We start from the raw sequence: 72,089 nt of genomic DNA, 5'->3' as shown, positions 1-72,089 counted from the left end.
AGGAGCAAAACGTATACTGGGTCCGAGGCTCTGGTCCTCAATCGGGTTGGTGTTTTCGAGTCTCCGCATTCGGTCATTCGGGGTAAATCACTTAATCTCCCCGGGCCTATATATGTAGGTAAATACGGTGCTACGCGCTCTAATACCTTCGGGTCGAGTTCGCGCTTTATAAATATGCAACAAAAAAAAAAAAAAAAAAAAAAATATATATATATATACCGGAGGTGAGCTGTGGCCCGCGCGTGCGCCAGGGCACCCACATTTCGTAACCGGTGCACATTTAAAGCGCTCTAATACCTTCGCGCTATATAAATCCACATTAAATAGGGTAAGTGGTTACTGAGCTATCCGTGCATAGTGTCACCATGTCACAGGGGCTCGCTGTGCTCCCCGGGTTTAGGCCGGGCGCCAGGCTCGCGATCTGCCCGTTGAATTCAGGAGTAACCCACCTTCATGACCCCCGGTCCGGGGAGGTCGGGTCGCTGATCCGACCATTACCCTGCGACTCTGTCGCCGCCTCGACCGCGGAGCAGCGGGTGTCTTAACGCGGTGAGTCAGGGGAGAGGAAGGGGTTGCAGGCTGGATTGCCGACTATGGGCAGGAAACCAGCCTTTGATCCTCGGGGTCGCGTCTGCTCCGGCGATTCTGGGGAAACGATTTTATCTCCCCGGGCCTGAATGTGCTATGTGTCGCGTCTGCTCCGGTGATTCTGGGCAAATCAAGTATTATCTCTCGGGGCCTGAATGTGCAAGGTGTTGCGTCTGCTCCGGTGATTCTGGCCAAATCGATTATTATCTCCCCGGGCCTGAATGTGCAATGTAAATGCGGTGCCCACATGTAAGCACTGATTATACACGGGGCGAGTTCGCGCTACATAAATATGCAATTTGTATTCCTCTTGCGGCCTGGCACTGCCCTGTTTGGTTTGTTTTGTGGGGTCGGGGGGGGGAACGGCACTCAGCAAGCGTAGCTAAGGCCCGGCCCCACAGTAGGCTAGTTCGGGTGTCCCAGCAGGGAGCGGGTAGCCGCCCTCCCTCTGCTTTGCCCTGCAAGGGTGCGGGTAGTAGCAGGGGGCCGATCCCGGGGGCCAATGCATGGCGACCGAGAGTGGCACTTGAGCAGTAAACATCTGGCGGGGCTTTCAGGCCAGTGCGGGTTCTCTCTGGCCCGCTGGGGTCATTTCTCTCAGGGTGGGTAGCGACGCAACTAGCGTCCAAGGCAAGCGCTCTGAGACATGCGGGCCCAGCTTGCGCGACATAACATGGGCGGATACGGCGGAGAAAGGAATACATATGCGTGCGGCGCCCTGTTCAGGAACGCTTCAGAATTTGTCTATGTTGCTGGGAGGACGGGGTGGGGGCGGGCGAGCAGCCTTTGGTCTCACCCGCTGGGCCGGGAACCAGGGTTCTAGCCTCGTGGTCGACTCTGCAGCGGGCCGCGCTAACCATGGGGGATGGCTTGTTGTTGGCCATATTTGCTTACGCCGATGGGTTGATCGGCGTTGCAGAGGTCTCCGTGTCTGCGCGTGGCATCTGAGCAGCTCTCAGTCTTGCTACCCAGTAAGCCACATTGTTTGAAAATTGTGGCGGCAGAGCTTTTAAGCCTCCAAACGAATTTTGAACTTAATGGTACTTCTGCTCGCTAAGTATTTTCCTGTGTGTTCAACTTCTTGGCGGCTCTCAGAGAAGTGGACAAGCTGCAAAAAATGAAAAACGTTTGCCGCGTGCCTCTAGGTAGCGCTACCCATGTTGACTTGAAGCACACTTCACGCGCACTAGCTGACTTATTAACGAAAATGGAAAGCTAGGTCTTGCTTTACGGGGTGAATCATGTGACGGGGTGAATCGTGTAGTTGGCCTACGGGCTCAGGCGGTCATTATAGAATGGGGGGACCCGGTTGCAAGCCTCGGCAATGGCGCTGTACAACCCAGTGATCCTGGGTAAATCACTTAATCTCCCTGTGCCGGATATAAAAGGAATGGTGTCCGCAACTGTGCTCCGCCTCGCTAATGATACCCGATGTTCCTCCAAGCGCCTGAGCCCACCCCCACTCACTGCCTTATAAGATCTCATGTCAGGAGCCCGAAGAAATGTTTAAGCTTTCCCATCAATCAGAGGAGTTCAGCTTTACCGAAAGTTACGAATCGATAAAAGATATAGTTAATAAATAGTGATTATTTGGCATATATCCTTTGTAAAGACCAAACTAGAACGTCAAAATGCAAACCTGGTAGCTAGAGGGCGTAGTGTTCAAACACTAGTACCATCACACATATAAGGCGCTGAAAGGGCTGTGCAAAGGGGGTGACCAAGGATTGCCTGCATAGAAGGTGACATCGCTGTAATCTTTCTTGTCAACTCGGAACCCAATACACTTTAAATCTGCATCTGCACATGCATAATATTCAACTTTTATGATGTGATGGTTGGACGCTAAGATGTACATTTTTTGGGTCGTGGGTGAAATCAACAGTCTCTACTTTGTGATTTAATGCAGACTGTTGACGAGTCAGCCTGCAAAGGGACTAGTAGAAGTAGTAGTTATAGTTTATTCGCTAATTTTTTGACATAAAAAGCAAATGAATCAGGGTGGTCCGCATGGGGGCCATGCCCATCCTTTTATGCCCATCTGCATTCGTGGTGCGCCCCATCCTCGGTGATTTCGGCCAGTATGACACCCCCTGCTCCGGAATGGGCGGTGCTAGTGCCCGGCGCTTTAGGGTTTTCGCGCACAGTACAGGTTTGAAGGAATTTCGGTATTCCACGCGGCTGGGGCGAGCGGGGGCAAGGGGTAGGCGTTGTAACCTGTGAGTTGGCTGTTGGTTTAGGGTAACCAGTTCCGGCCCGCGGGGTTGCGTCCGCATTCGGCCATTAGTATACCCCCCGCACCTCACTGGATAATCGGGTGCGGTGCTCGTGTTATCTGGTACACTCGATCACGTAATATTGTATTTTGAATTAAGCGCCCAGTGCCTGGATGTGTAACGTAAATAGGGCACTCATGTAAAGCGCTCCAATACTTTCAGGTCGATCTCGCACTATATAAATATGCAACATGTAATTGCGGGCTGCCTATATAGGCAGATCCATGATACCAGTGCATGCATTGCTCGCAAGATTTTGCTCCATATACTCGAGCACATAGGAGACTAGCGTGGGTTCACGGCCCCAAAACACCAGCACTGCACGGCTGGGAGCTGCCTGGGTCCCCGCTGATCGCGGGAGGTGCAACACATGTGGCGCTCCCTGGTTAAGGTTATCGCCCCCCCTCCCGTCGGCTACGCTGCCGTTGAGGGTGGGGGGGCATGCAGTGGGCTGCGTGCGGCAGGCGCAATGGACCTGGCACGGGGATCGTTTAGTATGATACGAATCTTGTAAGCCCCCCGTGCTTGAATGTGTAATGTAAATAGGGTGCTCAGGTAAGGCGCTCCAACACCTTCAGCTTGCGCTATATAATTATGCAACATGTATTGCTGGCTTCCTATAAAGCAGATAAATAATACAAGTGCATGCAATTCTCACATACGCGATTACTGGCATTAATAAACCCCCCGCACCTCAATGGAGAATCTGGTGCGGGACTCGCGCGGTTCGGTCGGGGAGCGGGTAATATGGTATGAATGTCGTAAACACCCCCTGCCTGAAGAGGTAATATAAATACGGTGCTCATGTTAAAGTGCTCCAATGCCTTCCGGTCAAGTTCGCGCGATATAACTATTCATCATGTAATTGCAGGCTTCCTATAAGGCGGACACATGATACCAAGACATGCACTGTCCACATCACGCGATTACGGGTATTACTAATCCCCCCCACTCCTCAAGGGTTAATCGGGTGCGGTGCTCGTGTGGCCGGGTTCGGCGATCGTGTTATATGGTACGAATCCCCTATTCTCCCCGTGCCGGCTTGTGTAAGTACGGGGTCGAGTTCGCGCGACTTATGAGGGCTAATTACAGTAAGGGTCGCGCAGTCCGATCCTGACCACACGTGACCACGTGTCGCTCGTCTCCAACCTTTTGCTGAAAGGGGGCTTGGGTCGCTTGTCATTGTTGTCTCGTTACCCACCCCCATTGCTTACGGCCTCGCCCTCCCAGGTGCATCAGTCCTTGGGCAGGGCGGACCAGTGTGGGGATAGTCCTAACGTAGAACTGTCATTGCCATGTTAGTAACAGTTAAACACGGGTCGCTGCCGACAGTCTAAAAGAGGTATGCTTAAGCCCGCAACTTGGCCCCGCCAACATGCTTATGTGGGCCGCCTTCAACGGTCACTGACATGGGGAACTCACACATATCGAACTGTAACCTAGACACCCGGGTGGGTGCCTAGTCGGGCAGGGCAACGCAACCGAGATAGAATGGTAGTTATTATCTAAGGCTAAAGGAAGGCTGGATTGAGCCACTAGATGGGTTAGATATGGGTGCAGCTCAGCCCCCCAATCGCATTGAATTCGGGGACGCACTGACATAGCGGCAAAAGAATAAGTGGTCACCATATAGCGCATCACTAGGGCCTAAATCACGGCACAAGGTTACCGGCGTGATTGTCCAAGTGGTGGCGGGTGCGCCGCTCGCGAGCGGATTGCAACCCGTGGTTTACCTCTGAGCCGATTGGCCTGCAGAACACTGAGCTGGGCACCATAACCAAGAGTTAGGCCTGCAGGAGGAGTGGTATGGTTGTTATATAGCAAGTGTGCGGTCGTTCAAAGTTTGGTAAAGACCACGTAGAGCCCCAGGGCATCAGGGCATTATTGACCGTGCAGCACTCGCTACGTTCAGAATAGGGCCGGTATTTGCACCAAAGTTTCCGGTTGGTTCCCACAGACTTGTCTGCTCCCAAGGTTAGCCTCTAGGGGTAGAACTTGAGACTAAGGGGGCATTGCCTGCTTCGGCGGCACAAATAAGCGATAGCTACGCCGGGATGGAGTTACCATGCAGGTCCTGCCACCACTGGGTTCCCCCCAGGTGATGGGATCAAGTTAGGTGGGACCGCGAAGTCTACGGTTCTTGGAATCTTCCTGCAGTAGGGCATTTAGCAACAGATAAGGTACCAGCGTGTGAGTATGAGATATCTGCTTTCCAGCAGCACCGTGCCCTGGGAGCACACGCGTTGCCCTAACTCTGTGGCCCTCCCACAAGGGAGCCGGGTAGCAAAACAAGTGAATAGGCTCCTTAGGCGGGCCTCTGGCCTTCAGCTGGGTGTAATCACCATCAATTGGAGAGAGGCCCAGGTAAAAATGGGCTTTCCGTAATGCTTGGAGGACCATTGCGGTTGGTGGCACCCCCCACCGGAATCACTGGTCGCGTACGGCAGCTGCAGGAGACTGGTGCTGCTGTCCCAATAACTGGGGTGTCAGCGGGGCAAACACAAGGGGACATTATGACAGCGCGCAACGCTTAAGCCAAACAGATTCCCGAAGCTGGTATGCCTAAGGGATCATCACTGAGGGATCCGTAGGGGCATAATTCCTATAAGGTATAAGGGATGGTGGGCAGGGGCAAGAGTCGCCCCTTGCCCATGGTCACGCGCTGGCAGTGAGGTGCACTCCCGTGCCCCAGGTTAACTATCTGAGGGGACTGTACAAATGTTAAGTAACCCTTCTCGTCATAATAGTCAAAGCGGGCAGGCCCAGGATTGTGAATAGGTGTAACCTTCCCGCTGGGGGGCGAATAGTTATCGCACATCTTCACAGGCCCCTCTATTTCAACAGACCCTATCCGATTGGGATAGCGTCTAGGGATTGGGGACATAGATGGGGCCATCTACAATCCAGGAGCTATATCTCACTGGTATGTCTTGGGCCTGTGGTTATAAGGGATCTCACAGGGTTTGAGTCCCGCGAGCACTGTCAATCTGTCATGAGGTGGCAGAATGTCAAACCCTTCTGTCTGCAGGGATGGTTCCCTTCCAGCTAGTTGCAGGAAGCCCTAGATAAGAGAGGTGCAGGTAAGACTATAGCGGGTTGGTGGGGGGCCCTGGCTGCGACGGTTAGCCGCCTCCAGGGCTGTGGCGGAGTTACAGGGCGATCTGGAAGCAGGCCGGTACAAAGGGTACCTCTGCGCGGCACCACGTGGTGCCTGAGCCAAAACGAGGAGCCTCCAGAGAGGTCCCGGAAGCCGGTCGGCGCCCCGCTAGGCCTGCGGGCGGTTGTGGGCCTGAACAACCGGGGGCTTGCTATGCGACGCTCCGCCCCGAGAGGGGGGGTGTGAGTAGAATCTCAACGGCACGCGATCGAAAAAAGAATCACTTGGGGGGCAGCACTTGCGGGTCGTTCCCGTGCTGCCCGGCTCATCAGGCGGGGCAGGTGAAGTAGATGGCCGCCTGCCCTTGGATCGCCCGTAAGATAACCCACCTATTACATATCCTGGAATTATGTAATAAAACCTGCAGCATTTGTTACCCACTTACAACTGTTTCTTGTGTCTTCTTGGGTAACCTAATTTGGGGGAGGGGGGAAAGCGGGGTGCCCCTGGGGGTACTATGCCGCTGACCGCGGCCCCCGCAGGGGGCCACTCGGCGGTCGGCGCCTTAGTGGCCCCGGGGCCCCGGTCACCCCTCCCCACTCCCTCCTTCGGGGGGGGCGGGGGCAGGGATCCTGACTGTTGCCCCCCTCCGTGTCAGGGGCCGGAAGTGACGCGAAATGTGCGTCACTTCTGGGCCCAGGTGTGAGGGGGAGGCTATTTAGCCTTCCCCCACCCTCACTGGCGACCTCTTTGTCGCCCACCTCGCCTTTTTACCCTCCCTACCGCTTACCCGGCGTAGGTGTGGTGGGGTGGGGTTTTTTGCTGAACGTTTTAATGTTTTCCTTTTCGTTGCAGGCGGAGTTACAGGGCGATCTGGAAGCAGGCCGGTACAAAGGGTACCTCTGCGCGGCACCACGTGGTGCCTGAGCCAAAACGAGGAGCCTCCAGAGAGGTCCCGGAAGCCGGTCGGCGCCCCGCTAGGCCTGCGGGCGGTTGTGGGCCTGAACAACCGGGGGCTTGCTATGCGACGCTCCGCCCCGAGAGGGGGGGTGTGAGTAGAATCTCAACGGCACGTGATCGAAAAAAGAATCACTTGGGGGGCAGCACTTGCGGGTCGTTCCCGTGCTGCCCGGCTCATCAGGCGGGGCAGGTGAAGTAGATGGCCGCCTGCCCTTGGATCGCCCGTAAGATAACCCACCTATTACATATCCTGGAATTATGTAATAAAACCTGCAGCATTTGTTACCCACTTACAACTGTTTCTTGTGTCTTCTTGGGTAACCTAATTTGGGGGAGGGGGGAAAGCGGGGTGCCCCTGGGGGTACTATGTCTGCACTGCTGTGTGTGAAAGTGCCCACAAAGTGAACCCCAAGACTGAAAAGTGTTTTTGAAAGGGGTTTTGTGTGAAGTGTGAGTGCTGCTGTTCTTGTGCAACCCTTATCACAATCATTGACAAAAAAGATTCCTTTGGGAACAGTAACTTTCGTTCCACATACGTAACTTCTCTTGACCAATCAGGACCGGAATTCCGAGCTGTGTCATTGAAATGAATCCAGTACATCCGAAGGGGAGGATCTGTTCATCTCAGTAGAGATGGAAAGGCTAGGGGGCCTCTAAAGCCTTTTTGCAAATATCTGCCAGCGCAACATACTACATACTTCCTAACATGTGCAACCGCACGTCATGCCCCCAAATTAGGAACACAACTTCCAGTCCAAACATCATGACGTCAATCGTTTCAGCCCAGCTACTTCTTGTGCTTATGCTTACTAAGTGTGAACATTTAGTGACAGCGGCATTTCTATAGCACAAACCTGGCAGAAGGTGGCCGCGCCTTGTACGTGCCCACAGACACAGCCCACCTGCTCTGAGGATGGAGGGGCAGCTGGGTTGTTACTGTGTTGTGATGTCGCGTTCTTTAAAGAAGTGAGTCTTCAACTCTTTCCTCCACTGCAGCAGGTTTTAGTGGTCCCGATGGCTTCTGAATGCCATTCCTGATCTTAGGTGCAAACATGTTTTTTTTCTTCTCGGTGTGTTTTCATCCCCTAGGGCTACTGTATGCGGTGTGCAGTGATGTGTGGAAAGGCTGCAGTGTTCATAGTTGTGCTGCACCACACAATGTGTGTGGCATGGGGGATTCCAAAGCTGGTTCTATCATCTGTAGGTTGCCTTACCTCAGTTCTCTTGCACAGGACTACCTAGCAAACACTAGCCTTTCTAGGCATAACACCCAGCATCATGCAGTACAGCCCAGGTGTATCATATAATGATCACCCACCCACACAACTAGGCAATCACAACACAGTCAACACACACACACGCAGAGGCACACACAAATGCAGACACACACACATACATGAACACACACACGCACACACATTCACATACATGCAAACAGGCACACATACATATGCATACAAGCAGACACACACATGCATGCGCACAGACACAAACACATTGCAGACACATACATACACACACATGTACACACACATGCAAATACATGCATGCACACACATGCAGATATGAACGCACGCAGACACATTCACAACAACACACACATACATACACACACACATATGCATGTACGCATGCATGCACACACATCTTCCCATGCATCTCATCTTCTGTTCGGATCAGGGGAAGATGAGCTGCATATAAAGATGGGCTGTGCCTCCCGTATTATTAAGAATGAATTCCTGCTGAAATAAGTGGAGTAGGCCTGCACTAGACTGATTATCAATAAACCAAACACAGGAAAGCTGTGGCCATACATAGAAAACCTTATAGAAGGGCGGACTAAACATAGATGTGGGATCTAGTGGAGAAGAGTGAATAACCAGCATTTGGAGAGAAGGACGATGCAGAGGGGGAATTATTTGAATAGGAGATTAAAATATTTATATATATATATAAAAAAGATGAAACTCATTCAAGAACATTTAATGTATTTTGTTGATAAACACTCAGCGTTTGTATATATATATATATATATATATATATATATTCAATGAAAAAACCAAAGGTTTCACACATGTTATAGTTAGCTGGACATTTCACTCGTAAAAAACCAATGAAATTCCCCCGTTATAGTTAGTTCAGCTAACTATAACTCGCGCGCCCTCAATGCACTACTGATGACGTCACATATTACATCACTCATGACATGGTCAGTGACATCACTCATGACATCACTGATGACATCTCAAATGACATCACTGATGACATCATCCAGTGAATGTGTGTTTTTCTGAAAATTAAATATGTTTAATATATGTATATCTCAAGGTCGATGGAAGAATAAATGGGTATATAAGTGTCTAAATTGATGATTTGTTTTTGAAAAATTGATTGTATTACTGACTGATTAAGTGTATCTTCATGAATACATGGCTAAGTGAGTAATGTTTAAATGTGTAAATACCTGTATCAGTCTCTCACTTTGTATATAAGTGGCTGCATGGGTTGGTGAGTAGCTACATGAGTGTCTATATAGGTTATTAGTTGGTTTTTTGAGTATCAGTATGAGTGTCTGAGTGTCTTCATGGTTCGGTGGAGGTTATTACGTAGTGCATAGGTGCATGAATGAGTGACTCACTGTTTGTATGTGTTGAAGACAGCATGTGTGCAGGACCGTATGGGTGGATGAGTGTGTGTATGGGTGTGTTAGTGAGTGAATGACTGTCTCTATAGTGTCTTTATGAGTAACTACATATGTTTTAATCTAGTATATGTGAGTATTGGTGTTTATAAGTGAGTATATGTGAGAGTGAGAGATTGGTAGACTTCCTGTATGAATAAGTATGTGTTTCTATAAGTGATTGTTTAAAAGACTATGTATGTGTAAGTTTCTGTAAAAGTAAGTGTGGTGGTGTGTGTATAACTGTATATGCAGGTAAATGGATGTTTGATTCTTTATTAGCATGAGTGACTATGTGTGAGTAACTCTATGAATGAGTGGCATTGTGTTACAGGATGTTTAGGTGTATGAGTACATATGATGTGTGAGTATATGTATGAGTGACTGTATAGGATTGTTGGTGGATGAGTGGATGTGTATGTGGATCTTAGAATTACTGAATAGGTTGTTGTAACTGTTATTGGTATGTCCATTTTTTTGAAAATTTCAGTCTCTATTTTTAAATGTGTGTATCAAAGGTTATATTAGGGTGAGAGGAGGTCTACCACTCTGTCACAAGGATAATGTCATCAGTGATGTCATTTGAGATGTCATCAGTGATGTCATGAGTGATGTCACTGACCATGTCATGAGTGATGTAATATGTGACGTCATCAGTAGTGCATTGCGGGCGCGCGAGTTATAGTTAGCTGAACTAACTATAACGGGGGAATTTCATTGGTTTTTTACGAGTGAAATGTCCAGCTAACTATAACATGTGTGAAACCTTTGGTTTTTTCATTGAATTTCTAAGGTTTTTTAAATGCTAATTCCTAACTATAACGTGTGTGAAACCCATGGTTTTTTCAGTGAATTTCAAAGGTTTTTTAAATGCTAATTCCTAACTATAACGTGTGTGAAACCCATGGTTTTTTCAGTGAATTTGTAAGGTTTTTTAAATGCTAATTTTTTTTTTTTTTCTTTTTTTTTTTACATATTTTTATTTTAATTTTCTATCCTTTTTTAAAGACTATGGTTAAATTTTAAAAATTCTACAATATGTTTTTATTTTACCATTTTTATAAAATAAACAGGTAAGATTTATTAGTATAACTATTTTTTTTTGTTTTTCCATTTTTTTTTATTAAAAAAAAAAAAAAAACGTACGCGTACGGTAAGCGCACGTGTTGCTTTAATTACGTTAGATTTCTACGCTGTTTGCGTTTGTTTACGCAATTTGCGTATACGCACGTCACGCGCGCACAGCGCGTAACGCGTACGCTGCACGCGCACGTTACGCGGAAGTGAAGGGGCGTGCCTGTTGTGCGCATGGGCGCGTGCGTGTGTCTTTTTTACGCGCATGCGTACTTTTTGCCGTAAGCGCACCGTAAGCGTACCGTAAGCGTACGGTAGGTCATGTGATCATGAAACACAACTTTTGATTGGTTGAAACTACTTTCAGTTCTAGAACTCTCCTACACCACACCCATTCCCCTCATTTCTGCTTGTGATCCCTTAGGAGAAGGAGCTGGGTTGTCTTTGTGATACGATGGCAGAACAGCAGAGCTCTTCTGAGAGTGAGGCTAGCAGCACTACCTTGAGGCAGAGAGCGAGGAAACAAAAGACCTCTTATGTATGGGAGTATTTTTCTTTTCCAGAAGGCCAGCAAAAGGTAAATGCACCCTTAGTGACTTGTAAGCTGTGTAAGCGTGTACTTTCAAGAGGGAATCCTGACATGAAGTATTCCTTTGGGAATCACACCATGATGAGACACCTTAAGGATGTACACAGAAGGACACATGCTCGACTTACTGGAGGTAACCCTCCACAGCAGCTCAGCCTGGACCATCATCTGCAGGGCCGAGTCCTTCTTCTGCAGGTCAGGTGAGCCCTTCATCTGTGGGGGGAGCATCTCCTTTTTCTGGTCCTCTGGAAATTAACCCTCGGTTTGCGAGGGTTGAAGTACGGTGCGCCTGTTGTCATGATCTAATTACTTATAGGGAGACCAGTATTTCCCTAGTGAACAATAAAATAGATCAGCACACTTGTCGTACCGTCTAATATTCCCAATCTTTCTTTCCTCTGTCCCTGCATGAACACAACGGCTCTTTTAAGAGCCAACCTTACCTTTCATCTATTTTTTATATATGTTTTAAAAAACTTTTTTTAATTTTTTGTTTACCGTACGCGTACGGTACGCGTAATTTTTTTTTTTTTTTTTAAAAACACTAAAAATCAATTATCACATTACAAGGTCCTTGAGAGACTACAATTAAAAACTGAAAATATGATTGTAGAGAAGTGGAAAAAAGGGACCATGATATTATTGACTTACCATACCCACTCAAAAAAATATTTATTGATTTAAATTTTTTTTAATTGCTTTAAAAATGGTTCTAGTTTTCGAAAATTTTCTATCTGAATCTGAAAAAAAAGAAAAAAGTATTAATATTTAATAAAACATTTTATAATACAGTACACATATTTACATATTTATCAAAAAATATTTTTGCCTTTTTTTTGCTGTTTTCAGAATATATTGCATTTCACTATAAATTGTGAAAGTAATTGCATTCATCATTTAACAGCAGGCAAAAAAAAAATTAACAATCTCAAAGATTGTTTTAAAAAAGCCCACAATCTCTTTTTGCATAAACATAACTTTATAGAAATGCATAATATTTTTAAAAAATATCATCTAATATCAATACTTATTTCTTTAAAATACCGTCTGATATTTTTGTTTCAGAAGTATAATCACAATAATATATCTCAAATAACTCCACAATACATCGGGTTCCATTTCCTTTAGGCCAAATAGTAATTTTAAAATTCTTTTTTGGTTAAATTTCCAATGGTAATCCAATAAAAATGTAAAGTTTAAATTGTACAGATCTCACCGATTCTCTGTAACAATTTGGTTTCCGAAAGATTTATTAATAATTAAATAAGTCCACAATAGAATTGTTTACTTTTCCGCATGGCCAAATAGTAATTTTAAAAATCTTTTTTGAAAAAATTTCCAAAGGCAATCCAATAACATTCCAAAATTTAAATTGTGCAGATGTTACCGATTTTTTCTAAATTTTTGGTTTTCCAAAGTTTCCTTAAAAAATGGAAAAATTCCACATTACAATTGGTTACCTTTCCATTAGGCCAAATGATAATTTGTAAAATCTTTTTATTTGTAAATTCCAAATGGTAATCCAATAAAATGGTAAAATTGTTTTGTCCAGATGTTGCCAAATCTCTTTAAAATTTAGGTTTCAGGAAGATTAGATAGGAATTTGCTAAATCAAAAGGCAAACGTTGCTTAAAAATCAATTGGGAATCATTACACAGTGTCCAGCCTTTTTCACATTTAAGATAAACTGTGTAATGACCAGAAGTTACAGTAGGTCCATCATGGAAAATTATTGCAACTGTTACAAAAGTTTTTCCTGAAATTGATAATTGCTGTCCTGTAAACTTCTTTATTAAAGTATCCAATTTTGAACCATCAGCTCTACATCGTTGCATCATTAAAATTACATACTGTCCGTATTCCTTTAAAATTAACGTTGAAAACATTTCAGATTGACACTCACTGCATTGCATGCTATGATTAGCATCTTTAACTAATTTAGCAAAAGTGACTGTTTTACTCTCTGGCAATGTTAAATAAATAAACCTTTCATTATCAACATTAGAGCCTATGTTCCCATTTATAAGAGAGACCAAATAAATTTTCAATGGGAACCCCTTCTTCTTCCAGTACCTGAAGAAAATAGATCAAGAATTCCTGTGCGTCTTGCTGTACATTTTGAGAAAACTGTGTTCGTCCTGAACATACATCTAAAAGTTTTCTAATTTCAGTACCACTTTCTATTTGAGTTTTATCATTACTCAGCTTTTCAAAAAGGAGACTCAGCTCAGAACAGAATCTTTTTCCCTGATTTACTATTATCTGCTCTTGCACACTATCCAGATAAAATGCAACATTCAGCACTACATTAGCGTAGCAGTTGACACCAGAGCTATTTTCAAAATGACATCCTACAACCTCTTCTTCATTTTCCTTATTCTTTTTGCTTGCAATTACATCACTCCTCTTTTTTTTCCTCCTCTCTACATCTTCATTACAGATATTCTCATTTCTCCTTTTACGAGAAACTACACGTTTCTCCAACACAGGATACTGACCTAAATGAGGAGCATAGCTTCTTCTTAATCTATTATACTCCTTTACACAATTTGTATCAGCACTAACTTTTGAATCATCAAAGTCTATCATGAATAAACCTGATAATGTTTTCACTCGTGACAAAGCAACATATGCCATACCTTCTTTGAACACAGTTGAACCAATGTTCACAAATGCACAATCTACAGTCAATCCTTGAGACTTGTGAATAGTTACAGCATATGCTAGCGAAAACGGAAACTGCTTCCTACGTACATATAAGTCTTTCACAAGCATGAAACGATCTGAACAACGACAAATGTCTTTAACTTCTTCTATCTGATCAAATTTTATTTTTAAACATTCAATTCCATCTTTTTTCTGATAATTAATAAAACCCACAACTCTTCCCATAGCTCCATTAACTAAACCTTTTTCAACATCCAAATTTCTCCTTAAAAATACTCTACAGTTCATGCAAACATATAGATTTTTTTCTAATCCAGCTGTTTTGGAAATGTTCTTCTCTAGTGAATCCAATTTATTTTTCAGTGTGCCTGTTAATGTGACAGAAATTCTTCCATCCTCAATTTTGTCCACTGCTTCCAATTTCCTGATATCTTCCTTTTCCAATTTCAAAAGCTCCTCATTGAATATTGAGCATTCACGTAGAGTTGGCATTAAGCAGATGACACTTTTGTTTTCTGCAATGTTCTTGTATATCTTCTCTGCAACTATTTCTTCCTTTGGAAATAAATTATGTAGCAACCGACTCTGTAATGCTTTTTTGCCAGCTTCAGTGAGTAGTCCAATTCTGATATCTTTCAGAATACTTCCATATTCTTCATCGTTTGCTTGCCTCATATTAGTAGTAAGTTCCTTGTACTCAAAGAAGGACCAAATATTTGTAGTACCGATGCTTCCCAATGACTTCTTCGTGTCTTCATGTGTCACAGTATTAAACACTGGTTGTCCTTTAACTGGAGTAAGTTGCAAAAGATCTCCAAAAACTATGACGTGTTTTCCTCCAAATAACACGTCATAGTCTGTCTTCAGAATTTGCTGCATTCTTAAATGCACAAAGGCAAGTATTAAGTTTGATACCATGCTCACCTCATCAATAATGAGAACTTGCATCTTCTTCAATACTCTTGAAACTTCCAAGCATGCTTCTCCAGTTAGCTTGTTGTATTGTATTTTGTTCTCATGCTCCACTGGTAACATTAGCAAACGATGTAAAGTGATTCCTTTTATGTTATATGTTGCTAACCCAGTTGGAGCAGTAACCACACAAGACAAAGTAGAATCCGTTTTTTGCTGCAGGTAGCTTCTGATGACTTTTATTAGGAAACTTTTTCCAGTTCCAGCTTGTCCGCTTACATACATCCTGATTGGATGAAATGATGTGCATGAGCACTCTTTTTTTACATGTAGAAATCCGTGATCAATTTTGTTTCTGATCTGTTCATAAATTTGTTGCTGCTCTTCGTTCAGTTGTCTTTCCAAATTTTGTAAGTCTATAAATTCTTCTTGAGCTTGATTCATAGCCGTTTCCACTTCATTCATGGCTATTGATGCTTCATTTTCAACGATTGGTTGTCCTAGGGGATCTTGACTGAGTGTTCCTGAACTTTGGCTGTCCTGAGAACTGTCTCTAGCTATTTCTGCTGCAATTGTAGTTTCCTGTTCAATTTCTTCATTTAACATTTGCAGATAAGTTGTGAATGTACTGCATTGTATGCTGTCTTTGCAAGCATTAAATGAATCTTCATAGCTTTGAAATTCTCCCAGTAGTTCATCCTCTGTACGCCAGGGTTTAAATAGCTGTAAAAGAGCCAAGTAGTAAAATTCCTTTTTGTCAGTAGTGTCGCAACTCAGCTTCCGGTGATTTATCAAACTTCCTTTTGTTTGCTTCACCAAACATCCTTCCTCACCAATGACTTTATATTTTCCATTGTTGATGTCTTCTGTGGCTTTCCGTGAATAAATGTAGTTCTGCAGCACTTCATAGAGACACGTGTTCTCCAGATGATGACTTCTCTTGGGATAATATGTGTCCAACATGTTTGATTTCAAAATATCTGTACTTTCTGGGTCATTCTCGGCCAAATATTCAATTTCTCCAACAGATTTCAGTACCCGATTTCTCATTGCTGCAAGGCCTAAACTTGCCCAAATTATTCTTCTTGATTTCGAGTAGAGACTTGCAGAAGATAACCTATCTGAACATTCGTAGGATCCAATTTCTCGATGCGATAACATCTTCAAACTGAAACTGTACAGCTTCTTACTGACAGTTTTCTCGTGAGAAATCTCTTCCCACATTTCCTTCAATTCTGTTTTTTCTGATTTCGTAATGTAAGACGTTACATATCGAGCAACAGCAATGGAATTGTCAGCTACATACTGTATATCCATGTTAGCGTTCCACATGGATAAAATCACTGGGTTGTAGTCATTTATATTTTTTGATTCTTCTTTTCTTTTAAGGTTGTAGGTATTCTTAGGTGATTTTCTTGTGATAGTATGTCTCACAGATGACATAAAACTGTTAACTCTTCCATTTGAAAGAACAGGTCTAGGAAATCCAAATCGACATTTAGTGTAGTATTTATCTTTGCTCTTGTATTTCCGTCGACAGTATTTTCCACACCGATGACTTTGGAAACGTAAAACTTGCTCCTTTAACTTTTTCTCTTCTGTGCTTTTTGGTATAGCACATGTTGCATATTCTTCAATGTAAGATAACACTGCTTCATCAGTATCTGTTCCAAACTTTGGGGCATCCTTGATCCACAACAGCATATGAATATGAGGAGCACCTCTTGCCTGGTACTCTTTTCTCCAACAGAAATCCACTACTTCTCCTAGAGGTGGATTTTTTTTTATTGCAGATGAAGGACATCATAGCCTCAAATCTATGATTGAAATATCTGCAAACATTAACCGGATCCAATGAGCACAGTTCTCCTGCTGTCTTGTATTCGATGTTTTTAATGTTTGAATTTGCCTCTCGTAGAAAATCCAGTAAATCATCCCAAGCGTACTCGGCACAGCTTAGGGTAACGAACCATGTTGGTGTTCCTAAATTCCGTAACATGCATTTTAAATTCACCATGGCGTCGGTACCAATATTCATTTGTCCCACGCTGACAAGCCATCAGATTGATCAGTTGTGTTTCCAAATGATCATCTCGGTGCTGCACTTTCTCCATAAAATCCTTAGCAGACACATTTTGCAAATGTACTCCACTTTTTAAAATGTGATTTACTGCATAAGACAATGCAGACAAGTCGCTTTCAAATAAAAGATGGAACAAATAAGGAATACTTTGTCGAAATCTGGGATCTTCAGCATATAGTCTTGTAGTCCGATACTCAGAAGCTGGAATCTGTTCCGGACGTTCATCGTATCGTCCTCCTTTTCCTTTAGGAAACAGCTGGGGAAAACATCGAGCTTCCAAGCTCTCCTCCCATACACTCACGGGAGTTCCTTTTGCTTTCTTCATCTGAAATAGATCAATATTGTCTCCCATAACTTCTTTTGAATGAAGAGGATGTATGCTAAAATGTTCATAAATTTCTTCTTCCTTTGACTTGTCCACTTTTTCAATTTGTCCAGTTGGTGTTTCTGTGTCTTCTTGTAAATCTTCTTCTTCTTCTTCTATATTAATTGTTTCATACCATTTGTTATTCCTTTTCAAATACAAATTTGCTCTTTGTACTTTCCGTACATCTACCAGCTCCTGCCAAATCTTCTTATTCTTTGTAGGTACACCATTAACCAGAATAATTAATGGTTCAGTTTCCAAAGTATCCGCATCAATAGTTTCCATATTTTTTTTCAAATCCAAGGGCAAATACACCACTCTACCTTTTAAACCTCTCAGTAAATCTGAAGGAGGTAATTTACCAGTTTTGGGCTCCATACGTACTATGGTCTGGAACGGATGAACACATTGAATGAGTATAGACTCATATGTATTTAATTCAGAAAGTTCAGCAGGAATAGCATCCAATTCTAAATTATTATGTACAGCTCTGGTCGGCATTCTATTTTCCTCTAACTTATTGTAACAGTATTTACAAATACGCTGATCTTCACCCAATTCAAAACAATTTTCAAGAAATATATATGTGGCAAAATCCTTCCACTTATAATTATCTTCATTTTCACTCTTTCTGTAGAGATCAACATTCCTAGTTTGTTTTCTATAATGAGTTCTGCGGCAACAAATACAAGTAATATTTGGTCTTTCATTAGAGATTATTGCAAATTTTGTTATGTGATCATTAAATGTCTTACTTACAGAGGGTTCTACATTCTCTTCCACTTCTTCCTCATTTACTGTGTCCTTCTCTGCACTGTTTTGTTCAGGACCAAAGTAACAAAACTGAATTTCATCAACAACCTTCTCTACATCTGATACCGTTCCACGGAACAGAGCCCTATTCAATTCATCTAACTTTATTGCTGGACTTTTAGCAAAATACAACCGTCTCACAAACTTTCTCATTTCAGTATGATGAACAGCCAGCATTCTAAAATGATGGAAAACACTATTACACACTTTTCTAGATAGACAAGCCAGAGAATGACCCTGCAAACCAGTATTCTCTCTCACTCTGCATGGATCCAGACTTTGAAGCACCTTAATCTTCTGTTTTACACTTTTTTTACTATATTCTCTTAGAAACTCACGAAATTTATCAATAGATTCCTGACGCACAGTGCAAATACTACTACAATTCCAAGTGTACACTGGGGCTTTAGGACGTCTACCCATAGCCTCATCCGCCATCACTTGTACCTCATCTCTTGGAACCATTATCTCCTTCTACATTATGCAACCATTTTTCACTTCATAAGCACGACCTCTGGTGTCAACTGCATGCAGCAAACTATTACTTTGAAAATAACTCTCTTCATTAAAAAAAGGTTCATTACTTGAACTATGCATCCATTTTCCTAAAAACACTTTAGAAAAGTTTGTTCTGTTCACTTCTCTTTTCCTTTTGCTATGTGATTTCAATACATTAACCATTTTGTCTAATGTACGCATCCTATTCAAAATTAAAATGAATAGTTTCCTTTTTAATTCTAATGCCTTTGCTGCAATGGCTTCAATTTCTTTTTTTCTCTTATAAAACTTAGCCTTTTGCTTATATTTCTTCACATCCTTTATCAAATTGGACATAACTCTTCTCTGAAACATTTTTCCACGTATCTCTTTAAACGCTGTTTTTCTGTTTAAGTTAATCTTTTTAGTTGCAGAAGGTATATTTGCATTAATTAAATTCTCAATTTTTTCCTGTCCTTTTCTATTGAAAACATTCTTTCCAGTACAGACATTTTGTACATTTTTCCTTTTTTTGAATATGTTCTTTAGAAAATTTTTTGTCTGCTTACCAGAAGATTTTTTCTTTTTCCCACCATGAGCATCTTTAACTAACTTAGGTCCTCCAGTTGTCTTCAAATATAGGTTTTTTTTGTGGTCTTTTTTTACTCTGGATTTTGTAGGCATCTCAAATTTTGTTCACTGCTCTTCAGCAATACCTGAAAAAAACTAAAAAATAATTCCTTTATTTTATTTAAATATATTACTACATTTGTTTTCACATTAGTCACAAAACGAAATTTCTTTGCCAATTTGAAAGCACACTTACTACTCTTTTTTTTGGCAAGTGATAATCACTTTTACAGACTGACACATTATGAATCCACTTTTCAGATTTTTTAAAAAGCACATGTCCAAACTGCTTTTTCAGACCAGTACCATTTGTAACCTGGGTGACTGCCTACACTCCAGCAAGGGCAACCAGCCTTAGTGATGCTGAATGTATTTGCATTACTGACTGAAACCTCAAACCCCACTCGCTTGTGAATACTGTGCATGATTCCACATTGTAAGCAGCTGTGTGTGCTATGAGTCTGCTTCTGCACCAAAAAATGGCTCCCCCTTTCCTTCTAATGCAACTGTGAAATCACCAGAGCAATACGCAATAAATCTCTGCCTATAATTCCTCTTTGCACACAGAGTCATGTTTTCACATTAGTCACAAAACGAAACTTCTTTTCCAATTTGAAAGCACACTTACTACTCTTTTTTTTGGCAAGTGATCAACACTTTTACAGACTGACACATTATGAATCCACTTTTCAGATTTTTTAAAAAGCACATGTCCAAACTGCTTTTTCAGACCAGCACCATTTGTAACCTGGGTGACTGCCTACACTCCAGCAAGGGCAACCAGCCTTAGTGATGCTGAATGTATTTGCATTACTGACTGAAACCTCAAACCCCACTCGCTTGTGAATACTGTGCATGATTCCACATTATAAGCAGCTGGGTGTGTGCTAAGAGTCTGCTTCTGCACCAAAAAATGGCTCCCCCTTTCCATCTAATGCAACTGTGAAATCACCAGAGCAATACGCAATAAATCTCTGCCTGTAATTTCTATTTGCACACAGAGTCATGTTTTCACATTAGGCCCTTTAACAAAATTTCTTTGCCAATTTGAAAGCAATCAATCAATCAATCAATCAATCAGTGACACTTATAAAGCGCGCTACGTACCCGTAGGGTCTCAAGGCGCTGGGGAGGGGGGGTGCCGCTACTGCTCGAACAGCCAGGTCTTCAGCTTCTTCCTGAAGGAGAGGTGGTCACACTTACTACTCTTTTTTTTGGCAAGTGATCAACACTTTTACGGACTGACACATTATGAATCCACTTTTCAGATTTTTTAAAAAGCACATGTCCAAACTGCTTTTTCAGACCAGCACCATTTGTAACCTGGGTGACTGCCTACACTCCAGCAAGGGCAACCAGCCTTAGTGATGCTGAATGTATTTGCATTACTGACTGAAACCTCAAACCCCACTCGCTTGTGAATACTGTGCATGATTCCACATTGTAAGCAGCTGTGTGTGTGCTAAGAGTCTGCTTCTGCACCAAAAAATGGCTCCCCCTTTCCATCTAATGCAACTGTGAAATCACCAGAGCAATACGCAATAAATCTCTGTCTATAATTCCTCTTTGCACACAGAGTCATGTTTTCACATTAGTCACAAAACGAAATTTCTTTGCCACTTTGAAAGCACACTTACTGCTCTTTTTTTTGGCAAGTGATAATCACTTTTACAGACTGACACATTATGAATCCACTTTTCAGATTTTTTAAAAAGCACATGTCCAAACTGCTTTTTCAAACCAGCACCATTTGTAACCTGGGTGACTGCCTACACTCCAGCAAGGGCAACCAGCCTTAGTGATGCTGAATGTATTTGCATTACTGACTGAAACCTCAAACCCCACTCGCTTGTGAATACTGTGCATGATTCCACATTGTAAGCAGCTGTGTGTGTGCTATGAGTCTGCTTCTGCACCAAAAAATGGCTCCCCCTTTCCTTCTAATGCAACTGTGAAATCACCAGAGCAATACGCAATAAATCTCTGCCTGTAATTTCTCTTTGCACACAGAGTCATGTTTTCACATTAGTCACAAAACGAAATTTCTTTGCCAATTTGAAAGCACACTTACTACTCTTTTTTTTGGCAAGTGATAATCACTTTTACAGACTGACACATTATGAATCCACTTTTCAGATTTTTTAAAAAGCACATGTCCAAACTGCTTTTTCACACCAGCACCATTTGTAACCTGGGTGACTGCCTACACTCCAGCAAGGGCAACCAGCCTTAGTGATGCTGAATGTATTTGCATTACTGACTGAAACCTCAAACCCCACTCGCTTGTGAATACTGTGCATGATTCCACATTGTAAGCAGCTGTGTGTGTGCTAAGAGTCTGCTTCTGCACCAAAAAATGGCTCCCCCTTTCCATCTAATGCAACTGTGAAATCACCAGAGCAATACGCAATAAATCTCTGTCTATAATTCCTCTTTGCACACAGAGTCATGTTTTCACATTAGTCACAAAACGAAATTTCTTTGCCAATTTGAAAGCACACTTACTGCTCTTTTTTTTGGCAAGTGATAATCACTTTTACAGACTGACACATTATGAATCCACTTTTCAGATTTTTTAAAAAGCACATGTCCAAACTGCTTTTTCAGACCAGCACCATTTGTAACCTGGGTGACTGCCTACACTCCAGCAAGGGCAACCAGCCTTAGTGATGCTGAATGTATTTGCATTACTGACTGAAACCTCAAACCCCACTCGCTTGTGAATACTGTGCATGATTCCACATTGTAAGCAGCTGTGTGTGTGCTATGAGTCTGCTTCTGCACCAAAAAATGGCTCCCCCTTTCCTTCTAATGCAACTGTGAAATCACCAGAGCAATACGCAATAAATCTCTGCCTATAATTCCTCTTTGCACACAGAGTCATGTTTTCACATTAGTCACAAAACGAAATTTCTTTGCCAATTTGAAAGCACACTTACTACTCTTTTTTTTGGCAAGTGATAATCACTTTTACAGACTGACACATTATGAATCCACTTTTCAGATTTTTTAAAAAGCACATGTCCAAACTGCTTTTTCAGACCAGCACCATTTGTAACCTGGGTGACTGCCTACACTCCAGCAAGGGCAACCAGCCTTAGTGATGCTGAATGTATTTGCATTACTGAGTCCAACCTCAAACCCTTAAACTATTCTTTTTTTATACCAGTACACCTTAATTTATCGTGAAAACATAGTCCATATTATTTTACATGTTCCTCACATTTAAATTTCTCCCAAAACAGAAAATAATAAACACAACTTCAACAAAAAGAATTGCATTTCTATTATTCATTTCTTAATTTACCATATACATCCCCTCTCAAACTCTAAACTCACCTTTAAAATTAGTTAGCTGTGAAAGAAATGTGGCACTCAAACAGCAGATTATCAGAGCCAGGATCTCTGTTCTTTACACCTCTCTCCTCTCAGCAGAACCAGATAATGGCAAACGTTCCCTCTCTTTTTCCACACATATACATGTAAGTTTCAAATCTCAGTGCTTCCCCCTTTTTTTCAAATGTAATCACACATTTCTATTGGTTGAAAACCAACCCTTTTCCAAAAGTACCCTTCCCCCAACTTGACTTCTGCCTAGTACCCTTCCCCCAACTTGACTTCTGCCTGCTACCATAGCAACAGCTCATGGAACACTGCTGTGTGGAGTTAGGTCAGAAGTTCGCCAAACAATGTTTCAATTCCACAGAGCAAGAGTGCTTGACTTTTCAAACCTTACAGCAAATCCATAGTACTGTTCTTTGGTAACACATTTTTCTGTACCAATACAAAACATGCTTCTATAAATTTACACATACAGCCTAGTTTTTAGTGTAGAATGGTATGAAACAGCCAATCAGTTCTTTTTTTAAAAAAAAAATATGTATGCCTCCATTTCCAAACTGTCTTTCATTTCTTTTTACCATTCTACTGAAATACACCTCCTGAGTGCATCCAGATCTCCTTTGAAGATGTTCACAGTGTGGATTGTAGGACACAGCTATGTCTTCTGGAGTGAAAAGTTTGCAGAGAAAACAGGTATGGTGAGAGACCTTGCTTTGCCAAATGTAGACATTAAATGGATTGGTCAGAGAGGGTTAAAGTGGCACCAATTGATGCCATTGGTGAAATCCTTCATGCAAAACCAACACCCTGACCTCATAATAGTGCACTGCGGTGGCAATGACCTAGGCACTTTGACTGGGGTAGGTCTGGAAATGCTTATGAAGGACACCTTTGCACAACTGTTTTCACTTTTCCCTAAAACTGCCTTTGTGTTTTCTAACATATGCCAAAGGCAAAAATGGAACTGGTCCAATCTTTTCTGTCCACAGATTGACAAAGCAAGAAAGCACGTCAACAAATCTGTTTCTGCTTTCCTCCGTGACTATGGTATGGGTTCCATTTACCACAACAACTTGCGTTACGACATGCAAGACATTTATAGAGGAGATGGTGTGCACTTCAATGATGAAGGGAACAGAGTCTTCCTCTTGAACCTTAGACTCTGCATCGGTACTTACTTGTAGGTACCACTAAAAAATCACTTCATAAACACAACGGCTCTTTTTAGAGCCCCCTAATATCTAAACACTTAAATCTGCATTTCATTTCTTTTTTTTTTTTTTTTTACCGTACGCTTACAGTACGCGTACCCCGCGATTTTTTTTAAAATCAATAAATGTTTTCTTTGTACTTTTCTGTCCTTCTTTGACCCCCTTACAAATGTTAGGGGGTCTGTAACTCTCCTCCTTGCCCCCTTTTCTTGTTATCACTCTTTTTTTTCTGAGTGAAACACACGAAATGGCGGCCGCCGCTTCCTAGTTTCGACCGATTCGAATGTTTACTAAGATCTAAGAGCCAATCAGAATCGCGCTCGCGCACGCCACCGTACGCGTACGGTAAGCGTACCGTAAGCGCACCGTAAGCTGGCTCAGATATATATATTGATTTAAAGGCTATTTTCTCAGAATCTACTGAACAGATTTACACCAAACCTACAAAAGGCACTTCCTTGACCTGAGGACTACCTCTCTGCCAAATTTCTAGTAATTCTGTTCAGCCGTTCGGGCTGTAGCCCTGTCTAAAGGTCCTATGGAAAAATGCATGGGAAAAACGAGTTTTGGGACCCCCCTTTTATCTCAGCCCCCGCTTGACGAATCCCCCCGAGACTTTCAGGGAAGGAGCGGAGCGTAGCGCCCCACCTATTTTGAAAAATTCGCGAGGATTCGTCGACCGGCGCCAAAGTTATTCAAAATAGAATGTTGCAGATTTCCTATGGAAACGTGGTCCTAACTATAACTACCTACTGGCGACCGCCAGTAGGTAATATATATATATATATATATATCTATTTGCAGCAAACGGAATTCCACTTGTGCGCTCAGATCTCATAAAGAACTCCACCAAAAACCAAGGGTCCTTCAAAAGGGGTTTATTACCATCATAAACCCAACGTCGTTGGTGGAGTTCTTTATGAGATCTGAGCGCACGAGTGGAATTCCGTTTGCTGCAAATATTGAATACCCGTATATTCCACCGGCATCGTGCCACCCCTCTACGGGCTACGATCTCCGTCAGGAGTACTTTTCGTCTGGATATATATATATATATATTCACTGAAAAAAACATAGGTTTCACACATGTTATAGTTAGCGGAAATTTTACTGATAAAAAACCAATGAAATTGCCCCGTTATAGTTAGTGTTGGCAACTATAACTCACGCGACCGCAATCCTCTGCTGATGCTAATACTGTATTTAGACACTTATTTGCCCATGTCTTCTTCCATAAATTTTTAGCTATACATATATTACAAATATTTTTTTTTCATAAAGACACATATGTCATCAGCAGAAGATTGCGGTCGCGTGAGTTATAGTTGCCAGCACTAACTATAACGGGGCAATTTCATTGGTTTTTTATCAGTAAAATTTCCGCTAACTATAACATGTGTGAAACCTATGGTTTTTTCAGTGAATTTGCAAGGTTTTTTAAATGCTAATTCCTAACTATAACGTGTGTGAAACCTATGGTTTTTTCAGTGAATTTGTACGGTTTTTTAAATGCTAAGTTACTTTACGCCATTCGTGGCGTGCGCGCCCACTTATCGCAGTTCGTTCCGTGCGCGCACGGTGCGCTTCGCGCACCCACTTTACGCAGTTAGTGCCGTGCCCACGTTACGCTAGATGGGCCATGTACGCACGATGCGCTTCGCGCACCGTGTGCACATAGAGGACATATTATGCGCTTATTTGTGATCGGTAATCTGTTGAATTTTTTTGGGGAATTTCTGTGCTCTAATAAGCCATGCACAAATGGTGGCCTTCGGCCACCATTAGCACACGGGGTGGAGAAAGTGTGGATTTTTTTTTTTTAAATTTTTGACCGTACGCGTACGGTAAGCGTACGGTAAGCGTAATCGGCGAAATTGCCGAAAAAAAAATAATACCGTTTTTGCTCGTGGGGGATGTTTGGGGACTCCCTCAACATGACTATGTGGGAGGGAGTTGTCAAAACAGCCCCGTAACATGTTTTTGGGCATCATGTTTGATAAATAACACTCAGTGCGAGAGACAAAATGGCGGACGCCGCTTCCTGGTTTCGGCCGATTCGAATGTTTACTAAGATCTAAGAGCCAATCAGAATCGCGCTCGCGCACGCTACCGTACGCTTACGGTAAGCGTACGGTAAGCGTACCGTAAGCGGGCTCAGATATATATATTGATTTAAAGGCTATTTTCTCAGAATCTACTGAACAGATTTACACCAAACCTACAAAAGGCACTTCCTTGACCTAGGGACTACCTCTCTGCCAAATTTCTAGTAATTCTGTTCAGCCGTTCGGGCTGTAGCTCGTTCTAAAGGTCCTATGGAAAAATGCATGGGAAAAACGCGTTTTGGGACCCCCCTTTTATCTCAGCCCCCGCTTGACGAATCCCCCCGAGACTTTCAGGGTAGGAGCGGAGCGTAGCGCCCCACCTATTTCGAGAAATTCGCGAGGATTCGTCAACCGGCGCCAAAGTTATTCAAAATAGAATGTTGCGGATTTCCTATGGAAAAGGGGTCCTAACTATAACTACCTACTGGCGACTGCCAGTAGGTAATATATATATATATATATATATATATATATATATATATATATATATATATATTCTGCTCCAAGGTTGTCCACCTGTAAGTAGCACTCGACCAGCAGCTTGATTTATGTGTAGGTAGGGACGGGGATCCGCTTGTAGGAGCCGCTCCGTAATGGATTTGCCTGACGCGTTTCGAAGCTCCATATGCTTCTCTTCAGAGGCTTTAACGGAAACGGTGTGCACAACCCCTAACCCACTTCGCCATTTAACATATGACACACCCACCAATGGGAGGCTCAAATGAGACTGTGCATTATGGGAAGTGTGGTGCGGAAAGCACATAATCAAGTCCTGTATGGACCCTGCAAGTGGGCCCGTCCTCGATCCTATATACGGCTGCTGTTCCACTTTCGTGGCCCCCAAGGTTTCCGTGGTGGTGCATACTCCGCGGCTGGACGGCCGCGTGTTATATTCTGCTCCAAGGTTGTCCACCTGTAAGTAGCACTCGGCAAATCCACTACCTACACATAAATCAAGCTGCTGGTCGAGTGCTACTTACAGGTGGACAACCTTGGAGCAGAATATACATATATATATATATATATATATATATATATATATATATATATATATATATATATATATATTCACTGAAAAAACCATAGGTTTCACACATGTTATAGTTAGCTGGACATTTTACTGATAAAAAACCAATGAAATTCCCCCGTTATAGTTACTGTAGGCAACTATAACTCACGCGACCGCAATCCTCTGCTGATGCTAATACTGTATTTAGACACTTATTTGCCCATGTCTTCTTCCATTAAATTTTAGCTATACATATATTACAAATATTTTTTTTTCATAAAGACACATATGTCATCAGCAGAGGATTACCGTCGCGTGAGTTATAGTTGCCTACAGTAACTATAACGGGGGAATTTCATTGGTTTTTTATCAGTAAAATGTCCAGCTAACTATAACATGTGTGAAACCTATGGTTTTTTCAGTGAATTTGCAAGGTTTTTTAAATGCTAATTCCTAACTATAACGTGTGTGAAACCTATGGTTTTTTGCAGTGAATTTGTACGGTTTTTTAAATGCTAAGTTACTTTACGCCATTTGTGGCGTGCGCGCCCACTTAACGCAGTTCGTTCCGTGCGCGCACGGTGCGCTTCGCGCACCGCGTGCCCACGTTACGCTACATGGGCCATGAATGCACGATGCGCTTCGCGCACCGTGCGCACATGGTGGAAATATGATGAGCATCGCTATGATATTTAAAATATGTGTTAGTTTTAGCACTATTAAGCCATGCACAAAAGGAGCCCTGCAGGCACCTTTTGCACACGGGGTGGGGAGAGTGTGGATATTTTTTTTAATTTTTTTTTTATTTTTTACCGTACGCGTACGGTAAGCGTAATCGGCGAAATTTTCAAAAAAATTAAAATTGCCTTTTTTCCCTTGGGGGGTCGTTGGGGACTCCATGGACATGGCTAGGTGCTTGGGACCTGTCTAAACAGCCCCTTTACATGTTTTGGGGCTTTGTTTTTCCACCCCCTGTCAGAGTGCGAGAGAGAAAATGGCGGCCGCCGCTTCCTGGTTTCGACCGATTCGAATGTTTACTAAGATCTAAGGGCCAATCAGAATCTCGCTCGCGCACGTCACCGTACGCGTACGGTAAGCGCACCGTAAGCGCACCGTAAGCTGGCTCAGATATATATATTGATTTAAAGGCTATTTTCTCAGAATCTACTGAACAGATTTACACCAAACCTACAAAAGGCACTTCCTTGACTTGAGGACTACCTCTCTGCCAAATTTCAAGTAATTCTGTTCAGCCGTTCGGGCTGCAGCTGTGTCTAAAGGTCCTATGGAAAAATGCATGGGAAAAACGCGTTTTGGGACCCCCCTTTTATCTCAGCCCCCGCTTGACGAATCCCCCCGAGACTTTCAGGGTAGGAGCGGAGCGTAGCGCCCCACCTATTTTGAAAAATTCGCGAGGATTCGTCAACCGGCGCCAAAGTTATTCAAAATAGAATGTTGCGGATTTCCTATGGAAACGTGGTCCTAACTATAACTACCTACTGGCGACCGCCAGTAGGTAATATATATATATATATTCACTGAAAAAACCATAGGTTTCAGGCACGCTATAGTTAGAAATGAGCATTTAGAAGGAAGATGGCGTCAGCGTGAGCGGTCGCAGCAGCAGTGCTCTGTGACACTGGGCTAGCCTTTTTGTTTGCGGAGAAATGCTTCCAAACAACTTAACCAAAACGATTTTTACATGATTCTACATGATTCCTACATCCCCTGTATCCATTCCATGCTCATTACGCCCTGGTTGCTAAACATCAAGAAATATCAAGGAACATCAAGAAAAAGCATGAAGAGCTGCAGAGCGGGGAAATTGGAGCGCCGGAAAAAGCTATGCTGAAAATAAGCAGCGTTTTATTTGAACATCGCATTGTGGGTGATACAAAATCCTGGCCTATTCTGATCTGATCTCAACCTCGGCCTCGGCCTCTAAATCTCTGCTGTAAGCTCCAAATAGTAAATTACAAGCCACAAGCCACAAGACGCAAGTAACTTTACCTTACGTACTTTCTCTTTTCTCTTTTGTTTTTTTACCCAGTAACTGGCATTAGGTACTTGAGTTTCTGATATTCAGATGGTTTTTACAGCGAGTCACGCAGTTATGCAGTCATCCGTGATATCTGATAATACGACCACCTCGCTGCTGCTGTCAACTACAGAGCTATAGTGCTACAGTGCTACAGTGTCTGCTTGTGTCTGCTTGTCCTCTGTGGCTTCGACCCCTGTTAAAATGCCCTGTAAAAAGCATTTACCTGACTTGCTTGCCTGATATCGTTTTTCTCGTGCCTAATCCTCTGGCCGGTGCCGGCGCCCTTTTGTGCCCCCACGCCTGGGGGGGAAAATTCAAGCATCCTCTTACTCACGTTCATGCTCATGTTCAAGTTCACGCACAATCTGCTACTTGTAACACTCGTAATACTTTCTACACTTGTCAGGGTCAAGATGACGTATCCTGAAGTGCTTGCACAGGAACAGAGATGCTGGTTCCCAGCACCCACTACGCGGCAGCCAGAGTTCCAGTAATATTCACCTGGACTCTGTAACTACCCCGCAGGGGGAAGGGGGAAGTGGATACAATAATAAACAAAGAAGAGACTGGTCCTGAAACTCCGGTTCTTCACTATTCTCCTCAGCTTCTTCTTATTGCTGTTGCCAGCTCTTGTAAATGAGAACCTTGAAACAAAACACAACACAATAACTTTCTATTCCCTTCGACTTCTAACACTCTCTCTATGTGTTAACACCTACCCTGGGTTTCAAGCACTGTGCCCCTCTTCTGTATGTCAGTCTTGTTGTGTGGTGTTTCTTTTTCAATTCTTTTCTGTGGGTCTGGACTCTCCCTTCCGACTCTCCTTCTTCTAGAGTGGAATCATTCTTGCTTGTCCTCTTCTTCTGTGTATTCGTCTAGCAGAGTTATACTCTCACGCTATACTGTTTTAGTCCTAAACTTGTCTTTCCCTTACTTTTCCTTATTTCTAGTTATCTTGTACTAGAGAACGGTGGTGAGTATATTTATTGTATTGTCTTTTCTTCAACTCTAAATAACTGCACATTAATCTTTCTTCTCAGGGTAAATTTCTGATTACTGAGTTATCAGGTACGTTTTCTGTGCAATCTTTTCTGTCATATACTTTTCCCATTCATCTCTCATGCCTATCAAATGTACTTAGCTTCGGTCTTCTTTTTTCTGTCACAGGATGGCGCCAAAAGACCTCCGACTATCTGCTCGGGAAACACGGGGATGTATTGGAAGTCTTCTCGAAGGTAGGAGAGAATTTCGTCGTCTTTTCTGTCTCTGTAAATCTTTCTGAAAATCTCTTCAGTTATTTTCTCGAAATGTGAAGGGTTTCTGACTTGGAAAACTATTCTATAGCCCTGGCGCTAACTAACTAACTCTAATTCTATTCTCTCAACTCTTTCCTCAGGAACTCTAATGTCAAGCTGCTACTCTCTGAATCTCCTCAGTGAAGTGCGTCGTCCTCTAGGAGCGCGCGCCTCTACTAACCTCGGAACACCTGTGGGGAGAAAGACTAGACTGCCGCTATGCTTCCAGTGCGGCCGCCATCTTGGAATTCCTCTTTCTTTGTAGTTCAGTCCATGAATTGTTCTTTGCCCTTCTGTTCAGTCCTGGGCAGCAGAAAGACCCCAACGTTGCCCCCATTACCGCCTCTTCGTTCTCTGGAGGCCTGACAACACTGTTTACCTTTTCTTCCATGCTGGCGCTCCCTCACATTCGTCTGTTCTCCTCTGCTTCCGGATGTCATCTGCAGACAGGAGAGCGTTGATTTTTCAGCTTCTCACGTCCCACGCATCTCACGTGATCTGTTGCCTGGAGACACTCGGAGCTGGGTGATAAATAAAGAAAAAAAAAGGGAGCTAGGAAGTAAATGCAGATGAAGCTAGACGTAACAGCAGCAGTTGCAGTTGCAGTAGCTGCATCAGACACAATCCAAAAAACGAGGGAGAGGCAGTGCTTTTTTCGGCTGCTCTGCGCAGTTGTAACTAGGGCTGGAGCTGGAGCTGGAACTCGGGGGTCCCCCTTAGCTTCGTCCGTCCCATATGCTTCAGCGTCAGTATTGGGGATTGGAACAGCAATCAATACTGCTTCGCTATTAGTGTGGGTGTCTACATCTTTACCTGGCATATTAAAACAGGGAAAGCTTCAGAGAGGAGATCAGTGGGGTGTACTGATGCCTGCAATATATCAGGTAATATATCAGGCACGGGCAGTTACGCCTCTTAAGCTCTCTAAAGCCTATAAAGTCTATAAAGCTCATAAAGCCTCAGAAATGGGGGAAAAAAATACTGGAGAGAACCTGAAGGACAAAGATTTTAGAAGAGACGGAGTGGAAGGACACACCCTGGCAAAAGAGCAAGTAGCAAATAAAGACACCCTTAACAATGAAAAGGGGACGAAACAGGTGAAGCAGGTGAACCCTTACAGGGAGAGACATCGTGCTCATCAAACCCACAAGATTTTGAGGACACAGTAATTGAGCTGACATCAGCTCAATATACAACTAACAGACACAAAGGTCCTGAAACCAGAGGAATTAAAGCAAAGGAGAAAGAACTGGCAAAGGACCCAGTTAACGACCCGTCAAGAAAGGAAGCTCTGGAAAAAAGTAAAATTAAAGATAAAAATATGGAAAGATAACTGGAAAAAGAAAGAGAAAGAGAAAAGATCAAACAAAAGGAGAGAGAAAAGGAGAAAGAGAAAGAGAAAGAAAAGGAGAAAGAGGCTGCCAACACGAAGGTGAAAGGGATTGAAACAGTGGAAGATGCTAAACTGGAACTAATGGCTAAAAAAGCGCAGAGATTGCAAACGATAAAAAATCTTAAAGCAATAGCAAAAAATACTGGCTTAAGTGAACCTTCACAACCAAGAATCTCTAACATATTTAGCCCCTTGCATAAGGATTGCCAGCGCAATATAACTATGAATGACCAGGAAACAAAGAAATTGATCCCCTTTTCCAACTTCTCTAATATACAAAATCCTTCAGCGGGGGAAGAAGTACACTCTCCCCTGGATGAAGACTCTGACTCAGAACTATACGAAACAGGGATGTCTATCTCTAGCGGCTCCAGTCAACTAAGCAATTCAAGAGAATCAAGCCCAAGTGCACGAAGGGGAGCCGTATCTCTGGAGATCACCGGTCCCAATGATTCAAGAGTAACTAGTGAAATCAACATCAGGAAAAAAAAAGTGGGGAAGGGAAAAAAAGGTCAAAACACAAAAGAGAACGAAACATGCTAAACGAGGAAACTACAGACCCTGGTAATAACACGGATTACGTCAGCAGTAGACCTAATCCCCCTCGGAGAAGCCCAAAGATTAAATTACCAGAAGAAATACCATGTCAAAACCCGGGTGCACAGGGAAATCAAGAAAAAAACACCGAACCCTCATTGTCCCAAGTGCTCTCCCCTATAAAAGACTTCCATGAGGATGTAAAAAAAAAGAGCCAAAAGAACCGCATGGCTATTGAAAAATTACAAGGCACTGTGAAGAAAGTGGGCAGTATCTGCTCCGAGATTTCAGAAAGAATGGCCAGCGTAGAAACTCGTACTGAGAACCTTGAAACCGATGTTGCGACGCTTCAAAAAAAAGAAACAGAACAAGATGGAATAATAAGGGATCTCATGGCCAAAGTGGAGGATCATGAAAACAGATCCAGAAGGAATAATTTAAGGTTTCTTGGTATCCCGGAGAATTTTGAGGGAAGCGATGCCCGGGGTGCAATGATCAACATACTCAAAACATCATTTCCGGAACTGGATGCCTGGGACATGGAAAGGGAAGTCAAGCGGGCTCATCGTTTTCCCCTAATGCCATCAAAAAACTTTAACAAGAAAAATCAATATCCAAGGCTATGCTGGTCTGCTTTGGGAACTTTCTCCTTCGGGAAAAAATCTATGATATGGCTAGACCTACCACACAGAGAGAGCACAAGGGGTTTAAATTTTTCGCCAGGCCAGATTTTGCTCATACCACTGTGGAGCGAAGATGGAAAATGCGTCAGCTAATTGAACCACTTGAAAAAATCGGAGCAAAAGTATTCCTCCAAAATCCGGCACGCTTAAAAATTATTTTTAAAGGATGTAACAAGAAACTTTAACAGTGAAATACAGGCGGAGGACTATCTTCGAGAAATTTCAGAGACAGCCTCTCAAAAATCAGGGAAATAATCTAAATCAGATATAATTTACAGTAAAGAAAAGAATACATAAGAGTAATTAACTATCACAATGTGTATTTTGTAGAAGGTATATTGTGGGGAATTTGTGGAATTATAGTCTGAAAGACTATAGGAATTTAAAAGTCTTAGGTAAAATAACCTTTGTGACAACTATAAAAGATAAGCATATTATATATTTATATCAAATTAGCCTAGTTCACAGGACCTGCTTGCGCAGATGTCACACCCCTGGACCAAACTGGCCCAGGTAACCTTCAAAAGTGGGGGTGGGGGGAGGGGGGAGGGGAAGGGGGAAGGCCGGACAGGTCAGACATAAAGGATGGCAAATCGATGTCAAAATGTATAGGGATACGACAGCAGGGACTATAGGAAACCAGATCGTCTGGGTTACAAAACATGGCACTTTTATTATAGCAGCATGGCTGGGATAAAAGTATTATCTCTGAATATTGGCAGTCTGAATGATCTTAAGAAAAGGCAAATGGTTGCGATTGGGTTACAAAACTGGGGAGCTAATGTCGTATGTATGCAGGAGACGCATATTGAAGGGTCCCAGAGCCTGCTGTTAAATACACTAGGGTATAAATTGGTGTGTGCTACCTCACAAGGTGCTAAAAATCGGGGGGTTGCTATCCTGACTAAAGGGAGGGGATTGATGTTCAAGAATTCCAAAAGTGATAAACATGGCCGGTGGGCTATCACCGATTGTTGCTATGAAACTGGACAAAATATAACAATTTGTGCTATTTATGGGAGCAATAAAGTTGACCCTGGGGGTCTTCAATGAGGTCTCTAACGAATTATCACACTGGCCTCTTCCGGCTTTGATCTGTGGGGACTTCAATATAAACCTTCCGATCAACTGGTCCTTAAAAGATGACTGGGTCTATAAAGGACGTAAGCCTAAAGTATATCGCTCTCTTAAAGATATGTGTCTGGTACATGGACTTGTGGATAGCTGGCAGACTTCTAATATTAACACTGGCGACCTTGGCTATACCTTTTATTGAAACCCACATCGCACGCATACCAGAATCGACTATATCTTACTTTCTAATTCATTATTCAAGAACTCCCAAACTGTTAAATTGCCCCGGGTATTATCTGATCACAACCCTCTTTTCTGCACATTGACTATTAGCTTAGCTAAATCAGAGCCTACTTTGTGGTCATTCGAAAAAGCATTACTGAATGACCTTCAGTATCGTATTCATATGAAAGATTGGATACCCAAGTTCTTAGCAGAAAACATCAATAGCACATCAATAGAGGTTGTTTGGGATACATTGAAAGCAGGGGTCCGGGGTGAAACTATCTCTTATTCATTCAGAGTAAACAGACGAGAGAAAGAGGAGCTACGGAGGTTACAGGATGAACTTAAGGTAGCAGAAGTAGGACTGATTAGTGCTACTAGCAACATAGACATATCTGGGGATATTTCTAGTACCTTAGCTCAAGTAGCAGTCACCAAGGCAGCAATTACTAATATATTTTCAGATAAGGCAATTCGGAAAGCCACGGCTCGAAAAGAATTAATTTATGAAGTTAATGAGCAAGTGGGACATCAATTGGCAATGCGATTACGACAACAGGCCAATGGTAATCTAATAAGGGAGATTGTAGATCCAGTAGAAGGCCAGTTAAAAGACTCAGAACAGATTAAACAAGCATTTTGGCGGTTCTATAAAGAACTATATACGGATAATGGTAATGGAGATATCATAGAAATAGAAAGATACCTAGAGAATTGTGAAACCGTAAAGCTCGAGGTAAATACACAGCTGGCTCTAGAGGAAACTCCAAACATGGAAGAGATTTTGATTGCAGTCAAGAGTCTCCCTAAAGGAAAGGCAACAGGATTGGACTGTATTCCATCAGAATTCTATAGTATTTTTATAGAAGAAATTAAATAAATACTCAGGGACTTAATTATACATATCTTCTCTGGGGGAGAACCTCCAGGCTCTTGGTCTAAAGCCAAAATTGTCATTTTTTCCAAAAAGGGGAAACCACCAGAACAGCTAGGATCATACCGTCCAATAACCCTTATAAATGCTGATTCAAAAATATATTCCAAAATCTTGGCAAATCGAATAGCACCTATAATACATAAAGTCATCGCTAAAAGTCAGCATGGTTTTGTTCCTGGAAGATCAACGATAAATAATATTCAGAGGGTCATTACACTTTTTGACGGAACAGAAACTACCGGAGACCCTATGGCCCTGATACTTCTGGATGCAGAGAAGGCCTTTGATAGGGTATCCTGGCAGTTTCTCTGGAAAGCTATGGCGACGGTGGAATTTCAAACTAAAATCATACAGGCGTTACAAAAAATGTATAATAATCCTAGGGCTGTTGTATCTGTTAATGGAAGTTTAACCAAGGAAATTGCAGTTTCCAGGGGAACTCGGCAGGGATGTCCTTGTTCGCCATTGCTTTTTGCAATATATATTGATTCCTTCATTCGTTATTTGGAGAAAAATAATCGTATAACCCCTATTATATCACAGGGATATGCAACAAAAACATTAGCATATGCTGACGATATTGCTATAGTTACTGCCGACCCTGGAGTAGCAATGCTGACCATAGAGGCTGAAGCCAAGAAATTCGGGTTGGTCTCTGGCTATGCATTAAATCAAGGAAAGACACAAATTGTGCTGAATCAAAAAATCTCTTTAGATGATCCTAGGGTGGTGAAGGGAGTGACATATCTGGGTGTTACAATTTCCTCCAATTTAGAGGAAGTTGTGGACTTAAATTTTAAGCCATTACTAAATACAATACAAAAAGATCTACGACGGTTAGACAATCTCCACCTGTCTATTATTGGAAGAGCTAATGCAATTAAAATGGTGTACTTTCCAAAGATATTGTATTTATTTAGGGCACTTTGCCTAGAAATCTCTAATCAGTGGTTTACAGTAATGGAACGTACCTTTTCTAGATTTGTATGATCTTATGCTCAACCCCGACGGGCATATAAATATCTTACTCTTTCTAAAGATAGAGGAGGGCTCGCACTCCCCAACTTAAGGAGATACTATTGGTCATGTGTATTATTATACAGCAAGGAATTATTACAAAGTCCAAATAACACAGAGGAACATACCGTTTCAATTTTTCAGCTATTGGTGGGGAATTCCTGCTATGGCTATTTTTTGAAATACATACATGACAGCGACCATAAAGAAGTCAAATTTAAGACTCTCTACAGTTGTTTTAAGGTATGGAAGGCTGTCAAAAAAGTATTAGGAATCGGATGATTTTCATACTACACCCCAGTATTAAACAACCCAATACTTCCAGCAACTATCTTTAAAGATAACTGCGTTAATAAATGGTCTTATTTGGGAATAATACAACTAGGTGATTTTTATACTAACCAGGGTATTAAATCTTTCGAAGTTTTGAAGGGAGAATATGGCTTAGATTGGCGGGACTTTTTTAAATATCTTCAGATTAGGGCCTTCCTAACTCATAAATCTGGACTAAAAACATTATGGGAAGAATCTACTGTAGTAAAGACAGTTATACATTCCAGGAAACACTTGATTGGTGGAGTTTACGAGTTATTGTTGGACAAGCTCCCTGACGATCTAGACAAAATGGCAATAAGGTGGCAAAGTAAACTTGATATATCTAAAGAAGGATTTCTTGGCTCTTACCAATTAGCACAAACGCTTCTTATTTCTACCAAACTTCTGGCACAATTTTATAAAACCTGTTTTTTTCTCTACTATACACCTAACAAGATTGCAAAAAGGGGGAACTGGTATTGGGACTTGCTGTCCGAGATGCAATCTATTTAAAGCAAATTCTATCCATATCTTCGCCTCTTGCCCAGTGCTAATGCCTCTGGTACAAGATATAGAGAGGTTTTTAACCGCTGTTCTACATAGAAAAGTTGTCTTGTCACCAGAGGTAATGGTACTTGGGGTGGAAGACTTAGATAAACCTGAAAATGGTTATGATTTTATTTTTGTTGCCATGGCCGTCTGGCATTTATGTCTAGCCTCGGCTTGGCTAGACCCATTACCACCCACTTTTCAACAGTGGCTAGCTAGACTTTTAGCGGTGCATAACATCGAGATAGCTATATACAAGCGGAAAGGGAAAAGGCGACGTGAAAGGGGCATGAACATCTGGTCTCCTCTCACATCCTGGCGAGAGCAACAAATCTGATTTATTATCAATGTTACAATGTATTTATGTTATTGGTTGGATTGGGGTTTTTTTCTTTCCCTGTGAAGCATTGAATATGTCTCGCAAAAATTCCATTAATGCTTATTTAAGTTTGACATACATAAAGTATATGATATTAATGTACAGAATGCTTACCTGTCCGGGGGGGGGGAACAAATATGTTAAAACCAATAAAAAATATTTAAAAAAAAAAAAAAAGAAATTAGCATTTAAAAAAACATTGAAATTCACTGAAAAAAACATATATGACGTGCCTGAAACCTATGGTTTTTTCAGTGAATATATATATATATACATATATATATATATATATATATATTTGTATTTTTTTTGGCAGGGTACAAACCTATGCTTATCTTCAGTATATTGTGGTAGTTAATATTTTTGCTACGCTATTTCATATTAGTATGGCAACAATATTCCAGTAGATTACCTTGTTGAAAGGAAAATTTCCAAATCACAACGGGGTGTTGGCTAATGTGTTACACATGAGACGTTAATATGTTAATGGAAACTCGTTTCTTAATATTTATTAGCAATCATTGCAAAACTCCATTCATAATTAAAACTAATTTTGATAAGTATGCATCGTTGTGTGCTGGCACCTGCAGATTCTCATAATGATTATAATGATTCAGGATGTTTTCATGAAGTACCATGTATTAATTTTGATTTTATCCACTCAGCAAATTGCATCTTTTGAAAGTATGAATGCAAGAAATGGGACCTCAGTGACAGAGTTTCTCCTCTTCGGCCTTACTGAAGACCCCAAGCTTCAGATCCCTCTCTTTGTGATCTTCCTTATGGTATATGCTCTCACCCTGATTGGGAATCTTGGAATCATTATCCTTGTCTGGGTGGATCCTCATCTTCACACTCCAATGTACTATTTTCTCAGTAATCTGTCCTTCTCAGACCTTTGTTACTCATCAGTTATCACACCAAAGATGTTGGCCAACTTTCTTACTGAGAGAAAGTCCATCTCTTTTTATGAGTGTGCTATTCAGCTATACTTCTTTGGTCTGTTTGTGGGTACAGAATGTTTCCTTGTAACAGTGATGGCATATGATCGCTATGTGGCAATATGCAAACCTTTGCTGTACTCTGTTATAGTCAACAAGGAGGTCCGAGTGCTATTGGTGGCTGCAGCATACTCAGGGGGTGTCCTGACATCAGCGATACATACAAGCTTCACTTTTCGTCTACCATTTTGCGATTCCAATGAGATTCTTCACTTCTTCTGTGATATACCTCCGCTTCTAAAACTCTCTTGTGCTGATACATATATAAGCGAAGTTGTCATGTTCCTTCTTTCAAGTTCCCTTGGTTCAGTATCTGTAGTAGTGATTATAATTTCTTACACATATATTCTGTCAGCAATTCTAAAGATCCAGTCCGGAACAGGCAGAAGCAAAGCATTCTCCACTTGTGCTTCACACCTTGCTGTGGTCTTTCTCTTCTTTGGCACAGCCATCTTCATGTATGTACGACCCATCTCTAGTTATTCGGTGGACCAGGACAAGGTGGTGTCAGTGTTCTATACAGTGATTATCCCCATGCTAAATCCTCTTATCTACAGTCTAAGGAACAAGGAAGTCAAGGATGCTTTAGCAAGATCACTTATACAAAAGAACACTCATTATTGATGCTTGTTTACGAGACCCTGAATTTCATGACTGCAGGATTGAATGTCTGGATGATATGAAGGAGCCGGTCATATCCACCATATAGAAATAGTCTTACCACAGTATTGTCCTTATTCAATTTTTATCATATGTCAATGACACTAAGGGATGAAATACAAGTACGGTGGCCGAAACGACTGCCGTACTCACGGTGGTGGTCCTACCACTGCCATACTGCGGGCCCACCCGCAATATTGTGAGTGTGGCAGTTAGAACACCACAAGACCTTTGCATCTGACGGGGATCCAGGATCCTGTGGTGGTGGCCCCCTGGTCAGGAGCACTAATATGCTGGTGGTGCTGCTGTGGCACCGCTGAGCATATTAGGAGTTGCCTGTCCAACTTCCTTTTCATGGTGGTGAGTCTGCCATGAAAAGAGTGGCAGAGAGGCAACGAAGATGGCCCTAATAGGACCCATGGTGCTCCTGGGACTGGGGGTCCATCTCCCCCAGAATTGCACCCAGTTCATTCACGGTGTGGCATGAATGTGCTGCAGGCGCTGTCATGGCAGCAGTCTGAAAGTTAGACTCTCCTATGAGCCTAATAAACCACCTCCATGAAACAGCAGCAGTGCCATCTGCCCGCCTGCTCTGGATTATACTCCTATTCCGGCAGGCAAGTGCACTACTGGCTTGGTGGTCCTTCTGTCAGCACAGCAGTGGCTGCCCGACATGAGGAACCCCAAACTTGTAATCAGGCCCTAATTTTATGTAAACTAATGCTCTCTTTCTAAATATACAATTTGGTGTCTGGGAATTACAAATCTATTAGGAACATCAAAATAGAGGAAATCAGATGGCAAAACATTGTAAGAAATAAAAGGTGAGTGTAGGTAGTAACATTTATGCAGAAAACAATTATACTCAATTGGGCTGTTAGAGCATAAGAAAATGACCCAAAGGAACAAAGAGTAGAAAGGAGGCATAAGGCATTGTAAATGGTCCAGCATTGTCCTTCTTTTATGTGCCAATCATCTGCTGAATGCCAATTAAGACTACAACGAAATCCAGGAGAAACAAGGTGTTCTGTCAGTAATACATTCTAACTGGATTCACATATTTATATAGCACTCATTTACATAAAGAAGTATAAAAGAAGGAAAGTGGTCTTCTATCATTTTGTTTACAAAGGTAAGAATGACCCAATTTTTTAACCCCTCATCCACACTTATGTATTGGCAGTGCAAGACTATCTGTATTTCAACATAGTATGTAAGTAAGAGGAGTGGGAAAAAAAAGTCATTTGGAATTTGCTATTAAAATGTTATCCTGAGAACCACACTATTTACTAAATAAATAATTAATTTTCCTTCGTTGTCGTCTGTCCAAATTCCCCCCCTCTCGGCCCCACCACCACACCGCTCTTACCTGCATGGGCCTCTGCTGTGAAGGTCAACTTAGTAGCATTTTGCCTAATTATTTTATTTGCCTGAATTGTTTTATGTGTGTGTTTAAATAGACTTAGAGAACACTGGGGTACTGTGGCAGCTGTAGAAATATTTTAAAAAGATAGAACATTATTCAAGCATGTGAACAATTAAAATAGACATGGATGGAATTTATGTTTTACAAAATGTATAGTGCTGCAACTGCTGTTCTTCGAGCTTCCTTTGTCTCTTGTTGGTAGCTTGACCTTATCAGTGCTGGGATACTACAGTCGAAGTAGTCATACACTTCGACTGTAGTATCTACAACTACTACAACAACTCCACTCTGCGCCACTCTGCTCTATGTCACTCCCTACACGACACTACACTCTATGAAAAACCACATTACCACACTTCTCTCTACGTCACTACACACTACTACTCTTGATCTTATTCCATTGTATGCAACTCCACTCTACAGCACTTTGCTCTACGCCACTCCACAGTACGCTGTTACATTGTACACCGCACTACTACACTCTAACCAGTCCACTCTATAGCACTCAACTTTACACCACTCCACTGTATGCCACTCCACTCTAAATCATTCCAGTCTATGCTATTCCACTGTACTCCACTACACTGCACCACACTCCACTCTACGCCACCCCACTCTATGCTTCTCTAGTGTATGCAACTGTGCTCTTCTGTATGCCACTCTACGCCACTCCACTCTACCCCACTGCAGTATATGCTATTCCACTGCATGTCATTCAACTGTATGCTATTCAGATCAACGCCACTGAACCATACACGTTTTGAGTGAATTCCACAGCACTGTACCTCACCCCACTCTATGACAATTCTTTGGCAACTGTTCTAAACGCTGTACATTTACACTACGCTCCACTCTATATTACACAATGTGCCACTCCATTCTTTGCCACTCAACTATACGCCATTCTACATTTTATAAAAAAGTAAAATAGTTAAAGCTAAGTTATATGCAGGAAAACGTTATTTTTTATATACAAACCCTACTTAAACTATACAAACTGGAGAAATATAAAGCTATAGTACTTAAATTTCCAATGAATGCACCACTATTTAGAACTTACATTTATAATTCATGCACATACCTAAAATTTCTTTTCAACGCACACCTCTGTACACATTCTTCTCGCAACAACTGTCACACTACATGTGTAAATTTTGTAAAGTATTTTGGTACTCCCTAGTCAGTACTGGGTATTGTGCACATTTTTTAAAACAAATATATAGAAACTTATAAATATGTTTCCCTACCTATTACCACCTTCGTGGTAAAACATCAAACCTAACACTTACCTATATCTCAAGGCATAATGCAGAACACAACCAAAGTGTACCTCAAAAGAACAAGTCTGTCTCTAACTTTTGTAAAGGGATATATTAGCCAATCACAGAATATCTTGTCGTCACTATGTACCATGGTACTTCCGTAAAATACCACACCATTTCTCCAAAGTACAGCAACTACAACTATTACCAAGTAAATTTCTTATAACTTAAAATGTACTTACCCTACATACCTGTGTACCATATTTTGTAATCCTGCCAAATTTCATTCACATCCATCCAAAAGTTTTCACGTTAAACATGAGTACAAAGTCTATGGGAAATTAATTGGTGCCCAAAACTATTTTGGGACCTCCCTTTTCTCTTTGCTCCCCCTTGAAGAATCTGTGAATGCTCTGCAGTTGAAATTGCCCTTTTGCAGGTTCACATCCAAATGTTTTACCTTTTCTTTCTACTTTGTTGCAGAACTAATTTTGGTTAGCCCTCCATAAGAGGCCACTAGAGTCTTTAAATAAGGATTGAGGGCAGGATATAAAATACGTGATAACCAATTTGTGGAATACTGTTTTTAATGTTGCATTAGGCTACTAGGAGCGGATAAGCTGGGTGTTATTTAGATATTTAGAAATGACAAGAAATTTATTGTTCAATATCCTTTAAACTCTTTCGCTGCTAGGCTTTCCCCCCCCCCCCCCCCACCCCCTGTTGCCGATATCACTAACCTTAAGTCCAGCGAGGCTCAATCCACGGGAGCGACGATAAATTCCCCACTCTCCCCAAATCAAAGCACGTATGTGGACAACAAAACAGCATCAACACACATACACTGACTCCGGGAGATGTGGGGATTTAGAACTCTTGAGGTATCACTTCTAAATCCCCCAGCCGGTTTATGAGGAGGGCCCGTGGAACTGGAAAGGTGACAACCTATAGAGAGAAGAACATATCATTTAGCAAAAGGCGTTCTCTTCTCTGGTGTGGACTAACAATACCAATAGCTACAACAGTATAACGTGTTTGCTCTGTAGAAACAAAACAATGCTCACCGGCTGGACATCTCGTTAGGCCAAAATGAAGAATCCAAGCGAGGTTGGGAGAATCCCCAATGAATGTAGTCTCGAATAGCAGCAGGAACAGAAAGCGTGAAATTATAAAGAAAGGAAGGGCAGCTAAGACAGGAATACCAAGCCGTAGCAACACTTGTTCAACTAAAAGCTGCTTTTGAGGTCTCCGAAGTGCACACTACACTGGACTATGTTAAATTTGTTTTACGAGCGAACTAGCTCGTTACAGTTTCAAATAAAAAATAATCAATGAAGCGCTCAGGACGCTTTCATCAATAGATGATACAAAGTTTCTAAATGGAGGCTCGTAAACCAAAGTTTCTGGATGGAGACTCAAACCAAAAACAACCGCGTCTTAAATAGTCAGAGCGCGGTTCACTACCAAAAAAAGAACTCGAGTTCAAAAAGGCTTTTCGTAATAAAGCACCGCATCTAGGAAAGCGGTCACAGTTGCGAAAAGCAGTCCGTCAGGACATCAAGGCTCAGAGACCCTTACCTCTGGGAACGCTGCGTGTGTATTTTCAGACGCGACCCAGGCCGGGTTCTTCTGAATACAAAAGCGAAGGGAAAAAAGGAATGCACGGGTCTCGGGAAGCCTAAAGTGCCCGGGAGCTATGCAAATGAGGGCGTAACCGAAGAGAATCTAAACACCAGGAAAAGCTAATGCTCAGTGTTCTTGTAGCAACGAGTGGCTGAGCAAGCAAGCACAGAGCCAAAAGGATTTGGGAATCAGGTAGCCTAGAAAGGGAGTCGTAAGGAAACAGGACTGGAAGCACAAGGAATCAGGGAGGCAGGAGAGCAAGGAAACTCGACTGGAAGCATAAGCCAAGCAACGGCTTCTCCAGCTGGTGTGGTTTTTGAAGGTGGGGAGTGTCAACAAACTCCTCCTCCTGAGAATAGACCAGGGACCGTCTCAAAAGTATGCTGTATTTCTAAAGAGCAAACACCTACACTGTCCTCACGCTACAGTGTAGTATACAGGAGGCTTGATGTATAACACCCCCCCACCCCCCGTGCTAAGCTTTTTTTGGGCTATTTAGGGTAGTTTGCGCTTAGGCACCTGTAACTTTTTTGACCACAAAAGGTATCCATGCCAAATTTGCATCCTTTTCTTCCAACGTTTGTCAGAAAACCAAAATGTATTACACAGTTTTGGCATTTTACTGGGACATAGCCTATTTTTGCTATTTTTTGTGCTTTCAACCTCTTTCCGGTTAGTGATAGAAATGGGTATGAAGACAATAATGGATCCTGTAAAGCTATACATTTCAGAAAAGTAGACACAATTCAGAATTCAGCAAGGGGTTATTTGTGTAGATCCTTCACGTTTTCTTTATAGAAACTAACAGTTGAGAACGATTTGAAAAAAAGCCATTTGTGTGAACTTTTTCACCTGTGACTTCTTCTAAGTATGACAAACTTTTGATAGCAATATACCGTTACATCCGCTGGACCTCTCTGGTTGTGGGAATATAGGACTTGTAGGTTCACCTGGAAACCGAGGAACCCAGAGCCAATAACTGCGCAGTGTCTTGCAGTGGATTTTATTGTGTACCGGGAATATATTAATTCATTTGGGAAGATATAAACAGTGAAAATTGGTATGAGACATCTATGTATTTCTGAAATAGAAGCAAAGAATAGAGTTTAGTAACAGTAGCTATTAGCAAATCTCCGACTTTGTGGGCATACATACTAGGATGTGAATTATAGGACATTTTTCAAGGTGACTTCCTTTTTACACATTTTTTTACATTTGGAAGGCAGAAATGCATCAAAAGTCAATACGTAACAACAGTTGCTCCACAGTTCTGTATTCCCCTACATCTGCCAATAAAAATGGTACCTCACTTGTGTGGGTAGACCTATTGCCCACGACAGGAAACGTCCTAAAACGCAAAGTGGACACACCACATTTTTACAGTAAAAACGGATCCCTTTTTTGCAAAGTGCCTAGCTGTAGATTTTGAACCCAAGCTCTGCCGGCACCTTGGTAAACCTAGCAAATCTATACCATTTTGAGAACTAGACACCCAGGGGAAGGGGTGACTTGTTTGGCTCTCAACAGGGTCTGTTATCCAGAATCCCTTGCAAACCTCAAACATTGTACAGAAAAAACACATTTTCCTCACATTTCTGTGATGAAAAGTTCTGGAATCTGCATGGATCCACAAAATTCCATCCACCCCGCATTACACAACATCTTCCCATTAAAATGGTACCTCACTAGTGTGGGTAGACCTAGTGCTCGCGAAATGAAATGGCCCAAAATGCAACGTGGACACACCACAATTTTACAGTGAAAAGTGCCTAGCTGTGGATTTTGAACCCTAGCTCTGCCGGCACATGACTTGTCTGACCCCAATCAGGTTCTGTTACCCAGAATTCCTTGCAAACCTCAAACTTTGTAAAAAAAACACATTTTCCCCACATTTCTGTGATGGAAAGTTCAAAGTCTCTCGATAGATATGGTACTTCACTTGTGTGGTTCAAGAAAAGCTTTATTCGGCTGTTTTTCAATACAGTCATAAAAGCAGATAATATTTACAATTTTATACATATGAAAAAAGGGACACATATGCTCAGTTAAAAACATAGTACAATATTTACAAGCTCATAATAATAGATTTCCTAATTTGTAGCACCTTTTTAAAGAACTTTGTTATTCTCCATGCTACGTGCTCATTTTCCAGGAGCTGGAGTAAGAGCATGGCCTGGTGGCACTGCCTAAGCCATAGGCCGTTTAAAAATGGTATGATCCAAACTTTTCTTGGATCCGCATAAAATTTACAAAATAAAACTATATGCATGGTCGACTGATCCGAGATCTTATCGCAAGGACATGGTATTAGTTTGAGCGACCAGTCGTTCATTTTCGGCAAATATGTTAATCTATGGAATCTATGGATATTTCCAAGTCTAAACCTAATTAAAAGGAATCTATCACATGTACCAGGTACGAATGATAGGTAAGGCTCCATCCCCAGGGTTGTACGTGTCAGCTGATGTTGTCTCACAGTGATTTTGTTAGAAATTTCCCCTACCATTCTGTTTGTATCCATTAGCTGGAGACAATCTTTTTTTAAAGTCTTTATGGGAATTTCCAGCATGGATATTGGGTTTAAAAAGTACTCTGGATGCCCCAAGTCATTCATAAAATCACTGATGTATTTAATCCAGGGTATCTGCAGAGCCCACTCTAACCTCAGTGTATCTTTCAAGATCTCCCTATTTAGTTTTGTTCCGTCTTTACACCAAACTCTGTGCCCAAAGAGTATTGGATCTACTTTTACTAAGTCAGATATATAGTGTAGACCCAACTCTTCATGACAAATAAATGAAGAGGTCTTGGGGGGGTACGGATAAAATGTACCTTATGAAGGCATTTTCAATTATTTGTATCGGGGTGGCATCTGCAAAACCCCACACTCCAGCACCATACATTGCCATAGTGATCCATTTAGCCTTATATATTTGTATGAGTTCTGAGGGTGGTTTCCTACGTAGTTTTCAGTAGCAAATGTTACTAAAGCTGCGGTGGATCTAGAAAGTGCCAGGTTTTTAGCAGTTAGGTTGGCAACCCAAGAATCATGTTGATTAAAAAGTATACTGAGGGGCAGATTTACAAGCCCCTTGCGCCTGTTTTACACCGCTGTTGCGTCACTTATGTGACGCAGGGGCGCCGCAAAACCAGCGCCATGCTGCGGGGTATTTGCAACGTGACGTATCTGGGAGATGCGTCACGTTGTAAAGCCCTGCGCCAGAAGCAGGCGTTCTGGCGCAGGGGGGGGGGGGGGCGTTCCGGCGCAGGGACGCCTCCTTAAAGTGACTGAGTGAAATCTACAAGATTTCACTCAGTCACTTTTAAGGCCATGCTGTGTCAAAACCCTGCGCCTGCTTGAAGCAGGCGTAAGGATTGACGTCGCGCTTGTGACGCAACTCCAGCAATGCGCCGCCTCTCCGACAGGGGATGCGTCATGCATCTGCCCATCCGAGTTCCACGGTGTGCCGCATTATAAATGCAGCGCATCAGTGGTGGCGCACGGGTGGGCAGATGCGTCGCAACTCTTCTGGCGCATCTCTGCTGATTAGCAGAGATGCGCCAGAAGTCATAAATCTGCCCCCTACATGGGAAAAGTTTTTTGCTGTTGGTAACTTCTTCCCATCTAAAAACATTTCTCAGGTCTTCTTGGTGCCTTGCCTACTTCTCATGACATATGTTTTGGCAATGTTAGTTTTAAGACCTAAATCATTCATAAATACACTGAAGCTATCCAGAACTCTCCAGAGGCCATTCTGCGTACGCGCCAATAACACGGCATCGTCCGCATAAAAGAGTGCGGGGATGGGACGACCATTTACTTGCGGAAAATCATTGCCCTGCAGGAGTAATGCCTCTTCTAATCTGTTAAAATACAGATTAAAAAGGAAAGGGGCCAGAACACAACCTTGTATGATCCCTCTCCTGACTGGGAAAGCCAGCGTACATTCTCCCTTCAGCCCATACTGGACACTTGCCGTGGCTCCACAGTATAATCGTCTTAAAAACATAATAATTTGTAGATCAACCCCGACCGCCTCAAGAACCTCCCACAACCTGTGATGTCTAACTGAGTTAAAGGCGGCAGTAAGATCTAAAACCCTGCACCCACGTTGACTTAATGCTGGCGTTAATAACCTGAGTTAAAATGGGCCCCCAGAGAGGACAATTAAATTTAAATATATCGACAGGGACCCCATCGGGTCCTGGGGCTTTACCACCCAGACTACTGGCCAGGGCCCTGCTCACCTCTTCCAAGGTGACTTCCAAATCAATCCCGATACCACTACTTAGAGCACCATCCTCAAGTTGCCGCTCAGTATTACCCTGCTCATTATACACCATTGCAAAGTGGCTGATCCACTTTTCTTCTGCTATCGCTATTTCAACAGAAGGACCACTACTAGAAGATAACAAGGGGATCCTCAAGACCTTCCAAAATGCAGCGGAGTCTTTCTGCTGGGCTGTGTTGTGTAGGGAATCCCAGGCTTCGTTTCTCAGAGTTTGCTTTCTTTCTTTTATTGTCCCTCTATAATCTGACCTTGCTTGACTAATTTTAGACGGTGATCTCTGTTGTTTATGCAATTCCTTCTTTAATCTTGCATAGGCCCTGGTGCATTTTCCATTAAACCACCCAGGGGATGTTAATCTGTTCCTTTGTTGCACTGTCAAAAGGTTTTTTACCTCCCTCGTGATATCATTAAAGGAATGAACGATTGCAACACCTAGGCAAATATCCAGAGTGGACCGACAATTCACTATCACATTTTTGGTCAGCAGATCCGCATCCACCTTATCCCATTTTAATGTATAACCATTCGTTTTTCCCAATACTACATTCCCCAGCAATGAGATAGATTTTGTGGACTTGTTGGATCTACGAATAGGCAACTTAAGGTTTATGGAGAGGGGAAAGTGATCGCTTATAGCAATATCACCCACTTCAAAGGCAACGACCATGTGCACATGAGGAACTGAGGTCAATATGAAATCAATTGTTGTTGCAAACCCTCTCCCATTGAAAGTTGGGGGCATACAGTGAGGTATAGCCAGCAATTCATTGGCATTGGCAAGATCCATAGCCAAGATAAGATCATTGATTAAATACCCTGCTTTGGAGTTTGTAAAATGGGTACTATAATCCTGACCAATGGATATATTACACATTCTGAGATCTGCATAGTTACATTGGGTACAATTAAAATCTCTCATCAATAGGAACATAGTATATTTACCTTCCACAGAGCATAAACGTTTAGAAACCTCGATAATATTCTTTACCCCTGCTCCTAAGGCATCTTGGGGAGCATTATTATATAAATTAATCAATATGAGGCGATTAGTTGCATTTAATACTAATTCTATAAGATGATAATAACAATCCCCCTCATGAAAGTAGATATTGCTTAGGGGTGTTTTGTTACAGAAATAAGTACAAATGCCACTTTTTGGCCTTCCTCCCAAAGCCTTTACTGCCTGGGTGTGATATGTCCTGAAACCATTTATATGGATGGGTTCTATTGTCCAAGTCTCCTGCAGACAGAGGATATCTATGTTCTCTATGAAACCAACCCAAATGGGATTCTGTACCTTTGAGCGTAACCCTGATATATTCCATGTGACAACAGTAGTAGTAGCAATCTGATTGAACAACAAATTAATGGAAGTCGATCCTACTTCAGTAATAACATCTGAGCTAGATGGCACTAGCAGACCGTTATTATCCTCATTCTGTTCTAGTACACGGGCTATGTTCGATATTTCAAAGCTATGTGTTCCTCTGGTATAACACCCGCTAAATCCGCTCGCGTGTGCAGCTCAACCTGTGAGGATGAATCCAGATGGCTAGATTTACTTTGTTCACCCCAATCTCCAGCAATATCAGCAGGTGGCACCAGTCAATCTACCCCTTCCAAACAATAGAGGAGCTCAAAGAATTTAGATGTTCGGATACCAAATCTCTGTTGACGGGCACCTCTAATATTCTCTATCATTGGTACAAACTGGGGATTCATTGAAGGGTGATAGAACAAGCCTAGGGGAACCACGCTTATCCCGCCCTTCCTGGCCGGATAGTAACCGGTCCTGTCTAATATGCTCCTAACTAAGTCTAGGGACCTAAAGGAAATCACAACACAAGCCCCCGGCAATGATTTAGGAGAACCTCCCACCCATGGAATACGGCGTATCATCTAGAATTCCGAGAACAATATATCTTCATACCCCGTCTCCATTGTCAAAAAGTGTAATGCCCTGTTCTTCAGAGTGGACCAGTGCTCAAGTTCTCCACTTGGAAGTCTAGGTACGTTAGTAAGAACAATGATATAAGGGGTGGCTTGTGGGGGAGATGCAACTGCCTTGGCTCAGATATATAGCTTCCCTCCATGTTTTGTTTCGCCGGATTATCACCCTACTGTCTCACAGAATTTGACTTGTTAGAATTTTCTCCCCGATTTGTCTGCTTAACCTGTGCATGCACATCTACAGTACCCTCCTCCCTTCTGCTCTCAAGCTGACCAGGAGCTAGAGAGACCTGACGTCTCTGTTGGGGAGATGGATTATTATCAGTCTGTACCCCACCTCCCATCTCCAAGTTGGTTGTATGTAGAGTGCGCGGTGCATGCGAGTTCCGTGGCACTCTCGGTGCTGGGATTCTTTGGGAGTAAATTTCTGTGGGCCCACCTCTGCTACCTCCACTTCCTACCTCCTCAAGCTCACCCCTTTTTTGCACTATAGACTGCGAGGTTGTTAACGAGCGTTTGACTGCCCCTTCCAGACTAAGCAACCTTTCCTCTATAGATAGTTATCATGGGTATAATTATGGCTGTTATTGTGCCCTCCAGTTTTGCCCAAAATTCCAGTTGACTCATGCTTTGAACCCCCCAGCTGCTAAATTTTCAGGCGGGGGCAGGGGGCACTCCTGTGGTTGAGGAACCACTCCCTTCTTCTGCCCCAACCTTTGGTCTTTATGACTGGGGGGGCAGCTTGTGGGTAGTTAATGTTCTCTGTCCCCTTCTTTTTTTCGATGGGGGGGGCTGACCCTTTCCCTTAGCTGATCTTTACTTTTTGGACCCTTGTCAGGACATTTAGCTTTGTAGGTAGATTTAATATTTCCTGTGAGTCTTTTGCCGGCACGTGGTCCACTAAAACTGGTGAGCCTTCCTCTACTGAGGTCAGCAGGTCAGTTTCAGCAGCTTCTCCAGTTACTGAAATTGGTTGCTCTGACGTATTATTATGGTGCTCTGGTAATCCTGCAATAGGCTCTAGAGATAGCCTATGCTCAGTTAGAGCGATTTCATGTATCAGAACTGTTTCTGCCCTAGAAAGAAATGCATCTAATGTCCCAGCAACCCCCTGCCATGTTTGAGATTTGCGCTTATTCATACTAAACCCCCTTAATACACACACATATAGGTAATAGCTTAGCTTTATGAGTCTCACCCAGTCCGTTTGAGGAATAGTTCTTGTGGATTAGTCAGCTGCCAGGGTAGACCGATCGCTAATCCAAAATGTTAATGCAATGGCCCTGCCTGGCCTCCTCCGGGCTCTGATGGGGTCAGACGGGCCCGCCATTGGCCCAGGCTTCGCTCGGCGCGCTACTGTAAAGCGAGTGCCGCAAGGTCTTTTATATGCCCCCTGGGTGCGAGCAACAGCGTCGGCGCATCCTGGCGTGATATGCACAGCCTTCTCCGGGTTGGAGTCCCATCTGTCAGTGGCAGCAGTTGGGTTTAGTTTCACAGCGAAGTGTGGGTGGGCCAAGTGCCCACAGCAGGGAAGGGCACAAAACGTATTGTGGAGACATCACAATTACCTATCACAAAATTACCTGGTTTTGCAAAGGGGGTCCCCTGATTTTTTGGCCCCGGGCTCGGCGGCCTTCTAGGGAAACCTACCTAACCCACACATTTCTGAAAACTAGACACTCGAGGGAGTCCAGGGAGGTGTGTTTTGCGTGGACCCCCTAACGTTTTCCTACCCAGAATCCCCAGAAAACCTTAAATTTAGCTGAAAAAATCACAATTCTCAAATTTAATTGTGGGAAAGTTGTGGGATCACCAGGCTGACTCAAATTTCCTATCACCCAGCATTCCAGAAGGTCTCCCGATAAAAATGACACCTTACTCGTGTCGGTGGCCCAAGTACCTGTGACAGGCAAGGGCCCAAAACGTAGTAAGGAGACTTCAAAATTACCTATTCAAAACCACCCCCAAAATCCCTGGCATCTAGTGGGCTTTCTGCCCCCCAGGGGGGGCATATCGGGGTCTACTGTCCCCATCTTGAGAAGCCCCCAATGCTAATTGCATTTTTTTTTAAATCCCTGATGTCTAGTGGGCTTTCTGCCCACCTGGGTGTGGAGAAGATTGGGGCTACTGCCACCAACTGACTGAATTGACCCCATTTAATTGGGGGGAGCAAAGGCCCTTGCCCAAGGTGCTGCTCCTCCCTACCTGGTGACTAGTGATTGAATCCCTGCTTGGGATGCACTAGGGAGGGGTACCATTAGAAAGGGGAGATTCTCCCCTTTCCAATAATGTATGTACACTGTGTGAGAATCCAAGACATGTGGCTTCTAGATGCTTGTTTTCTGCCTCCGATTTTGGCTGGGCTCTGCTGTTCAGACCCACGGCCTGTACTCCAGTTAAACGAACATGGCATTTAGGTTTCATTTCAATTGTTGCTGACAGACTAGCTGTAAGTCCCTAGTATATAATAGGGCATGTAGGTTTAGAGACACAGTAGAATTAATGCACTAAAGTGTGCACTACTCTCCTGCATGCAGTAATTTTAAAGTCAGCCCTTCTTTTCAGGCTGCCTTTACATTGAATGTTATATTCAAATTCGACTTTTGAATTAAAGATACTTCCAAAGTATTAAATAACCTTATTTCTACATTTAAGTCAACCCTAAGGTCTCCCTAGGTGCCCCAGGGGTAGGGTGCCTTGTAACTATAAGAAGTGACATTGTAAAATATGTTTTATATGACTTGGTGAGGGAAAGACTCCCAATTTCATTTGTCCCCATTGTAGCACAAGGGTTCTATAGGCTATCATAGGAATACTTTATCAAACTGTAACTATTTAAAGAAAGGAGCTAAAAATATAGTTCTAAGTATCAAAATGATATGTAGAATGAATCCAACAACTTACCACGGTTAGACTTTTCTTTCTGTAAGAAAAAATCCAGCCTTCCAGCAGCCCTGCTCTAATTGGTCAGCCTATTCTAGTATGAGCCAAGCGGTCTTAATGAGGTGTGAAGTGGACTGACAAGAGACAAAAGATTTCCTGTGAGACTATAACTGCTTATTGCTCACCCCCTCATCCTACACCCCCAGCCAGACAGGTGAATCAGTGGGGAAAGGAGTTGGCTTAATGGCGAGGGCAGTCAACCTCAAGTCTGGGGAACCGAGTAACGGGCAACATCCTATGATTCTGGGAAAATCACTTAATCTCCCATGCGTAAAAAAATATGAATGTGTCCTCATGTAACACAACTGGTGCTCATGTAAAGCGCTCTAATACCGGATTCCTTCGAGTCAAGGTTGCGTTATATAAAACTCAGTTAATTAGATTAGCAGAGAGACTGGAAGGGGAGTTTTAGGGAAACTTAGCCACTCCAGTGGAATTCCATAGCCAGATCTTAACCTCCAGGAAAGAGTTTGGATGTTGGAAGAATAGTGCTATCTGTGTCAAGAATATGCCACACTTTAAAGTAAGTGTTAATGCCTGAGCGTGGCACCCTGCACCCCATTGGTCAGGGGTAACCTCTCCGCTTGTAACCCTGGAACTGTGAATAAGTATGGGAACATTGCCCAGAAATAGATCCCTGCCTACAAACTACAAGAAGAAGAAGGACTGCCCTGCTGGACCCTTGGAATGCACAAGAGACTCATAAGGACTGCACCTCCTGCACACTTTGGTCTTCAGCCCAAAAAGTATTTTACCTTGCTCTGAAAGTTAAAGGAGTGGACTCCATATAAGCAACAGGTTAAAAGAGCACCACCTGAATCATCTCCACCAAGAAGAACCCAGATGGACAGCGTTCAGTGAACTTTTAAGGATTTGGCCAGGTGCATTATGGGTCTTGTAGTCCCAACTTCCCAAGGAGCAACTCAGAAATTCTGGAACCTTGGATTGGTATTGTGAACCCTAAAAGACCCTAAAGAAATGTCTGGAGAAGTAGGGCTGCCCTGTTGGACACTGGGACTGCACAAGAGAGTACTGCACTCATAGTGACTGCACCCGTTACACTCACAAGCCTTCCAGACAAAAGGCCTTTGCGTGTCTTAAGGATACGGAGTGTACTCACTGATCAGCAACTGATAGACAAGTGCTGGAAGGGCTACTCAAGCTGACAAGCTTCACCTGGATTTTACTTGGATTGACCAGGTGCATTGTGGGAGTTGTAATCCCACACCCTAAGAGGCAAACCAGATCTTCTGATCCCTTAGGTGGTTCTGTGGACCACTTTCCTGCATAAAAAATTCTTCTAGAAGTAAGTGTAAAAGTTTTATATTGTGGGTGGTCTGAACACGGTCCAGTGCGATCTTTTTTTACCCTTTGAGTGCTATTTGATTCTAAGCACTAGTTTTACTTTCAGTCTTTACAAATTCATATCTCTGTTTCCCGACATTGTATTTTTGTTGTATTGGTGTCATTTTAATCATAAAATATAACCTACTTTTATAAATTGGTGTTGTATTTTTATTGTGTGTTATGTCTTACCTATTTAATGTATTGGTGTTTGTAAATCCTTTACACACCTATTATCTAAGGTAATCCTGCCTGCGCGTTGCCAGCCACCAACGGTTGAGCAAGGAAATAATTTATTGAGACCTTGAGTGGACCTTATATTGTGATTTTGGCCTCATCACTAGTTGTAGGTACCTACCTACACCTACTAAGAAACCACATACCAACACAATGCAACAATGAAATGAACTGTAGTTATACGGGGGATTGAATACGATGCAAAAATGAAATTATCTGTAGCAGTATAGCTGAATGAACATGAGAGCTTTGTTTAACAGAATACTGTCCATTGCTCTTACATATTTATGTTAGGGCACCTAGGAGCATGCCCTTAAATGCTAATGTAAGAGCACTGTGGGCACTAGAGAGCCAGTACACAAGATGGTCACTATGACATGAGGCTCTTGTGGTCTGGAAAAAACATCCTACACAATCCTGCACTAAATGACCTCATCCTACCTCAAAATTGTGCCACCCATTCTCTAGAATGTGGCAGGTGTCACCTAGTGACGATCCTGGGCAAAACAATGCTGTTATGCGTCAGCGGTGCATCCGCTTCCTCCGGCCGAGGGGGAGGAATGGGGGCTGCCTGAGTGCCATGAGTGCGCACTGCGACAAACAGCTGCAGTGAGTGATGGGGTGGGGTGCTTCTTAAGATAGATACTCTGAAGGCAACTGATCACGCCTCAACTGTGAGCTTGCACAGGGTGATGGCTGCACTGAGGGATCAACAAGACGCGCCACCCACTACTCAAGATGTCTGCTGCTGATGGGCCTGTGACACCCGTTTACTGGGCCAAACAAGAACAGCTCCGTGTTTCTACAGGCTGCCAGAGCAGGCACCTCCTCCATATGATATAAATCTCTCAACACGACTAAGCAAATGCAGATACCTGTACTTGGGGATTCGGAGCTGCCCACTGTCAGTCAGGAGGTCTGGTTGCATCTGGAGTCCTGCAGGTAGGTGAGGAAGGCTTTGTGCTCCGGTGAGTGACTGTGGCGTGCAGAGACTTTGAATCCATCCTGAGGTGCACTGGACATGATTAAGTCCTGGTTGCCCCTGCAGCCTTGGAGGGAAGCTTCATCCTGCACCGCTCCTGATCTTCGGGAGGCTGACATGTTTCCCAGCTCCCAGGGTTGCCTGAACTGCAGTGAGGGGGCACAGGATCCCACTATATTCCATATCCAGCAGTGCATACGCCTTGTATTGGGGTTCAGCTGCGAAAATGTATACTGAGCCACAGGTGTCTCCGGCCAACTCCATAGACACTGACTTACTACTTTTGAGAGTTGAGATTTCACTAATGCTGCCTGCATTGTTCAATGCTCCCAGGTGATTGCAGCTGTGCTGTTTGGAAGTGGGTCCACCATGTGTAGCATGCCATCGATCCCGGTCGGTGGCCTGTGGACCTTGTGACTGAACCACCCTGATCAACGCATTGCTAATTGGGGTATACCAACACACATTTAAAATCAGACCACTGCCACTCGGGCCTGAGCTTGCTCGTGCGCCCTCATCACTCTGTGGGGCAGAGTTAGGACTAGGTGGCTGCGATGAACTGTACTTTGAATTGCGAGCTGTCAGGGTCCAGATAAAAAGTTGTGACCCCATGCAAGTAATTGCCTCATATACCAGGGGCCGGCTTCATCAAAGTCAACTCCACATGCATACGGTGCCACTGGGGTGGATAGCAATCAATCCTCTCACTGCATATATACTTGCCTATGTAAACTGTGGTCCACCTAGGAAGTGCCTGGAATCTTTTCTCAACATTAGGTAACATCCTGGTGTAAAAATGTGCAAAACAGATGGGTGACAAACCAAACTGCAATTTGATTCCCACTGATCCACTTGCATCATGAGTGGTGGCGCATACCTCTACCACAATAGACTCCATCACACATAAACTGGAAAACAGGATGGCTGCAAAACTGAAGCAGAACAAAGATTCTCCACAGTTGAAGGCACTATCTCACGTCGTTGCGAGCTGATGCTTAATATGGAGGTCTTCTAGGAATAACTAGCGGATAATGGTGATCCCTGAATCCACCAACACTGGGAAAATGGAGGAATTCATTGAGCAGCTTTTCAACACACTCTTTGGTGGAGACTTCTTCTCCACAATGGGCCATGAATGTACAGTGGACATGCTCAACTATAAATTATAGTTGAGCATGTCCACTGTACATTCATGACCCGTCCACTGCCTGGTGCCCCTTCAAGGCTGATCATTGCCAGATTCCTTAAATACTGTGATTGGGACACAGCCCTCTGGCAGAAGAAAAATGCAATTTGCAGTTCAACGCTAAAGTAGAGGCCATATATGCAGACTTTACAGTAGCAGTTCAGGAGGCAAAGAGGAAATTTACACCCATCAAGCAGAAATTGAAACTCGCAAATATCCCCTATACAATGCTCTACCCAGCTCATCTTTGCATTCCATTTCAGGGTAAAGGCCATATTTTTCTACCCCACATCAGTCTGGTGACTACATGCGTCAATATTCTACACGTACATCCCCAACGATACGTGCGTCTTCGCCATCCAGATTACCATCGCCACTGTCAGAGACAAGCTGAATCTGCTATACTGGAGGTTCCTGCACCCTAATGCTGAACTCTCTTTTTGGCGGTTGATGCCTCTCTGCCACATGGAATATCATTCAGTGCTGTTACCGTTCTGCAGCTGGATGAAGTCATTGGCTCTACCAACATTCTCTGGGGGGGCGACTTCAATATCACACTGAAAATGTTTTTGGATAGATCACATGCCCCGGCAGCATATCACAGTTGGAACAAAAATTATGCAACTGGCATGGGTGGGCAAACAACCCTGACTCCAGTGGGACACTCTCACACAGCCTTTCTCCAAAGGGGACTTTGAGGCACCGGATATGGAGCTTTACAATTGTAATCCATTGATAGGCCTGTCCCTGCTTCTACCACACTTGGCAATAGAGCAGGGATATATGGCTCTCCAACCCCTCTTTTTACCTGGGTTCACTGATGGCACTGGCCTCAAAGGACTGAATCGGCCCATGCACATTCAGGGCATGTTGCAAACTAGCCAGTACACTTGACAAGTCCCCTGCTGTAGTCTCTGCTAATTCTGTTTAACTATCACACCTTGCCTTCTGGCAATTGTTTCATAAAGTTGGGGCAAAAGCCTGGGGAGGTCTCTACTGTTAATGCTCTTTTGCTACACAGGAAACATTGTTCAAAGAAGGTGGGCCAACCTTATTGGATGGCTTCTTCTACATATGTTTAAGGTACAATGTCAAAGCTGCCACCCCGACTTTCCCCGGGAAACCCCCCACTACAGATACTCTGTACACACTGCTTAAAGAGCATCCATCTGAGACACCTGGTTTCCCTGTTGTACCATACAGCTCAAATAGAAGCACCATGTATGGTAGGCCATGCCTGTGCCGAATGAGAGTTTGTCTACAGACAGAGCGCAATGCCTTAAGAAGTAGGCTATGTATAATCCATTATAAATTCCTACATAGAATCTACTATACCCCTGTCAGGCTACACCAGTACCCCCTTCACCCAAATTATAACTGGGTCCGTGCAGAGTGGCGGGGCAGGCTTTCTCCACCTTGCTTGGTCGTGTGGGCTGATACAAGCGCTCAAAAGGGAGGTCTATACAGCACTTTCCCTCATGATTGTACAAGATGTTACTCTCACTCCACTCTTGGCCCTACTGGGACGGGAAACAACCTTTACAACGCAACTTTTACAACGCAATGCTATTACAACGCATTTTTTACAACGCAAAAGCTTTTACAACGCATGCATTTACAACGCATGCTTTTATATGGTAAGTACTTTTACAACGCATATACCATTACAACGCATTTTTTTAATTTTTTTATTTTTTAGAAAAATGATTAGAAAAATAATTAATTAATATTTTATTATTTATATTAAATACTATATTTTAAAATATGAAAGAGTAATTATTGAGTATAAATTATTTAATAAATAAGATAAATTAAAATATATGAGTAGTATTATAAAAGATTAATGCTTGAGTATTTTTAAAATATGAAAGAGTATTTTTTAAGTATAAATAAATAAATAAATAAAGTATAATAAATGAGTAGTATTATGAGAGATTAATACTTGAGTATTTTTAAATATCTTATTTAAAATGTAATTAATAATAAAAATTATTTTAAAAAAGAAAGAGTACTTTTGGAGTATTTAAAAAATAATTAATTAATATATTATTATTTATATTAAATACTATATTTTAAAAATATGAAAGAGTAATTATTGAGTATAAATTATTTAATAAATAAGATAAATTAAAATATATGAGTAGTATTATAAAAGATTAATACTTGAGTATTTTTAAAATATGAAAGAGTATTTTTTAAGTATAAATAAATAAACAAATAAAGTATAATAAATGAGTAGTATTATGAGAGATTAATACTTGAGTATTTTTAAAATAGGAAAGAGTATTTTTTAAGTATAAATAAATAAATAAATAAAGTATAATAAATGAGTAGTATTATGAGAGATTAATACTTGAGTATTTTTAACTTTCTTATTTAAAATGTAATTAATAATATAAATTATTTAAAAAAAGAAAGAGTACTTTTGGAGTATTTAATTTTTAAATAAGATAATGTCAACAAAAAAAATTAAAAAATTAATATAATATTTAAAATATTAATAGAATTATTTAAAAATTAATTAACATGAAATTAAACCAAAAGAAAATAGAACTAAGAAAATAGAACTTACTTTAAAAAAATTCCCACGCTTTTGTATTGAAGTCTATGTGATAAATTGTCCTTCATTTATTTTGGCAGCTTAAGAAGATACAACCCGCGGTACAAGAAAGGAATGAGCGAAAAGAGAAGAAAAAGCAAGTTTGAAAGGAAAAAGAAAATAGAGTCGAGGTAAGGAACACATTTAGTAAATGTACATATTATAATATAAATTTAACATGTTTAAATAACAAATTAATAATAAATAACAGTAAACAAATAAGGTTTATTAAATATTTCTTTATTTGAAAAAACATAGAAAAAACATTTTTGATTTATTGTTTTTTGTAACATAATGTACATATTTTAGAAAAAATAAACATTATTTATAACTATTTTTAAACATATATTTATTTAAATAGTAAATAAAATAGTCCTTTTTTAACATTGATGTACGCGATGACGTCATGACGTGAACGTAAACGTAAGGCGCCATTTTGGAGAGCATCGGAGGAGGAAGCAGCAGGAAGCTGATCTGCGTCCAGGTAGGAAACTTTTTCACATTTATTTATAGATATTAAGTTAAAAAAAGATACATATATAATAAAAAACGAATAAGGAGAGGTTGCGGAATAACTAATTGATGTTTAAAATGTAAAAAAGTATGTCCACGTTCATGTCATTAGTGTATGCCTATGTCGGGTCGCGAAAATTTATTTGTTAAAAAAAAAATGTAAGTAACTGTAACAGTAATTAAAGTTACAATTAAAAATGTTAATTTCAAAACTTCGGAAAGATTACAAATGATTTATATCTTCATTTAAAAAAAAAAAAAGTTTGCGTATTCTTAATTTGTGAAAAAAAAGATTGTTATTAATTTGGTGTTTATGCAGCAATGTGCATTTCGGAAAATGGATTGACTTTTGAAAAGTTGAATAGGTAGAGATTTTTTGGATTTTATGGGTGGTAGTTAGTTAGGAAGTTTTCAAAAAAAAAATTTCTTGCTATTGATCTTTGGAAAGTTGGACAAATATTATGGTAAAGTTGTTTTGGATACATTGGTTGTTTGGAAAAAATTGAAGATTGTGAAAAAAAAGACAAAAATTAGGAGACCCGACTCGTAATTTTGAAAAAATGTTTGGAAAAGAATTGTATGCCAATTGTAATTAAAGGTTATTTAAATTTGGAGCAAAGCAGGAAAGTAAGTACATAACTATTTTTAAAAAGAAAGAATGTTAGCAAGATTTTCCAGGTAGTCTAGAGCCACACACAACGTAAATTGTTGTAATATAGCCAATAGTCTCTCAGACATTTCCTTTGTTTTGACAGTTACTCGTGGGTTTAGACTACCTGCAAGTGTTTGGGCAAGTCTCATTTCTTGAAAACTTTGCTCCTTCTTCAAAGTTTCCAAGAAAGAGTAGAAATTAGGATGAGGTTTGCCAATTGTATGGTTGAAGGAGTTATGCCATCCCTCAATGGCATTATTTGTTTTTGCTTCTCCCTCTAAACAGCTCGTGTAACAGTTCCACCACTCCACATGGAATCGTGGCTTCCTCCTGCGACCCGATCTGCTTAGGTGCCCAATCCATGTGTCCTCGAAATAATTTAGGATGGGTGCCAATTTCTCTTCATTACTTGTATAAAAAACAGATTCTATAATAGCAGTGTAGTACTCGTCCACACTATCGGGAGGAACAAAACAAAGTGCTGTTAATTTTTTTAATTCAAACTGTAGTTTGCTATCTCAACAGTATTCTGCTACTAGGGATGCTTTTTGTAATTTACGCCAAAATGCCTGGGAAAAATGGAAAAAACATCCCTGAATTTGGGTATCCGTGTACGTTTTAGTGATCACATTGATCATGCTCAATTCAAAATCTATTATTATTTTCCTAGGACTTTGAGAAGTTTTACTTTTAATAACTGATAAAAGTTCAGAGTATGTTGCAGAAGTCTTATCAGGTAGCAAACTATATACTAAGGGGATTACATTATTGTTGATTTTTGCATGTATAGTGTCAATTTGAGTGAAAGGATGGGGTGTACTTTTAAACGTCCCATCCATCATCCAAATTTCACTATTTTCTAACTTTGCTAGGTTACGTGGGGTACTAAAAATAAGAATTCGTTTCTGAGGGTTTTGGTTATCATGCAGAAGGAAAGGTTCATCAGAAAAAGAAATAGAAAGATCATGTGGAATTCTAATATCAGAAAAAGTATGTGGTGTAGATAATTGGATGTTACTTGCCTGCTTTTGTCTTTGAATAATTCTTCTCAAATTAGGAATTATAGGCATGTTACTTGCAACATGACTGGGGACATGCTGTGCAACCTCTCTTAAAATGGATCCTGTAGAATCATTGGAGGTGCTTGCAATAGCTTTCATTTCATTAACAGTTTCTCTTATTTCTACCTCCATTGCAGAGGCAGAGTGGTTATGTGCTGTTGTTTTTACAACTAAATTATCAAGTGTAACCGCTCTGCCACTGCAATGGGTAGTGTAGAATTGCACACACCTCCAATGATTTCTAGGAAAACTTATTCTTTCCTTACTATAAATGTATCCTGCATGGTTTAATACATTTTTCCCTTTCCTCGATTTTAAATATTTAGCTGCTTCAAGAGTAGACATTATCTGTGAAAAGAAGAGAAGAAAAAAAAATTAGGATGTAAAAGTAAATACACTAGCTCTAATGTTACCCCTACACCATCCAACATTTTCCCTACTGCTACACCTTCCTGGAGTTAGAATAGTAAATTTAACCCCTAGACCATCCAACACTTTCCCTACTGCTGCACCTTCCTGGAGTTAGAATAGTAAATTATACCCCTACACCATCCAACACTTTCCCTACTGCTGCATCTTCCTGGAGTTAGAATAGTAAATTTTACACCTACACCATCCAACACTTTCCCTACTGCTGCACCTTCCAGGAGTTAGAATAGTAAATTTTACACCTACACCATCCAACACTTTCCCTACTGCTGCACCTTCCTGGAGTTACAATAGTAAATTATACCCCTACACCATCCAACACTTTTCCTACTGCTGCACCTTCCTGGAGTTAGAATAGTAAATTTTACCCCTACACCATCCAACACTTTCCCTACTGCTGCACCTTCCAGGAGTTAGAATAGTAAATTTTACCCCTAGACCATCCAACACTTTCCCTACTGCTGCACCTTCCTGGAGAAAGAATAGTAAATGTTACCCCTACACCATCCAACACTTTCCCTACTGCTGGACCTTCCTGGAGTTAGAATAGTAAATTTTACCCCTACACCATCCAACACTTTCCCTACTGCTGCACCTTCCTGGAGTTAGAATAGTTAATTATACCCCTACACCATCCAACACTTTCCCTACTGCTGCACCTTCCTGGAGTTAGAATAGTAAATCTTACCCCTACACCATTCAACACTTTCCCTACTGCTGCACCTTCCTGGAGTTAGAATAGTAAATTTTACCCCTACACCATCCAACACTTTCCCTACTGCTGCACCTTCCTGGAGTTAGAATAGTTAATTTATACCCCTACACCATCCAACACTTTCCCTACTGCTGCACCTCCCTGGAGTTAGAATAGTAAATCTTACCCCTACACCATCCAACACTTTCCCTACCGCTGCACCTTCCTGGAGTTAGAATAGTAAATTTTACCCCTACACCATCCAACACTTTCCCTACTGCTGCACCTTCCTGGAGTTAGAATAGTAAATTTTACCCCTACACCATCCAACACTTTCCCTACTGCTGCACCTTCCTGGAGTTAGAATAGTAAATTTTATCCCTACACCATCCAACACTTTCCCTACTGCTGCACCTTCCTGGAGTTAGAATAGTAATTGTTATTCCAACTACAACCCATATTTTAAGCATTGTGGGGTTTTATTTAAAAAAAAAAAAAAAGTTTGACTATTATATTGTTGGATTTATAACAGTGTTGATTTAAAATACCTTTTGTTTTTGGTGTTTCTTTCTTGGTGTGGCTTCTGCTGTGGTTTTGGCCTGCTGGCTGGAGTTTTTGGTTATTTGTTTTTCAGTTTTTTCCCACAAAGTTGCAAACAATTGTCTGTGAAAATGAAATTAAAAAAAAAATAATAAATAAAAAACTTTGACAACGTTGGTGACAAATGCAAATTTTGAAAAAATGTTTGTAATGATGACATTTTATTTAAGTATAACTACATAACATATCATACTTTTCCTGGTGCTGCACCACACTTGAGTTAAATAAATAATTTGTAGCCCTCAACATAATACACTTTCAATAATGCTGCACCATCATGATCTTAGAGTACTAATGGATACCCCTACACCATCCCTCAATTTCCCTACTGCTGCACCTTCCTGGAGTTAGAATAGTAATTGTTACCCCTACACCATCCCACACTTACTATAATGCTGCACCTTTCTGGACTAAGAATAGTATTTGTTACCCCTACACCATCCAACACTTTCCCTACTGCGGCACCTTCCTGGAGTAAGAATAGTAAATTTTACCCATACACCATCCCACACTTTGCCTACTGCTGCACCTTCCTAGAGTTAGAATAGTAATTATTACTCCTACACCATCCCACACTTTCCCTACTGCTGCACCTTCTTCGAGTTAGAATAGTAATATTTATTACAACTACAACTCATATTTTCTGCATTGTGGGATTTTACTTAAATTAATAAATAAAAGGTTTGACTATTATAATGTTGGAATTATAACAGTGTTCATTTAAAATACCTTTTGTTTTTGGTGTTTCTTTCTTGGTGTGGCTTCTGCTGTGGTTTTGGCCTGCTGGCTGGAGTTTTGAGTTATTTGTTTTACAGATTTTTCCCACAAAGTTGCAAACAATTGTCTGTCAAAATGAAAATAAAAAAATAAAAAAAATTAAAAACTTTGACAACGTTGGTGACAAATGCAAATTTTGAAAAAATGTTTGTAATGATGACATTGTATTTAAGTATAACTACATAACATATCATACTTTCCCTGGTGCTGCACCACACTTGAGTTACATAAATAATTTGTACCCCTCAGCATAATACACTTTCAAAAATGCTGCACCATCATGATCTTAGAGTAGAAATGGATACCCCTACACCATCCCTCACTTTCCCTACTGCTGCACCTTCCTGGAGTTAGAATAGTAATTGTTACCCCTACACCATCCTACACTTACTCTAATGCTGCACCTTCCTGGACTAAGAATAGTATTTGTTACCCCTACACCATCCCTCACTTTCCCTACTGCTGCACCTTCCTGGAGTTAGAATAGTAATTGTTACCCCTGCACCATCACACACTTTCTCTACTGCTACACCTAACTGCAGTAACATTAGTAATTGTTATCCCTGCACCATCCCACACTTTCCTTTATGATGCACCTTCAATGTGTTAAAAAATTATTTTTTACCCCTACACCATCCAACACTTTTGCTAATGGTAAAATTAATTTTTTTATTAAAAAATAAAAAATAATAACAAGTATTAAATAATTTACCTTCACAATAACAAAGGTGAGTCGAGTAGGTTCAGGTGAAGAAAAATTAGGCAAACTATATGTTGCTTTTGATAGAAAATCAAATTTCTGTTTTAGGAACAAAAATAAGATGTTTTAAGTTCGTATATATTAAAATTACTTCAGAGAAAAAAAATGGTTAGAGTACATTTTTTAAAATATTAAAATTAATTTTAATGCACTGTTTGGATGGAAATAAAACATGATTTAGGACAAAACATGGTGTTAAAATATAATAGTGACTTACTAGTAGTAGGAAAGAAAGAATGCTTCTCCAAAGGATTGCAGTGTTCTCTCAGTCGAGGTCACAGTCTAGGTGTCAGAGGGTCAGGTTTTTGCGTCTGGTCTCTCTGGTAGTTGATAATCAACTGATTGCAAAATGGTGTCTTGCTGGTATTTATAAGTTTTAGTCAGTGTCACTATTAATTTTTTTTAAAACAGCGTTCGTTGTGTTTTTTAGTATATTTTATTTTGCTGTGGAAAATGATAATTTAAAAAACATTAAAAGATGTGTTGTTTTCATTTATTTGCTCCGTTTTGGCATCCATTTTGGAACATGGATTTTGCTATTGTTTTCATAGAAAGTGTTGTAGGACAAGTTTTAGAAGTGGGATGGATAAAATGGCGACATTGGTGCCAATTCCGATCCGGTAAAAAAATTCCCCGTCCGACTCGTATCCGGATTTTTTTCCGTCCGAATCGTCAAAGTAGCGTACAAACTGCCAAGTACGATTCGAACGGAAAAAAGTCCATACGAATCGCATTGGGAAGATTTCCCCACACGTCCTCGGGTCGGGAAAAGTCACCGGCACGTCCCCGGTCGAAAAACCCACCGTGCGGAAAAATAAAGTCCGACAGCGCAAGTACGATCCCTCCCGTCCTCCCCATTTCATAACCGTACGCAAAAAACACCGTCCGAACCGAACTCCCATAGCAACCATGGAGACATGTGCCCGCATACGCGCCGAACACCCCACCACCCCCTCGCCCGCGTATGTACGCCCCGAACCCCCACCCGTGTATGTACGCACCAAACCCCCACCCGTGTATGTACGCCCCCGAACCCCCACCCCTGTATGTACGCACCGAACCCCCACCCGTGTATGAACGGACCGAACCCCCCCCAGCCGTGTATGTACACACCGAACCCCCCCCCAGCCGTGTATGTACGCACCGAACCCCCACCCGTGTATGTACGCCCCCGAACCCCCACCCGTGTATGTACGCACCGAATCCCCACCCCAGCAGTGCATGTACGCCCCGAACCCCCACCCGTGTATGTACGCCCCCGAACCCCCACCCGTGTATGTACGCACCGAACCCCCACCCGTGTATGAACGGACCAAACCCCCCCCCAGCCGTGTATGTACGCACCGAACCCCCCCCCCCAGCCGTGTATGTACGCACCGAACCCCCACCCGTGTATGTACGCCCCCGAACCCCCACCCGTGTATGTACGCACCGAACCCCCACCCGTGTATGAACGGACTGAACCCCCCCCAGCCGTGTATGTACGCACCGAACCCCCCCCCAGCCGTGTATGTACGCACCGAACCCCCACCCGTGTATGTACGCCCCCGAACCCCCACCCGTGTATGTACGCACCGAACCCCCACCCGTGTATGAACGGACCGAACCCCCCCAGCCGTGTATGTACGCACCGAACCCCCACCCGTGTATGAATGGACCGAACCTCCCCCCAGCCGTGTATGTACGCACCGAACCCCCACCCGTGTATGAACGGACCGAACCCCCCCCCAGCCGTGTATGTACGCACCGAACCCCCCCCAGCCGTGTATGTACGCACCGAACCCCCCCCAGCCGTGTATGTACGCACCGAACCCCCCCCAGCCGTGTATGTACGCACCAAACCCCCACCCCAGCACTGTATGTACGCACCAAACCACCACCCGTGTATGTACGCCCCGAACCCCCACCCGTGTATGTACGCACCGAACCCCCACCCGTGTATGAACGGACCGAACCCCCCCCCAGCCGTGTATGTACGCACCGAACCCCCCCCCCAGCCGTGTATGTACGCACCAAACCCCCACCCCAGCACTGTATGTACGCACCAAACCACCACCCGTGTATGTACGCACCGAACCCCCACCCCAGCAGTGTATGTACGCACCGAACCCCCACCCCAGCAGTGTATGTACGCACCGAACCCCCACCCGTGTATGTATGCCCCCGAACCCCCACCCGTGTATGTACGCACCGAACCCCCACCCGTGTATGAACGGACCGAACCCCCCCCAGCCGTGTATGTACGCACCGAACCCCCCCCAGCCGTGTATGTACGCACCGAACCCCCCCCAGCCATGTATGTACGCCCCCGAACCCCCACCCGTGTATGTACGCACCGAACCCCCACCCCACCAGGGAATGTACGGACCGTACCCCCACCAGTGCATGTACGGACCGTACTGACGCCAAAAACACATGTACTGAACCAGGACAAACCATATTTACACAAGGAGAGTCAATTAGAGTTTCCCCACACCACCAAACATGCCCAACAACCCCACAAACATCACATACACTGACCTGCAACTGCCAAACTGCCAAACAGAGGCCCAAAACTCAATCACTCCTCATAACACACCCACACAAATTTCAAACACAGCCACACCCACAAATGGACCAATAAAAATGGACCACACACACAAACCATGAGCCTTTGCAACAGACCCACTGCTGCCAGAGCCCACAGACGACCCACACCACCATACTTGAACCTCACACTTGCATACCTACACACAACCACCTACACAAACACCCCCTCATCACATTCACACACACACCTCCACTACCACACCCACACACCCACAACCATCCACAACCATCCACACCCACACCCCCACAACCATCCACACCCACACCCCACAACCATCCACACCCACACCCCACGCCATGTCCACCACCAAGAATCCAAAGTTCACAAAGGAGGAGCTGGAGATCCTTGTCGACGAAATCCTCAGAGTCGAGCCACAGCTCTTTGGGACATTGGTCAGACAGACCAGCATATCCGAAAAAACGGCCATGTGGCAGAGGATTGTCGATTCTGTGAATGCTGTTGGGACCACCAGAAGGACCAGGCACGAGTGCCAATCCAGGTGGTACGATCTGCGGAGGACGGTCAAGAGGAAGATGACTGACAATCACAACCAGGGGAACATCACTGGAGGAGGGCCGCCCCCCAGACCGGTACAATACCATCCCTGGGAGGAGAAGGTGATGTCCACGCTGGCGGTGGAGGGACTACACGGACTGCCAGGACTCCCAGACCCTGGTGAGTACACAAACAACTCACCTCACATGGGGGGGATGCCATACACAATCAATCATGCATGCCACCCCCCCCAAGACACCACCGGACACAACAACACTCCACAAACACACACATGCCACTAGCGCATCCATGCCCCATGCATCAATCAGGGCCATGCCAAGTCACAGGCCACACAAAACACCAACACAACACAGGATGTGGTCGATGCTGGGAGTGGGGGCATCAAAACTAACATTGAGCAACTCACAAGCACACAACAATGCCCTCAGCCCATATGGCCCAGGGCACAGCCATACAAACTGTGTGTACCCACACAGTACTGTCTTGCCTGCAAATGGTGGCTGCCATGCAGGATGACATGGGTCTGAAGGCACAATTTGCACATTACAGCAGACAATGAAGATGCATCGCTCTGATAGAGTCTCAGCACACACCGCCACAGCAGCAGCCTACACTCAGACACACTGCCCAATGGGTGCCCGGAGAACAGGGACTAACTCACATGAACAAGCCAATGGCCATTCAAAGACCGGCCAACTGTGTGTGCCCAGGAAGCTGGCCTGAGGTGACAGAGGGTGACAAAGAGAGGGAGGGAGAGGGGGAATGAGAGGGAAGGAGACAGAGGGGGACACAGGGAGACAGACAGAGGGAGGGAGTAGGGTGACAGAGGGAGACCGACAGAGGGAGGAGGGTGACAGAGGGAGGGAGGAAGGGAGACACAGGGAGACTAAATCACCCTTGGGTGGTGTGGCCATGTCCACTCGTCAGCCGGTGGACTGTGTGCATGCAGACAAGGTCTGGCAGTGCCTCAAACCCCCCCTTCCGTAGATGAAGACCGGTCCATGTGTCAATCTGTGCACGAGTCCATCCGTGCTGCAGGCACAGACCTAACCACACACCCAGTATACCCACCCACTGTGTCGGTAAGAACCCTGTCACAAATGCTTCAGTCACCTACCTGCAACATCAAATTGCCTTGGCAAAACACCATTTGGCCACGTACAGTGCAACACGTAAGGCGCCTCTGCATGGCTCGCTACGCCCGCACACCACACTGCTGACTGTGTACCCAAATAGATGCATCAACTAAGATTGTGTCACACATGCGTAAAGCCCTGACAGCTGTGGCCAAGGGACATACCCATGCACAAGTGCACTGTGAGAGGAATGCAAGACAGATCCAACTACCCAGAGGAAGAGTGCCAAATCAGAAATGCATGAAACATGGATGCCACATGTGACACTGTTAACATTGTCTCTCTCACACACAGGTCAACGTCGACGAACACCCCCCAACACTGGGGGGGAAGTCTCACAGGACCAGGCTCCGCGGGATGAGGACCCCACCGCCAGCGATGACTCTCACCACTCCGTGGATGACCCAGACCAACCTGGCCCCTCTGGTGTCCAACCACCTGCAGCACCTGCGTCAGGTACAACTGTGCCAACCACCACCCCCATTCCTGCCACATCCCAGGAGACGTCCAGGAGCCCTGCCCGCACACGACCACCCAGCCAGTCTGCCCAGGAGGGACACGGTCCTCCGGGCACCCAGGAGGAGGCAGGCGGCAACGCAGATGCCATCCCTCAGGGGTCCCGGAGACCCGATGCGCCCACAACGGCAGGCCAGGTGCACGTGGGCAGGGGTGGCGGGAGTGGAGGACGGCGGAGGCGCGAACCTGACCAGGCAGCTCAGGACCCGGTAGTGTCCCAGGTCAGCAACATCCTGGATACATACCGGCGTGACACCAGGGGCATGGACCAGATTGCGTCCACCCTCAATGACATCAAGGGGACCCTCCAGGAGATGAAGACCCTGCAGGCCCAGCAACATGCCTGTCAACTGCAACACCAAGGAAGGATGGAGGATAGACAGGCTGAGCTCGTGGCGGTGCAAACCCAAATGACCGGTGTACTCCGTCGGATTGCCGACAACATGGGCAACCCTCCCTGTGGCACCAGGCGAAGGCCATTACCAGACACAGGGAGGGATCAGGAGGAGGAGGATTCATCCGACGGAGCGTCACAGACATCGTCACGGACTGCTTCCGAGGGTCCCCGCAGGAAGGTGGGTCGTCCACGAAAAAGACTGTGAGAGTCAGCAGAACATCACCATCTCCCAGGTCACCTGGCCTGGCACCTGGCCCTCTGGCCCAATAGCAGCACATGACATTCTCTGCCACATGGACTTGCTGGTCACTGTCTGACCTATGTTGACGAAGACTGTGGCATGGACTCTGACATTTTGCTACGGCAAGGATACCAACTCCCCCAGTGAACTTTGGATTCTACACTCCCGCTGTGCACCTCTTGTCATCCCCACAAACCCGTACCCCACCACAAATAAATTAATCACACTTACAAGATGATGCCGTGATTCTGCATTATTACAATACATGTGTGTGTCGTAAAGTCAAAGCATGCCTGATCTCAGAATTAACTCCAACCATCCAAACCGTGGGGTCGCAGTCTTGCCCAGGACACACATGGTTCCCAATGTATCATCTGATACAGACATGGAGTACCATACTCACCTGTGCTGGGCCCAACCAGCTGAGTGGTTCCCGCACAACTGTGGCTACAGACACATTCAGGGGAGCAACAGTCATGCGCAGAGGTCAGGGATCATGTGGAGTGACCTGGCTTGCCGCTCCCAGGTATGTCTAGACATGTGTCCCTACCATGTCCTGCATGCTTGCGTCAGGCGGATGTTGAGAATGGTGGCTAGCCCAAGGTTGGATGCATGGAGATGCCAGAATGGAGTTTTGGATCACAGTGCCTCATGGTTGTGTTGGGGTTGTGGGCTGCATCATGAGTGTGGGCGTGGATCGAGAAGGTCATCCTGCAGCTGGCTGTGAATCATTCCCCCCATCCCGTTTGGACGTTGATGTGGCCTGGTTGCCCGATGCAGTAGCAGAGCTGTGCAGATGCACTCCGGAAATGGACAAGTATCATGGGAGTCGTAAGGCACATGTCCGTAGACTGCAGGGTAGGATTCGACACGGATGTTGTAGTTGCCCTGGGGGATGGTCTCTCTTGCCTTGAGGTGGATGGAACTGTGCATCTTGTGCATAATACAGTTCCCACTCCCTGACAAACCGCTAGCATCTTGTCACTCTACACATAGACACATATGCACCACCTCTGAAAACTATGCCAGACATGCCGCACGCACAGTGGCAACAGGCCACCATTGACAGGGAAGAGGCACCTTGGAGACAGAGGGACAAATTTATTAGTCATGTGTGTTGGAATGACAATGATACTCTGTCAACACATACACAGGTCATGTGGATGAACATGTGGGAGCAACACTGGCACCCCCATTGCAACACAGATGCTGGTATTCCATTGAACTGGCACACAAGTGACGGATAACAGCTAAACACCCCCTGCTGCCACGGAGAGGCTGCTATACACCATTGAGGCCCTGATGGGGCAATCACACACCATGTCAACCCGGTGCAACCTGTATGTTTCCGGGGTCAGTGTTACACACATTGATGGCCTCATCACAATCCCCAATCCCCTGACACATGACAGTCACCAAGTCTGACCATGGCTCCAGGTGAAGCCTGCCCCATGTCATGTTCCCCATGTAGGATCCACATGTATGCAAATTGAACACACATGAACCGGAGAAGTGCACTCAGACTACAAACAATTCACACACCCAAAACGCCGTGAGGCATCCCTTACCCTAAGGAGATTTCAAAACTTGCCCGTGCATGTGACGCAGAATCAGCACATGTTGCTGTGTTCATGAGGAGTAGCAGGAGCACAACAATGCCACCAGCAGACAGCATGCCCATGGACCTGTGGAAGAGAGACACACAAGGAGTCAGCCCAAAGGAGCACATCCGCAAGCATGTACTCAACACATATCATGTTGTCAACATGACAGGTGACAATGATGACCCTCGGACAACATCCTTCCATTGCGCCATCACTCGAGTGACACTTCAATACACACCACTGACTCACTTGGCAGACATGCAGATGGACACACACATTGCAACACATGCCACACACGGCCCAATGCGTGCACACTCAGACACTGGAACTCACCACTAAGCAAAGAAGTTGCGTATGAGCCGACTCCGCATGTCCTCCACAGCCTCCTCCTCCTCCACATCACTTGCCCCGTCACCAAGGCCTTCATCCTCCACGGGTGGATGGTCCTGGTCATCTTGATCCAGTATGAGTGGAACAGCTTCCTCCACTGCCATGTTGTGCAGCATGCAGCAGACGATGATAATCTTGAACACCTTCACCGGGGCATATGGGAGTGCTCCGCCGGTCTTGTGGAGGCACCGGAATCGGCTCTTCAGAAGTCCAAACGTCCTCTCAATGACTCTCCTGGTCCGCCCATGTGCGTTGTTGTAGCGGTGCTCGGCAGCCGTGCTGGGGTTGCGGACAGGCGTCATCAGCCATGGCATGTTGGGATAGCCAGCGTCCCCTACAAGGAAACATCATGGACAGAAGTGTGTCAGCACAGGCAGTGAGAT

General features: G+C 43.1%; 1 protein-coding gene across 1 annotated transcript; it reads left to right on the top strand.

The window, feature by feature from the left end:
* Nucleotides 1-38,011: 38,011 nt before the first annotated feature.
* On the top strand, nt 38,012-38,950 carry LOC146853842 (olfactory receptor 5AP2-like). The gene has a single exon (XM_085650933.1). It carries the CDS (start codon nt 38,012-38,014, stop codon nt 38,948-38,950), a length of 939 nt encoding a protein of 312 aa, XP_085507059.1.
* Nucleotides 38,951-72,089: the final 33,139 nt, after the last annotated feature.

This window comes from Triturus cristatus, chromosome 4_1 (genome assembly GCF_964204655.1).
Source record: "Triturus cristatus chromosome 4_1, aTriCri1.1, whole genome shotgun sequence".
Taxonomy (NCBI): domain Eukaryota; kingdom Metazoa; phylum Chordata; class Amphibia; order Caudata; family Salamandridae; genus Triturus; species Triturus cristatus.
The sequence above is the reverse complement of the archived record's forward strand: the minus strand, read 5'-3'. Positions and strand labels throughout refer to the sequence as shown.

Excerpts from the sequence above, each read along its gene's own strand:
- LOC146853842 (XM_085650933.1), top strand. The coding sequence starts at position 38,012 with ATGAATGCAAGAAATGGGACCTCAGTGACAGAGTTTCTCCTCTTCGGC.